This window comes from Rattus rattus, chromosome 1 (assembly GCF_011064425.1).
Source record: "Rattus rattus isolate New Zealand chromosome 1, Rrattus_CSIRO_v1, whole genome shotgun sequence".
NCBI classification, from domain to species: domain Eukaryota; kingdom Metazoa; phylum Chordata; class Mammalia; order Rodentia; family Muridae; genus Rattus; species Rattus rattus.
The window spans coordinates 37,496,562-37,567,179 of record NC_046154.1 but is presented as its reverse complement, the minus strand read 5'-3'; the positions used below and the strand labels follow the sequence as shown (position 1 = coordinate 37,567,179).

The 70,618-nt window shown below is 47.1% G+C and overlaps 3 protein-coding genes across 8 annotated transcripts in view; 1 reads left to right on the top strand and 2 right to left on the bottom strand.

Annotated features, from left to right (window-relative positions):
* The window catches only part of Ccdc30 (coiled-coil domain containing 30), a 76,011-nt gene extending 71,911 nt beyond the window's left edge, over positions 1-4,100 (bottom strand). For 2 of the 4 annotated variants that reach the window (XM_032899140.1, XM_032899143.1), the window contains exon 1: positions 3,954-4,063. The gene's annotated coding sequence lies outside the window, so the exon portion shown is untranslated. Of the gene's footprint in view, positions 1-3,953 lie in introns of all 4 variants that reach the window. The other 2 variants (XM_032899144.1, XM_032899145.1) reach the window with 2 other exon arrangements.
* Positions 4,101-23,455: 19,355 nt separating this feature from the next.
* Ppcs (phosphopantothenoylcysteine synthetase) lies at positions 23,456-27,370 on the bottom strand. Of its 3 annotated transcripts, none has more exons than XM_032899138.1 (3): positions 27,062-27,370; positions 26,207-26,310; positions 23,456-24,229 (listed from the first exon to the last, which is right to left on the bottom strand). In XM_032899138.1, the coding sequence occupies exons 2-3, from the start codon at positions 26,297-26,299 to the stop codon at positions 23,906-23,908; spliced, it is 417 nt and encodes a 138-aa protein (XP_032755029.1). In that variant the 5' UTR covers positions 26,300-26,310; positions 27,062-27,370; the 3' UTR covers positions 23,456-23,905. The 3 variants fall into 3 exon arrangements, with proteins under 3 accessions (XP_032755029.1, XP_032755028.1, XP_032755030.1); XM_032899137.1 differs by lacking the exon at positions 27,062-27,370 and adding an exon at positions 26,473-27,055; XM_032899139.1 differs by lacking the exons at positions 26,207-26,310; positions 27,062-27,370 and adding an exon at positions 25,991-26,198.
* A 99-nt stretch (positions 27,371-27,469) lies between these two features.
* Positions 27,470-60,154, top strand: Zmynd12 (zinc finger MYND-type containing 12). The gene is made up of 8 exons (XM_032899136.1): positions 27,470-27,625; positions 39,059-39,200; positions 42,957-43,128; positions 48,735-48,904; positions 51,686-51,808; positions 54,876-54,987; positions 56,515-56,660; positions 59,852-60,154. Exons 1-8 carry the CDS (start codon positions 27,516-27,518, stop codon positions 59,972-59,974), a joined length of 1,098 nt encoding a protein of 365 aa, XP_032755027.1. The 5' UTR covers positions 27,470-27,515; the 3' UTR covers positions 59,975-60,154.
* Positions 60,155-70,618: the final 10,464 nt, after the last annotated feature.

Sequence of the window (70,618 nt, the reverse complement as noted above, 5' to 3'; positions counted from 1 at the left end):
TTCATTTTTAACTCTTTTTTAAAAATATTTATTTATTCTATGTGTATGAGTACATTGTAGCTGTCTTCAGACACACCAGAAGAGGATATCAGATCCCATTACTGATGGTTGTGAACCACCATGTGGTTGCTGGGAGTTGAACTCAGGACCTCTGGAAGAGCAGCCACATATAATGTTTCTTGCTGACCGAACTGTCACTGTGTAGCAAGCGGACTATATTGAGAATTTTGCCAATTCTGCTAGAAATGAAAAATAACAAAATCTCAGGAAACAGTTGGGGTTTTTTGTTTGTTTGTTTTGTTTTTTATTTTTCCCCACCAAGGGACAGAGTTTCTCTATGTAGCCCTGGCTGTCCTGGAACTCTCTCTGTAGACGAGGCTGGCCAAGGAACTAGTGTTGGGCACTATGTTGGTCACTATCCTAGTTGCTAGGACACAATAGCTGACACGCACGTCTTGAGGAGGAAATGTTGCTTGTGTCTCAGTACCAGGGAATAGACTATTATGACAGCAGGAGCACAAAGTCACATCCCACCCGAAGCCAGGGAGCAGAGAGACGAAAACTTTGACTCGACTCATTCTTTGCCTTTCTTCCATCCAGGATCCCAACCTCTGGAACAGTGCTGTCCACATTTAAGGTGCCTCTTCCCACCTCAAGGGACCCAGTCTAGAAACTAGATCCCCGGCATGCTCAGAGGTGCATCTCCTTGGTCATTCTAGATCCTGCTAGGTTGCGAATTAATATTAACCATCAGAGTACAAAGGATTCCATGAGAACGTCAGACATGGGGCATTGGAGTTGATGGGGGTATGGAGGGAGGGTTAGACTTTCAAGTTCAGGTTTCCCCCTTGCTTCTGGTGGTTCCCCACTGTGATTGGCTGGCAGGTTTCCTAAACTGTTAGAAGGAAAGCTCTGCTACCAACAAAAGGCAAATACGGAGCTTTGTAAGACACGGTGAGTGCTTCGCACAACTGTGCACACTTCATTACTGTGCCAGCAACACTCAGTTCTTCAGGGCAAATCCCACTATAACCCGCTGGATTCATAAGAAACTATATTCTAATTATAGCAATACTATTTCTGCTGCTGCCTCCGGGAACATCTGCTCCTATTGTCAGATATATTACCACGAATCTAACACAGGCACCCGCTTCCCAATTTATGGGTGAGATAAGCAAGTTGGCCAACAGCAGCAGCCTGCTCAGTGCCATGGGGAAATAAATAACCAGTAGGGGTGAGAACCCAGGGCCATTTGTTTTCTCTGGGTCAGAGATGTGAGATGGCTTCTGTGTCACTAAAACAAGTTTTCCAGCCAGGCAGTGATGGTGAACGCCTTTCATCTCAGCACTGGGGAGGCAGAGACAGGTTTGAGGCCAGCCTGGTCTACATAGTGAGTTCCAGGACAGCCAGGGCTACACAGAGAAATCCTTTATGGAAGAAGGGGAAGCAGGGGCAAGAACGTCTGGGCAGCATGAGTAGTGGAGAGAAGAACAAGAGGAGGCAGGAGGGACAGTGGGCCTTCTGGGGAGGACAGGGATCCAGAGCTGCTTGGGTCTGTGGAGCAAAGGATTGGAGGTCGGGGTGTGCACGGCAGACAGACAGGCACACAGCAAGCTCCTGATGAGACCTGGTCTCAAAAAAAGAAAAAGAAAAAAGGCTGGAGAGATAACAGGGGGCTGGGGAGGTGGCTCAGTGGTTAAGAACACTGGCTGCTCTTCCAGAGGACTCAGCTGTGATTTTCAACGCCCACAGGGCAGTCTGTTAACTCCAGTTCCAGGGGGTTTGGTGCCCTCTTCTGGCCTCCTTGTGTACCTTGGGCACATGGTATTACAAACATCTGTTCAGGCAAAACTCTCATACACATAAAATAGTAAAATAAAACGGGAAAAAAAGCAACAAAAGCAGTTACACAAAAGTATTGACTAGACATGTAATGTACTTAGTATCACTAGCCATAGGGAAGTAGAAGTCGTCATAATTGAGCAACCCTCTATGCTCATCAGGACACCGCTGTTATGAGAAGGAAAACCCTGAGGGACAGTCTGAGTCAGCAGGAGCCGACTTGCTTTGTGGTGAAATGGACTGAGGCAGTTGCACCGGTATGGAGGGGGGCTGGATCTCAAGAGTACGTGAAAGAAACCAGATGTACAAACTCACACATGATCCCATTTGTGCAGGTAAGTGCTTGCCCAAGCCAGGTTGATAAACAGGGTTCCCATTTGGCAAGACCAAAAGCAAACCTAATTATTTCTAGGCAACAAAAATGGCATGTGTTCAGAATAAAGGCTTCTTCAAGATGAACGAAGCAAAGAGGCAACGAAATAGAAATGTGTGTGAGAGACTGGGGCAGGGGTAGCACCAAACTGCACACGTGAGGAACTGCCATAGCAGACATAGCGCTCAGATTCTCACACTGAAGCCAGTTAGCACCGCCATATGCTCACCGTGACAGGCAACATGAGTAAGACTCTGTAGCAAGCATTGCCAATGAGTGTGGAGCAACCAGAACCTCCTACATCACTGAGGAGATCCTCACTCTACCCACAGGCCACAAAATCAATCTGATCCACCGTCAACTTCCCCCACGGCGGTTACAGTAGCCATCTCAGCTCCCACATGGCAGCTCAACTGTCTGGTTTTTGTAAGCACACTCTGTAACACTCATGCAAGAGAATTGCTCAATGACCCATTTCCCAGAATGTGTCCCCATGGTTAATGGCACATGGCTGCATTTTGGAAGACCAAAGGACAGCATGCCTTTGGTCCTGGATGCAGAGACTTTTACCAGGATTAAAAATATGTAAATACCCACACGGTAAGTGCGAGAGTTTTAATAGCAGCAGAACTGATGCTGGCCCCAAGTGAAAACAGCACGAATGTACATCAGCAGTGGCACGACTCACTGTGGCAGCGGTGGGATATGACCAAGGCAGTAGACTGCTACACAAAATGGTGTGCGGGTAAGCAGGGGAACAAACTGCAAGTATGGGGACTGCAGGCAAGACGGCCCAGAGGACAGACCAGCCTCCAAGCAGGACAGCTTGAGTCCAACGGTGGTGACCCACGGGGTGGAAGGAAAGATTCCAACTCCTTCAAGCTGTCCTTTGGCTTCCATGTGTGTGCCTTAGCATGTCGCCCACAATCCAAAGCATACGCAAAATAAATTTTAATGTGACTTTAAAGTGTTTATTCATTTATTTATTTTTTACTTTTTTGAGACGGGGTCTCTACATAGCCCTGGATGTTCTAGAACTCACTATGTAGACCAGGCTGACCTCAAACTCAAAGATTTACCTGCCTCTGACTCCAGATTCATAGAAAGGTCACCTGCCTCTGTTCTGGGACTTAAGGTCTGCACCACCATGTTCAGACAGTTAAATTTTTTTAAATTTCATTTTAACTATGAAGGGTTATTAAGATGGCTCAGGCTCGGTGGGTTAAGAGCTCTGGCTGCTCTTCCAGAAGATCCAAGCTCAATTTCTAGCACCGACAGGACAGCTCACTGCTGTTGTATGTAACTCTGGTTTCAAGAGATCAGCTATTCTCTTCTGGCCTCCACTAGTGCCAGGCACAGATGTCATACACAGACACATGTGCAAGCAAACCACCCATACACATAAAATAAAAATCAATAAAATAAACTTTTAAATGAATGATATTGCATGTGGTCAAAACTCAGAAACAGCAGTGGTGCTTAGCTTTGGTGAGGAAGATGGATGAAGAAGGAACGAATGCGTGGTCTGGGTGCCCGACTCCTAGTGGGGAGTGGCACACAGCCTGGGATGTACATGTGGGGCTGGCCAGGCAAACCCGTGTTTCCTGCAGACGTGGGGACACAGTAGCAGCAAGTCTTTTACATGTTCGTCCTTGAGTCATTTCCCCTTGGCATATCCTCTCAGATCACCCAGGAAAACCACAGCCAGAACGGTGGGTCGTCGGAAGCCATGGCTCACCTAACTTTCTCTGCTCTCTCTCCTCCTCTCGCGGCTCCTGGGCTCCCCTGTGGATCTCCTCCAGCAAGGCCTCCAGTTTCTGTGCTCTGCACGCCACTTCCCTCAGGAGGTGGTCCTGAGGCGCTGCATCTTTATTCTGGTCTTCACCCTGACATGAAACCACAGTTAGTGATACACCCACCAACAAGTAGACGGAGGACATGTGGCCCTGTCCAGGTCCCAGAACAGAGAAGGGGAGCAAACAGCATGTCCACACATGTGCATGTCTTTGATTAAGTTGAATCACACAGAATTGTGGGTTCTTGAGGGTTATTTGCTTGTAAAAAAGACAATTTCACATGGTGCCACCCAACACACTAAGATTAGGTTTGTGTGATCACAATGCAAACACACTTGAGTGTCATCTGACAAAAGAAGGACGGTGCCTCTGGTGTATCCTGTCACCCCCAATGGGCATTGTGCACCAAATAGTTTGCAGGATGCTTTGCTTGGTTCTTTAACCCCGAAGTTTGTGTACTCTTTGTAAGAAGTGTTGCTTTTAAAATTGTAATCATGTATAAGTGTGTGGGTAGTGGGCACAGCCATGCAGGTGCTTAGAAGAGGCCAGAGGAGTCCACTGGAGTTGGAGTTAAAGGGGGTTGTGAGCCACCCAGTGTGGGTGCTGGGAGCTGAACCCTGAACCTCTGCAAGAATAGTACATGATCTTAACCACAGAGCTAGCTCGCTACATGGTCCTTCAAGTCCCCCGAAGTATATGTACTCCTTTTGTTTTGCTTTGTTCCAGGACAGGTCTTACTTTGTAGTCCTGTCAGGTCTGGAATTTACAGAGATCCCACAGCCCCTTCTTCCTGAAGGCCACAGTGTCTGGCCCAGCAGGACTCTTTTCAATATGGCGGGATGAAACCCAGGACTTTTTGTGTGTTCAGGGTAAGCACTTGTCCACTGAGCTACATCCCCAGGCTTCAAGGTTTTTGTTTTGTTTTGTTTTGTTTTTAAGAAGCTGTAACACACATTATTGAAATTTTGATCCATTTGATAAAGACTACCTATTATGTAATTTTTTCCCCTTTCCCAAATTATTATAATGTTTGTATTATTTTAATGCATAATTTGATCCATTTACAGTATGAATCCACACTTTTTTTAAGTTTTGTTTTATGTGTAGAGGTGTTTTGCTACATATATATATATATATATATATATATATATATATATTCTTCACATGCATGCAGCCCCCAAAGGTCAGAAGAGGGTGGTGAAATTCCTGGAACTGGAGTTACAGGTAGTTTCGAGCCACCATGGGGGTGCTGGGAACAGAATACAGGTTATTTAGAAGAACAGTTAGTACTCTTAACTACTGAACCATCTCTCCAGAGAGAACAAACCTATCTGAATATATTCAGACAGAAACTAGATTAAAAACTTACTTATAGTTAGTTAAATGTATTAGGTAAAGGGACCTAACTTTTACTTGACTAAGGTATATTTTTTAGGCTGCTACCCAGGTTCCTAGTAGTTCTGACATTCTCTTTGCAAAGGCTGACAGGTTTTCTCAAATTTCACCTTAACAAAATCAAGAAACAGAAGCAGGATCCTGCCTTCTGTGCAAGCACAATCAGATCCTCAGCACCGCATTAAAATCAGGCCTGGCAGTGGGGCACAGGCAGATCCCTACAGCGCACTGCCAGTTGCCTGACCAAGTCAGTGAGCTCCAGGTTCAGTGAGAGACCTGCCTCAAAAGGTGGGGAGTATGGGGTTGGGGATTTAGCTCAGTGGTAGAGCACTTGCCTAGCAAGCACAAGGCCCTGGGTTCGGTCCCCAGCTCTGAAAAAAAGAAAAAAAAAAGAAGAAAAAAAAGAAAAAGCAATACAAAAAAGGTGGGGAGTAAGGAAGACACATACACTGATCTCTGGCCTCCACATTCACACAAATATGTCCACATGTGTGCAATACACACACACACACACACACACACACACACACACACACACACACACACACATGGTGCCTAATTTTTAAAATAGTTGTGCAATAGTCGGGACACAAGAATTTCAGTTTATTCTACTTCTCACCAACACAGACTTGCATACCATATGGTTTAAGTGTGAAATGCTCCCCACCCTCCACTAAGCTCATGTATCTGAATGCCTGCTCCCCAGCTGCTGTCATGAATGGCTTTAGAACCTTTGGGGCATGGCCAATGGTGGACAGTCTGGGAAGACACAGCTGTTCAGATCTAGTTCTTTGCTTCCTGGACCACCTAGATGTGGCAGATGCTCCCCTCTTCTCTCCTCTACTGCAGATGGCACTGCTGTAACTGTGCCTTCCTGCAGGGATAGATGATATCCACTGAAGTCAGGAGTCAAATAAACAACCTCTCCTCCTTTAAGTGGCTTCTGTTGGGTATGTGATCACAGCAATGAGCAAAGTAACTAATGCATGTACATTAACTTATTTCATCCCCACAGCTACTCCATGCAGCAGCTGAGTTCACATCTGATTCACAGGTGAGACAATTGGGGCTCATGAAAGTCAGCTTGTTCATGTCGAGTTCGGGAATGGTCATGTAAGGGACAGTATGACATGGTTTCCTGCCCCTGGAACAGAGCCATCAAGGCATGGGCCCTCCTAAATGTTAATGGTTGATGTGGATGTAAGGCTTGTTTGTATAACAGTGTACACATTTTCATGTTCATTCTTGGAGGAATGTCCCCTCTGCCAAGGTTAATGACTCCACAATAATCAGAAACAACATGAGCCCAGGATGTGAGGGCATGTCTAGGTTTCAACAAATTGTAGACTGCTGAGGCCTTCAGGTCAGCCCTTAAGGCTGTAGGAAAGAACGCTGAAAACATGAGTTCAAAAATATATAATTCCTCAACTATGCAAACTATAAAAATGCAATATGAATTGTAGAAGGAGCATCACAGATCTTAAGGAACAGAGGCAGTTGCACTATGATCCAGTTTGTCAGAATGATATAAGGAAAAAGATTAAGAGATTTAGGCAGTGGCGATCATAAGGCAAGATCCCACCCAATTAAGATTTTTTTGTGTATGCTTTACAAAGGCAGGTGGATTCCTCAGTTCAGGGTTAGCCTGGGACAGAGCTAATTTAGGTCCAGGTATGGTTAAAATGGTAATTTCAGGGTGGGGTCCCACCCAGCTAGCTTATCATTTCTGCTTGTGCTTGCTGTTTTTTTCCTAAGAATCAGGGTGCTGGGCTGGGATGCATATTCATGGGGTAATTAAAAGGGAACCTGGGGTGATGAGTAAATTGACAGGTAAAATCAAAGAATTGATATGTAAATAAAAGACCAGGCTTTTGGTCTGCAAGCTATCCAGAGAATTTTTGGAATAACAAGAGAGAGCTGTCTTGAGCTGAGCAGAACATAGAGAGAGCAGTCTAGAAAGCTGTCTGGAGCAGAACAGTGGTGCCAGCTTGTAACCCATAACTTGACATGAGTCTTGTTTCATCACTCTCAAACACACCTTCTCTCAGACCCCTCTCTAAGCGGAGGCTGGTCCTTGGCATGTTCAAATGCTGGCAGAGTAAGGCCAACCAAATACGAAGCCTTATTCTGAAATATGTAAGTGGGCTTCCTGATATTTTAGTGAATGGCGACTGGCTACACAATGAAGTCTCAGGGGGCCTGCTGGTCACTCAGTTACCTAGTTAGTTTGTCAGTTCTAGAATACCTGGGGAAATTCTTTCTGCAGGCTACTGCTTGGATGTCTTCCATACTCCAGAGTGGAGTCCACAGGTTCCAGGGCCTCTGCTGGTGTCCTCCTCTCACCCAGTGAGCATGAAGTCTGTTTCCTGGGGCTGCTCAGAGCTAGCCTGGACAAGCCTTCTTGACACATTTGGCTGGCTTCCCTTATTTGGGCTTCTGTTGGGAAGAAATAACAGAAAAGTATAAAAAGTATTGTAGGGAAATAACCATTATTTTATAAAACACCAAAAAAGTTCCTGTTCAGAGTTTAGTAATTAATAAAAAGTAACATTGAGGTCTTCCTAGTGTCCATGAATTTGTGGGCTGTTTGCATGCTCAGGTTCTACTGGATCTGGATGTTGTCGCCGCCTCTCCCACGAGAATGGCAGAGTTCAGGTGTCCTCTTTTCTCAAATAAAATGAGTTAATTAAAAAACAAACAAACAAACAAACAAAAAACCCAAAAAAACCACTGCCCTCTTTTGCCCATCCCTCTGGGGTGTTTGAAAACTTTCAGAAACAATAACATAAGAGTGGGGGACACGGCAGCACTTGCCCAATTCCAGCAATTGATAAGTAGAGGCAGGAGAATCATGAGTTTGTGGGCAGAAAGGAAGGAGGAAGAGAGGGAAAGGAGGGAGAGGAAGGAAGGAGGGAAAGAAGGGAGCCAGGATGAATGGACAGGGGAAGGGTTGCAGGCCTCCCTGTCCACTGTCACACAGACACAGCAGTAACAGTGGGGAGTGGCACCCAGTGCAGGCTACCTCCTTGCTACCACAGCCTCTAAAGAGCAAGGGTGTCTTTTAAGGTTTACAGACACTCCAGTCTGAGTTAGCGCACAGTTGTGCTGTTTTCTGAGCACCTACTGTGTGCAGATGAGCTTCAGATGTGGTTCTATCCATCCCCCTGACTCAAGTGAAGCAGAGCAGTGACATGAGGACTGCGGCACAGGAAGCCAAGCGACTCCCCCCACCCCCCAAGTCCTGACATGAGCGCTTCTCAGTGATGACCCGGACTCCAGCTTCTCAGTTCTCAGCAAACTCCAAAGACCCGGTCCTCCATCCTCTTCAGCCTTCTGCAGTAATCCCCTGGCTCTGTCATCATCCCAGTAAGAACGGCCTCTCGCCCTCTGTTCCCTGCGCTCTGCTCTCTGATCCCTTCCAGGGTACTCTAGCTCAGTTTCAACCACAGACATTGTAACCCATGAGCTTTAGGCACCTTCCAAAGCCCCTTCTCTCTGCCAGTTCTCATTCACAGAGTCAGGGTCTCACTATGTAGCCCAGGTTGGCCCTAAACTCCCAGTCTCCTGCCTCAGGCTCCCACGTTCTGGGAGTAGAGGTGTGAGCCCACACCACGATTCTCATTTACCTTTCACAGCTTAGAGCCAGGCTGTCCTTCTAATCCGTGCCCTGGGGACACAGACCTCCTGCCCTTCTTTGCTTCCGCATTAGCTGCTGAGCAAAGTCCTGGTTCATTTCCTCACGACTCTCCATCTCCTGGGCCTCCCTCCAAAGCCAGCCAGGGCAGGAGAGCACTGGCCAGCGCTGCTTGGTGTCCATGTCTGCTCATCCCCGGTGAAGCCTCACTGCTGCCCAGCTGTTGCCCATGCCTCCGTTCTCTATAGAACTCCACTACTGTCTCACACCCTCTCCTCCCAAGCCTCCATCACCTCCCCTTTCTCTGTCACCCGGCTTCTTGCTCCCCAGAGAACCTCCATACTGCCTTACCAAACCCACCAACTCCTGCATTCTTTCCCCTGGAGAAAACTAATGAGCTGTCCTTATTCCAAAGGCAACGCCACCATCACTGTCCCCACGGACACTAGATCCCATCCTTCATTTTGCTGTTGTTTTTGGAGACAGGGTCTCATGATGTAGCTCAAAGAAGTCTTGGTTCTTCCTACAAAACATTTATAAACAAAAGGAATCGGCTGGAAGCTACAGTCTCCTACTGAAGAATTATTTTATTCACAGGATATTCCTTGTAACTTACCTCAGGATCGTGCAGTTTGTTTTAAAAGTTTTCTCTTTGGGGGAGAATAGCACAGAGGATTGAACCTAGGGCCTTGCTTGACTATTGAACCCCAGCTCTAGCACCTAAGACCGTCTGACCTAAGCCTTCTATTACAATTAATTTTTCTGGGGCTGGAGAGATGGCTCAGCGGTTAAGAGCACCGACTGCTCTTCCAGAGGTCCTGAGTTCAAATCCCAGCAACTACATGGTGGCTTACAACCATCTGTAATGGGATCTGATGCTCTCTTCTGGTGTGTCTGAAGAGAGCAAGAGTGTACTCATAAAATAAATAAATCTTAAAAAAAAAACAATTAATTCTTCTTACTTATTGAAAGTAATAATCCTTGTGGTGGTTTGACTAGGAGTGGCCCCCACAGACTCATGTGTTTGAATGCTTGGCCATAAGGAGAGGCACTATTAGGCCTTGTTGGAGGAAGCCTATCACAAGGGCCAGGCTTTAAGGTCTCCTGTGCTCAAGCTACATCCAGTGACACAGTCTCCTTCTGCTGCCTGAGGATCCAGATGTAGAGCTGTCAGCTCCTCTCCAGCACCACGTCTGCCTGCAGGCTGGCATGCTTCTCACTATAATAATGGATTAACCCCTGAAACCGTAAGCCAGCTTCCATGAAACGTTTTCCTTTATAAGAGTTGCTATGGCCGTGGTGTCTCTTCACAGCAATAGAAACACTAAGACAACTCCTCAAACAAAAATTTTTAAAAAGCAATCATACTATCTATCAGCTTGAACCATGATAGTGGCTCAAATATCTGCTGCTTTGGGGGCTGGAGAAATGGCTTAGAGACTAGGAGCACTGGTGGCTCAAGGTTCAGTTCCCACCACTGACTTGGCAGCTCACGATAAGGTGGTTCGAATAAGAGTGGCCCCCATAGGCTCACGGGTTTGAATGTTTAGTCATTAGGAAGTGGCATATGCTGCGTGAGAAGGTTGAGGAAGTGTGGCCTTGTTGGAGGAAGTGTGTCACTGGGGGTGGACTTTGAGGTTTCAAAAGCCCAAGTCAGGCCCGGTGGCTTCTCTCTTGCTGCTGTCTTCAGATGCAGATGTAGAACTCTCTGCAACTTCTCCAGCAACATGTCCTCCTGTGTGCTGTCAGTGCCCCCTTCCGGATGCTAATGGAGTAAGCTTCTGACACTGTTAGGAAGCCTGCAAGTAGAGGCTTTCTTCCATAAGAGTTTCTGTTGTCATGGCGTCTCTTTACAGCAATAGAACAGTGGCTAAGACACCCAACTATCTGGAACTAATTCTAGTTCCGGGGCATCCAGCACCCTCTTGTGGCCTCCATGGGTACTAGCAAGCAGTGTACACACACACACACACACACACACACACACACACACACACACGGGAAAACATACACAATAGAAAGTAATTTTCTAAACATCTGCTGATTTGGGAACCGGTATGTGTGCTAGAATCTCTAACTAGGACGAGGAGTCACGACTGTGAGGAACGATTACAACTGGAAGTCTGAGCCACCTTCACACTGATGCACATCTCATAGGTGGTACTGTACCAGTCTATATACTATATTGTTTTGCTTTTTAAAAATCATAGTTTTATTATTTTTGCCCGTTATTTTCCATGTTTTACACATCAACTTTGAGAGCTACATTCAGAATTGTAATTGTCATCTGATTCTCATACTGATGGAGAAAGGCTGGGGTCTGGATCCTTAGCCCACCCTGCCTCCTCCTCACAGCCTAGAATTGAGCATCTTCCGCTCCCCAGGCTTTTCATCTGTTGTCACATTCTCCTTCCCATTAGGTCTGTAAGCATCATACAGTTACGTGTAGTTTTAGTTCTGGGTATCAGAGAATCCAAGATACCGGGCATATACCAGTATTCTATGCTGGACAGGACTAGTGCTTATGTTATAATGATGAGACAAAATCCAGACTGCAGGGGCTGGTAAGATGGCTCTGTGGGTAAAAAGCATTTGCTGTACAATGATGACCTGTATTCAATCCTAGACTCCATGGTGGAAGGAGAGAAGCTACTCCCAAAACTATTCCCAAACCTCCACACACTCCACGGTGTGTATGTGCACACACACACACACACACACACACACACACACACACACACACCACAAATAAAAACAGTTACAATAAAGCAGAGTGCTAAGGTACCGTTACAACTGTATGAAAACCAAGCAGCCAAGACCGGAAGCAAATCCAGCAGTCTTAAAGCATTAGCTACAAACCGCTGAGTGCTGAGCTGTGAGGGACCAGAAGTGAGTTCAGCATGGTTGCCAGGCTGTCGTAATGGAGTGAAAGAACACAAGGCTGGAGGGCAGTAAGAGGTGAAGGATGCTGAAAATATCTCTGAGAAGTGGGGAGTGAGTCTGCTGAGGAGAAGGAGGAGGAGGAGGCAGAAGAGGAGGAGGAGGAGGGAGAGGAAGAGGAAGAAAAGGAGGAGGAAGAGGAGGAGGAGGAAGAGGAAGAGGAGGAGGAGGAGGAGGAGGAGGAGGAGGAGGAAGAGGCAGAAGAGAAGGAGGAGGAGGAAGAGGAGGAGGAGGAAGAGGCAGAAGAGAAGGAGGAGGAGGAAGAGGAGGAGGCAGAGGAGGAGGCAGAGGAGGAGGAGGAAGAGGAGGAGGAGGAAGAGAGGGAAGAGGAGGAAGAAGGAGAGGAGGGGGAGGAGGAGGAAGAGGAGGAGGAGGAAGAGAAGGAGGAGGAAGAAGAGGAAGAGGAGGAGGAAGAAGAGGAGGAGGAGGAGGAAAGTGTGAACTCCAGGGCAGTATCCAAACGCCAAGTCCCCCTTGCTCTCCCACTAGACACACTCGCAAAGCCAGGGATCTCCAATCTCTGCCCAATTTAGCCATCATTTCCACGGCCACCTCACACCCCTATCATAACCTGAACTCCCGGGACAACCCTGCCTCAAGGCCAAACTGCCAAGTCCCATTACTGATTGCCATCTTCTATCTTGCCTGGCCTTGTAAAATTGTGGTGAACTATATGTAAGTGTAAACTTACCATTTTAGCCATCTTCACATATGTGAAGTGATGGGTATTAAATGTATTCACAACATGTGTCATCCATCACCACCATCCGTGTACAGAATGTTCCGTTTTCATTTTCAGAACATGAAAACTATCCCCAACAGAAAATCTGTACCTGTAGCACAGGAGTTGACTGCCTTCCCCAGCCCACAGCAAGTGCCTTTCTTTGTCCTCTAGTTTTTGAGGACGCAAAGTGCCCACTGTTAAGTGTAACCACAGGCGACTTTCCCTGTATTGGCCCATTTCACTCAGCTTCTATCCCCACCTCAGCCAATGCCAGTTCCCTGCCTCTACCAATAGTCCACTGTCCTGCACACAGTTAATCTACCACTCATTTGCTGAGAGATACTGAGTAGCCTCTGTCTCTGCACTACTGTGGAAGATGCTACCACAGATGTTGGTGTGTGAGTATCGTTATCTGTCCCTGCTTTCTGCTCTTCAGGCCTTGTTGCCAAGGAATAGAATGTCTAGATAAATAATTCTATAGCAATCATCTACTATAATGGTGTCATTTTATTTTCCCAATGTAATGCAGAAAGGCTCCGGTTTAAGGTTGGGCTTAAACGTTAGCCCAACCTGCCCGATATTTTTATTAAACCTCACCAAAATTCTCAATTATCTTGTCCCTTGTCCCACCTTCCTGAAAATACCAGTCCTGGGAAAGTTTCACAAATCTTTATCTACTTTATGTCGCTGGGTGCTGGAAGGGAAACGCCAAAAAAGCACACAGAGTAAAGCCGCTACAGACTCATGGTCTCCATCTTCTAGGTCGGTCTATGCGCTGCCGGTACTGGAAACCCTGGCTCTGGCTCCTGACGAACAATCTCGTTCTCCACATTAAAAAAGCTGAGCCCATTTTCTTTCCTTCCCACCCCCACATGTGAGCCTTCATCTTTAGATATCCTTATCTCGCCTTCCTCAGGGGGAAAGATGTTCACTCTCCTGGTTTCTCTTCTGTTGTGACAAAACACTCAGACCAAAAGCAACTTCAAGGAGGAAAGGGTTTACCTGGCCTCATTTCCAGGTCACAGTCCGACACTGAGAGAAGTCAGCATCAGAATTTAAGCAGGAAAGAGGGACACTGCTTACTGGCTCCTTTTCTAGATGCCTTATGCAGTTCACCTGCCTAGGGACTGCGATGCCCGAAGTGGGCTGAGCCCCCCTGCATCAATTCATGATCAAAAGTCACTCACGCAGTCATACCCACAGACCCAGGCAATTGCTCCATAGGGGCTCTCCTCTCAGATGACTCTAGGCTAACCAGGACAATCATCCTCTTGACCAAGGTCAGTCCCATTACCTGTCATCTAGGTCCTATTCTCTAGTCCTGCGTTTTCTTTTCCACATGCACATAATCTTCCTCTCTACTGGTATTTGGCCAAGCTCAGACAGCCCTGATATCAAAAATGAGGATACAGGCCTAAGAGTATAACTTAGTGATAAGACAAGGAAATACCCACTTCTGGTGGTCTAGTCTAGTCCTTCCCAGCTGTCGTCCTCCTGGACAACATGCCCCTCACACACACTGTTCTGTGTTTGTCAATGTTCTGGCAATGAATGAGAATCTGAAAATGTCACATCCAATTGGACGGTTTCCCATTCTTACAGGTGCCTGCTGTTCTCACCTGTCCACTCTTCCACAGAAGCCTTCTTTGTTCTGCGACACCGTGCCTGCCTGCACTCTGGTCCAGCCCATCTTATTCAGCATTCCTTCCAGGCTCCTTTTTTTCGTTTTTGTTTCTTTAACCGGTATTTAAATGTTATTTTTTTTTTAAATTCTATCTTTTTTTTAAGGATTTATTTATTTACCTTTCATGTATATGTGTACACTGTAGCTGTCCTCAGACACACCAGAAGAGGGCATCGGATCTCATTACAGATGGTTGTGAGCCACCATGTGGTTGCTGGGAATTGAACTCAGGACCTCTGGAAGAGCGGTCAGTGCTCTTAACCTCTGAGCCATCTCTCCAGCCCTAACCGGTATTTAAATGTTATTCCTATGAAGCCACTTTGACTCTCTGCCCTCCTCTATAGTGGTAACAGCTTGGCACTGCGGATACACCTTGGTTCAATAGATGGTTGCATCACTGGATGGCTGTGACAGCAGTTGGAACAAACGCAGGAGTGTGGCTGAGACTCCAGGTGTCCTTTAATTATAACTTGGACTTTTCCTTCTTCCTCAGAAATAAGACATTACCTGTAACAATCGAAAAGCTGCCTTCAGCACCGGTAGGCAATGTTCATGTGACCGAGATCTCACCAGTAGGAGACAAATGGAGTTCTGCACTGCTTCCAGGCATTCCTCTTCCTTGCCTCTTCCTATTTCTATGGGCTGAAACCCGAGTAGCCAATCTGATGCCGTCAAATGGAAACCACGCGACAAAAATAAACCGAAAGGGAGAAACCTGGACCTTACAGTTCCAAAATGCAGCCTACAAAGTTTTTAATTTCTAAATGTGTGTGCATGCGTGCATGTGTGTGTTGCAGGCACATGGATTTCACACACATGTGAGGTGATCAGAGGACTCCATCAGTGCTCTCCTTCCGCCCTGCTGAGGCTGTCTCTCTCATTTTCACAGCTCTGCACACCCTAGGCTGGTCAGCCTGCAAGCTCCTGGGCCGCGCCTACCTCTCCCTCCATCTCACCACACTGCTGCCGGGATTATAGACGCATGCCACTGCACCCAGTGTTTTGTGGGTTCTGCAGATTGCACCTGCTGAGCCATCTAATAGCCGTCTTCTCTTTTGGACCAATCGTCTTTCCCTGAGAAGTCACACATGTAAATTCTATTATGGAGATATATTCCCCACTACTAAAGCCATTATGATTTGAGCTTGCTGTCACTCTCAGCTAATTCCTTACTACCTTGAGAGTGTTACTGAAAGGACATGATGTAAGGACAGCACGCACACCTGTAACCCCCGCACTTAGAAGGGAGGAGGAGGAGGAGGAGGAAGAGGAGGAAGAAGAAGAGGAAGAGGAGGAGTAAGAGGAGGAGGAAGAGGAAGAAGAAGAGGAAGAGGAGGAGTAAGAGGAGGAGGAAGAGGAAGAGGAGGAGTAAGAGGAGGAGGAGGAAGAGGATCAGAATCAGGAACTCAAGCTCAGCTGACTCTAAGTTCCTCATCCTTCTGCTTCTAAGAGCTCAGGAACAGTCTGGTCATACACTCTTAATTTTTCTTTAAAAAAATGCTTTTTTTAATAGGGTCTCACTAGCATGGAGCTCCCTGTGCAGACCAGGGTGGCCTCGAATTCTCGAATTCCTCCTTTTTTTTTTTTTTTAAAGATGGCAGGATTTTTTATTTTTTTTATTTTATTCTTTTTTTTTTTCAGAGCTGGGAACCGAACCCAGGGTCTTGCGCTTGCTAGGCAAGCGCTCTACCACTGAGCTAAATCCCCAACCCCTTTTTTATTTTATTTATTTATTTTTTGTATTTATTATGTATACATCAGCTTTCTGCCTGCATGTATGCCTGCAGGCCAGAAGAGGGCACCAGATCTCTTTACAGATGGTTGTGAGCCACCATGTGGTTGCTGGGAATTGAACTCAGGACCTCTGGAAGAGTAGTCGGTTCTCTTAACCTCTGAGCCATCTCTCCAGCCCCTCCACCTCCTTTTCTGAGATGACAGGTGTTCACCACTATGCCTGGCTTCTGATGCACTTCTGTCTGCGTTTCTCTGTGGGTATGCCCCTCCTTTTGGCAGGATGGTCTGTCTGCTGCTAACCTGCAAGGCTGACGACAGCTTTTTAAGCCCTAAGCCTGCACATCATTTCAGAATAGACCAATGCTTTGTTTCTCTTGGTTCAAACTTTCGAGACCTTCGGTTCATTAATCGTGTCTCGATGACTTGGGGGCCCTCCTCCACGTGGATAGTTCACACTTGGTGAGCCGAGATCAGTGCACTCTCAATTGTCAACCAAACAACTTGGCTTGATTCATCCACCACTTCCCCAACTACCTTCTGGATGTCACAGTTATAGTCACCAACAAATAATAAAGTGACACATCCTGGCCTGGGTATCATCCCCGACTCTTCCCCAGTCACCTTACCACCACAGAGTCCCCCAGATCTGTAGCTGCTTGCTTTTTCCCGATCATCTTCCCTATGCTTGCTGGCTTAGTGTAGGCACTCATGATGCACTTTGAAGAGCAAAGAGCACAGTTGGCCACCACTGGAGCGGCTGGGCCCGGCTGGCTCTACACAGCCTGTGCTCTGTGAAGCCCCCAGAAGGCTCATTCCAGATGCAGATCTCTTGCTGCTTAAGGTTTGCATTGCTTTCGGGCAGAGTTTAAACCCCTTTACTTGGCACCCGAAATTCCCCACAGCCTGGTTCCTGCCCTCCACTCTCAGTTCATCTTCTGATCACCATTAGCCTCGGGCTCTCGAGTCATATGACCAATGCCCCCGTTATGCGGCTGGTGATTAATTCCTTGACTCTGTGCACCCAGATCCCTCTGCCTGGGATGGTGTTAGAGTATCCCTGAACAAATTTTCTCCCCAGTGGACTCAGACTTGGTGGTTGGGAAATCCTAAAAATCTAATTCAATGGATCGCAAAGCAATAAGAAACATGTTTGAGTTATAAAGTCTCTGATATTTAAAGTGTACCTAAAACTGCCCCCATTTAACAAAGTGCATGAGTATAGTCTTCCCTCTGAGCAGATACTGAAGAAATGGTCATTTAGCATCTTAGCAAGTGCAAACACATGTGTTTTAGGCCTCTCAAATGTCTCACATCTAAAGGGTAAGCTGGGAAGCTGAAGGTCAAAGTAAAAATGAGTTGTAGGTGGAAAGAGGCCAAACAATAGTTCTGCCCTCTACCTACAACAGGGGGATCGTTTTCTGGCTCTGAGGAAGGGACTGGTTTTGAATCATGAAGGGACACTAAGGAACAAACAAATACTCGGCCATAAAACTAGAACAACCACTCATGTGACTTTTCACCCTAATCGGCCTTCCGTCTATAGAAATAGAATTCAAACACACATAACCTTAGACACAAAAATACAATTCACAGGTGGCTTCAATTCCTAAATAAGATATACTTTAAAAAAGGTTAAAAATGATGTAACAACATGAGAATGGCCCGACATAAATGAAGAGAAGAAAAATGTACAGCATCTATATGTAAAACAAACAGAATCTATATGTAAAACGCACACCATGAACATGTCAAACGCACACATGTGAAGAAGGACTGGCACAGAGTACACACGGTCGATGTTGGTTACGTTAAGACGGTTTCTTAGTTCTGCCGCTTGTTTGCACTTCAGGTTAAGCGAGATGCTCTGTATGCCGTAGGCTGTATCACGGGAGCCCTAGAGCTGCTGACTAGGAGCTGGGAGCACAACCCACGACTCCATGTGAGTCCATGCCTTGCAAATGCCTCATAAATCAAAATCTCCTCACCCCACCCCTGCTTTAGGACTGTTTAAGAGGACTAGAAAAAGACTATAATTTAAACCTGTCATAATTTTTTAAAGATGTATTTGTTTTATTTATATGAGTACACCACTATAGCTGTCTACAGACACACCAGAAGAGGGCATCGGATCCCATTACAGATGGTTGTGAGCCACCATGTGGTTGCTGGGAATTGAACTCAGGACCTCTGGAAGAGCAGTCAGTGCTCTTAATCGCTGAGCCATCTCCCCAGCCCCATAATTTTTGTCCAATACTTATCAGAGGAGGAAGCACGTTATAAAAGAAAACCTAACTGCCTCTCTGGTTCGTTCGTTCTTTCTTTCTTTCTTTCTTTTTTTCTTTCTTTCTTTCTTTCTTTCTTTCTTTCCTTCCTTTCTTCCTTCCTTCCTTCCTTCCTTCCTTCCTTCTCCTTCTCCCCTTCTTTTTCTTCTTTTTGTTTTGTTTTCTGAGGCAGGGTTTCTCTATGTAACAGAGCCTTGGCTGTCCTGGACTTGATTTGTAGACCAGGCTGGCCTCGAACTCACAGAGGTCTCCCTGCCTCTGCCTCCCAAGGAATACTGGGATTAAAGGCATGTGCCCTGCCCAGCTTCTGTGTATGTTTTCAAGAGATTCTGCTTTATTTTATTTGATATGAAGAATTAGAAAAGCAGCAGAATTTTGTCCTTTCTAATCTAGTACAGAAAACTGAATTTTTACCATTTGGAAATCAGAACTGACCCTCAGCATGAGACATTTGAAATACTGCTTTAATTGCTTTTCTTGGTCTGAGAGATCAAAATATTATAACCCCCAAAATACCTGTTCAAAATGTAACCTTACTGCTCCCCAAGCATAGGTTTACACTTAAACCCGAATACTGAGAAAGCAGTAGTAAGGACCAACACGGTACGCATATTATGAGACCCAAGTATGACTTAAATAATACTTTCCAGGCTAAAGTAAAATGTCATTGGATCTAAATTATTCCATTTTAGGCTTTAGTACTTCTGTATTTTTTTTTTTTTTAAGGTTCAATGGGCCTGCTCCTTTGCCAAAAATACGTTAAGTTGCTCTTGACACGGGGGTGGAGGGGGGGCAGGGCGGTGCGGGGAGGGGAACCGTTTCAAGTATCCCCACTCTGGCAAATCCCACAATCCCCCGGGATTGAATGTACTTTGGCCTAAAAGTAAATTCGGCTGTACGATCATTTTTGAACGACATTTTTACAAGTATGAACATATTGCTCAAATTTGTATTTAACATAGTACTTAACAAGGAACAGAATTTAAACTTTCACATATGGTAAGTGTGTATACAGCTGTCAAGAAGTCCAGAACATTTAAATTTCTTTCTATTTTCAAAATACAATAGGTTTGCAACAGCCTATGTATTTGCAACGTTTACTTCACCCGTCTCAAATTCAGCCAAGACAGAGAATTTGTAACAGTGCAGAGAAACGGAAACTCCTTACAGGGAGGGACTGCAAGGCTGAAAGATGAGAAATGTACAGCCATGCAAAGCCTCGCTGTAGGGAAGCGGAAGGAGATGGCCTATAGGTGACAGAATGGTGAAGACATTCACAACGCACAGCGTGGATAGGGAAGGGTGAGATGGTTGTGGGGTAAACAGGATAAAGGAGCCGGTGCTCAGATGGTGAGAGAAGTGGATGGAGTTGAAGGCTGAAAGGCAGAAGGCAACTGACTTGATGACCTCAGACGTTGGTGTCCCCACCGGCCTGCAGAGCTTCATCCGGATGCAAGGTTGCGCTGAACGAAGCTAGCACGACAGTCCTTTCCCTCAGCCCACGCGCAGGACACAACGCTGTCTCCCGGGCCTTTGTGGCTGTCCGGACCTTCGAGGACAGTCACGAGCACGCCGAAGCCCACCAGCCCACATGAAGGAGCTCACCGGGGATCCGAAGAGATCTGGAATGTGCACCACGGGAAGAGCAGGTCCGCCCTGCGGTTGAGGTGGGATTTCCCTGAGAGCCTGCAGAAGGTGCAGGGGTCGCTGGGCTCCAGCGGCCCAGTCGCTGTCATGGCAACCGCACTCAGCAGGGGACGCGCAGGCGCAACCCGGCGGGAGCCTTGGAGACCGTGCACGCTTTTGGTGCCCTGGGCCGTTCTTCCTGTGATGACTGTTGTTACAGCGCAAGTCATTGGCCTCAATGATCTAGAGACTACCTCATTGGCTCCGGAGGTGGCAGTAACTATGACAACAAAGTACCGTGTCTATGTAATACCCAGCTGCGAGTAAACACAGGGTTCTATTTCTCGAGTTGTTTCCCTCCAAGCTCTACCTGTCTCCTTATAATTTGTTTTTCTGTAAGTGACTTCAAAAATTGGATGTGAGAGTTCACACATAGGACGGTGAGATAGAATTGAGTTTGGAGGCAGTTAGTGTTATACAGTAAATTCCAGTCCGTGCCCCCTAGGCTATAGAATGAAACTTTGCCTTTAAAAAAAGAAAGAAAGAAAAAGGCGGATACTGTCCATGTCAGCAGCTCTCAATTTAGGGCCAGAATTCGTCGTAACAACTGGAATAACTAAGGTAAATTTTCACACTTTTGGACCCCGCTAATCACTGTGACATGAATTACCATGTCACTTGGAGCACGCAGTTGAGATGAACTTTAGGTCTAGTTGGCAAAACTTCCAAGACAACAACAGGCTTCGCCCCTGGTACAGTGCTGTAAAAGATTGACTTTACTGTCTACACGCACAGCCTTGGCTGTGACTCCTCTGTACAGGGGGATCTGTGCTGCTAGAACGAGGTGATCTTCACGATTACGTTCATGAGGGATCCACTCCAGATTGTTTTATTTTTTATGTTTTTATAGACTAGGTCTTGTGATGCTCAGTCTGGTCCTTTTCTTTTTTTAAAAAGATTTTTATTTATTTTATGTGAGTACACTGTTGCTGTCTGTCTGCAGACACACCAGAAGAGGGGATCAGATTCCATTATAGATGGTTGTGAGCCACTACGTGGTAGCTGGGATTTGAACTCAAGACCTCTGGAAGAGCAGTCAGTGCTCTTAACCGCTGAGCCATCTCTCCAGATCAGATTGTTTTAATAAAGCTTGACTAGAATTACTGTGAAGGCTGGAACCCTTAAGAAAGCCTTACTTGGGGTTGGGGATTTAGCTCAGTGGTAGAGCGCTTTGCCTAGCAAACGCAAGGCCCTGGGTTCGGTCCCCAAGTCCGAAAAAAAGGAAAAAAAAAAGCCTTACTTAGCATTGACAAATCTGTTTGGCTTCTTACATAATGCAAAATAAATATTTTTTAAAATGATTTCTGTGCCTGTAGGTTTACCTTGATAAGTTAATGTGCACCACTGCATGCTAGAGCCCAAGGAGGCCAAAGGAGGACACCAAATCTCCTGGAACTAGAATTAGTCATTGGGAATTCTGTGGGTGCTGGGAATGCGTCTTTGTTTCTCTTCAAGAGCAGCAAATACTAGTAACTGTGTCTTCTGCTTTCAGCCCCCAAAGAATTTTTTTTTTTTTTTTTTTGAGCTGGGATCGGATCCCAGGGCCTTGCGCTTGCAAGGCAAGCGCTCTACCACTGAGCTAAATCCCCAACCCCTCAAAGAATTTTTAATAATACATTTTAACACAGGCTCAGCTTAAATCTTCAGATGTTCTTTTTGCAAGATCCCGGGTGCTTGTCAAAGCTGGGATTTTGGAGGCTCTCTTTTTGGAAGCTTTTGCTTTGCTGGTATCCAAAACACCACTTACATTTTTTGGTCTTACTCTAGCTGTGAGCCCCTCCTCCTGGATCATCTCCTCAGAATAGCATCTCCTATTTCCTGTTAGTTCTTCCTTGGCCTTAAAAGTGCTTCCCCCTCTCTGATCTAAAATGCTCATTTCCATCACAACTCACTCCCATCAACCAGTTTCAGCAGCACCGCCTCCATAGGAAAGGTTCCTTGGTTCTCCAATCTAGATCAAATGCCTTGTTTGCCCTCGCAAGCATTCCCACCTGCTAAAACACACAGATACACAGACCCCTGGAACTTCTACCTGGGTAAATACTGTTTTTAAGATCTCAGAACAAACAATAAACGGAGAGGAAAAAGTGAGTGTATAAACAAGGTAGTGATTCTCAGGACTTTAATAAAACAATCAGAAGTGGATCCCTCATGAACATAATTGTGAAGATCACCTCGTTCTAGCAGCACAGATCCCCCTGTACAGAGGAGTCACAGCCAAGGCTGTGCGTGCAGAGAGGAAAGTCAATCTTTTACAGCACTGTACCAGTGGCGAAGCCTGTTGTTGTCTTGGAAGTTTTGCCAACTAGACCTAAAGTTCATCTCAACTGCGTGCTCCAAGAGACCGTTTTCACTCCTGGGCGCCACACTTCCAGATTTCATTGTTTCTACTTATCCTGCCACTTCTGTTTATGTCATAATTGAAAGTGTAGTGCCTTACCAGGCTACCCTTCCAACTCCATGACAAGTCACACTGTGAGTTGTACTGTAAGCCAGTTTTTTCCATTGCTCTGGATCATACCCAAGGCCTGCACATGCTAACCAAGTGCTCACCACTGAAATTTATCACCGGTCCCTCATCAAAGCTTGTGTAGAAAACTACTTCTACATAATTAATAATAGCATCCCCGGCACACACACCCAACCGTGTTCAGGACTATCTTATGGCTTCCTTACTGGAGAGTTTTCTGCACTAGGTATACACTCTTACTCCAAAACAGGTTAGTGAGAACTTCTAAGTTTCTCAGGGACTCAGTGATCAATGTGTTGGCCTGATCCACCGAGAAAAACGGTAACTGCACCAGCATAGTGAGTATAAAGGGCCAGACGTGAGACCAATGCTCTATCTTTGCATTACTTTACTCTACACTGTAGATGGTAAACTGAGATCAAGTCAAGGGCCTCGCTCATGGAACTCGGTGAATCCCAGCTGGCTATCCAAACCCACACGTTATCACACTGTACAGCTCTCTCAGGGCAGAAGCAATCACTTAGCTCCTGCCAGGGCCCAAGTGGAAGGCTGGTTATTTACCTGAAGAACAGTTCTAAAATATGTGAAAAGTGTTGTTTAACTGTGGAATAAATCTAGGACAAGAGGCAAAGAGCGGATGTAGAGAGGTCTGTGATCCACAGACTATCTTTAGGGTAGTATCTGCCCCATTCCTGTTTTAGTAAACATACTTCTTTTTAAAAGACCCAGGTCTGATTCCTAGCACCCACATGGAGGCTCACAACCCCTGAAACTCCAGTTCCAGAGGATCTGACTCCCTCTTCCAGCCTCCAAAGGTACTGCATAGCCATGGTGTATAACATACATGCAAGCAGAAACACTCAAACACATAAAATAACTCAGTCTTAAGAGGAAAAACAGTAACAAAAAAACCAGAAACCCACCCTTCCCAAGTGTCCCTTTATGGACACACACTTTATTGCACATACATTTTTGTACATCCAGGTCCCAAACGAGACAATGCTCACTCATCTTTCAGACCCTCACAGCGCACAAAGGCCCTGGCACATGGTAGGCACTTGATAAGTACTTCTTCAGAGCATGACCATTCATGCGCCTACGACCTTTCTACTGTACAGCAGGCTGACAGACAGCAGCTCCAGTCCCGTCTGCTCTGCAGAACACGCAATCACACGGTCTTTGTGAATCTTGTTCACTTTCCAGATCAAGGTGTCCAGTGTTTCACAGGCCTTTGCCCGCACACTGTTTTTTACCACTTCTTCACTGTGTTTATCCTTAACAAAGGATTAACTTTAGTTCACATCAGTGGTGAGAACCCGGCTTTTGACCCTACGGGAGCATCCCTTCAGTTTCTGTCACATATAAACGCTGTGTGTCGAGACCGAAGGTCGTCTACGATCTTCTCTTCTATCACCATGCCTCTTGCTACCTCGTCTTCAGACAGCAGTAACTTTGTCTCTGAGTCTTTGGTTACAATAATCACAAAGGACTTTATTGACTCCAGGATGTTGGCCACCACTACTTGATGCTGGTAAACTTCCAGAGCATTCCGAGCCCGACTAATGATGATGTCCGGGTCTGTCTCCAGCTTGAACGAAACTATAAATGCTTTGGGAGCCCAGTCCTTAACCAGAGGAGAGAGCATCTTCGGCACCATCTTCATTGTTATCTGTACCAGAAAAAGCAAAGTTCAGTAAGTCAACACTAGCCGTCCGCCCAGGGGTCTAAAGTCAAGGGCTGACTTTTGCCTAAGGTAAGTGGGCTTTCTTACAGTTTGCAAAGTTCTTGCAGCCCAAGGCTAAATGCCAAAGACTGGGTTCTGTAGATTTGTTTAGGTTCATATCGAAGCCTGGACATCCATTTTGCTGCAAAGTATGTTTTCTGAACCTGTACTGCTCTGCCATTTTCATTAAATTCTCAAACATTCACCTTCATTTGACTAGTTTTAAAGACAGTGTCCCAGTGTCCCTGGCTGACCTAGAGTTTGGTATACGGACCAGGTTGGCTTCAAATTCAGATCTGCCTGCCAGTCTCCAGAGTCCTGGGTTAGAGGTGCGAGCTGCCACCGTGCCCGACACTTCCTTGAACTCATTTCAATATTTTTCAGTCTTTGAGAATTTTATACATTGTATTTTAATCATATTCATCTCTTTTTTTTTCTCTTTTTTTCAGAGCTGGGGACCGAACCCAGGGCCTTGTGCTTGCTAGGCAAGCGCTCTACCACTGAGCTAAATCCCCAACCCCTTTTATTTTTTTTTTTTAAAGCAAATCTGAAGATAACTATAATCTGTTCGTGAAAATATTCCTTTGGCAGGAGTCCAGTAATACTGGGTTTTAAACCTCTCCGCCTAAAATAAGTCATACGCCGGTGGGTGTGGCTGCTGATTTCTACTTACATTTCTTTTTATTTATTAACTAAAAGTATTAATACAACAATCACTAGAGTACTGAGGACAAGACTGAATTGGTCTTCATTTGATTAAAGTTCCTGCCGTTTCCTAACTTTATACAACCAAAGGGGGACACTACGACATTCTGGATATTTTTCAAGGCTGGAGATCTTTAGAAGTATTTTTTTTTTTTTTTTTTTTTTCGGAGCTGGGGACCAACCCAGGGCCTTGCTTCCTAGGCAAGCGCTCTACCACTGAGCTAAATCCCCAACCCCTTTAGAAGTATTTTTAAAGAGTATGAGTTCTGTCTGCAAGTGTGACAGGACGCACACACAAGCTCCTACTTGACCTCTCTTCTTGGCATTTACCACCTGTGTGCATCAGGAATCCCTTGCAGACTGAAAGCAGTGCCAGCAACTGCCGGTGTACTTCTCTTCCTCAGTAACACTTGGTTCACGTAAGGTGCTCTGGAATGCGTGACTTAACAATCCCACAGGTGCACCTCGCACAGTACAATTTCATTGATAAACACTGCTCACATCAGCCAACAAATGTCTATGATTCCCTCAGGTTCCCAGACACCAAATCACCTTCAGTCCTTAGCAGCAACACTATCCTTCCATTCCTCTTCCTGAAACTACAATCATCCCCATTTATCCTTCTACTTCCTAGCTCCAGAATGCTAGGATTTTCTTTAAAAAAAAACAAAAACAAAAAACCCTTTTACTTCTGCTGGAGGGTCGCAATTAATGGATGGTGCGTCTGCATCCAAACAACTATTGTCTTTTTCTTCTACCTGTGTGTCTCTGGCCTCCACAGGATAAAGTCCAAGGGTCTTAAGGAATGCAAAGGTTTTGAATACAAGCAGGCAAGCTGCCTCTTCGGCCTTACCAAAGCACTTTGGTTCCCAGAACATTACCCAATTGCAAATGCCACCTTCCCCACTTGATCATGCCCTCTGCCCATCTTTTGATGAGTCATCTCCGTCACCCCGGACTCCCCCATCTCACTACCCCGGGATCTGACTGCACTTTACATACCTCCACTACAGCGTTTATCATTCTGATCTGTGATTATGGCTGGTGTGCAGGCCCTCGCTAGATTGTGAGGTCCTTGAGGGAGAGCAGGGTCTTATTCATCTCTGTATTCCCAGTGCCTAGCTCACACAGAATGATGAAAGGCCATCCAGATCAAGAGGAAAGTAACCCAAGATTGGTTTTAGGGGGTCAGATCTGTGGAAGAGAAGAGCCCATCACCTGCAGTGGGCCACCAGATGAGTGGATCTTGTGTTCAGGCATTTCAGAGACAGGAATATAGAAATCTGACACTGCCGCGGCCAGGTAAAACATCGCAGAAGAGCCTGTGAAGAAAAACGGAGTATAAGAAATCGGGGAAGGGCATGGGATCTTTTCTTTTTAACTCGGGTTCCTCTGCTGTGGGGTAGGCAGCAAGCATGAGGGAAAAGAGGCTAGGGAGAATGGCTCTACAGCCAAGAAACCTTTGAATTTCTTAGAGCATTCACCTAATGGATTGAGAGCCAGGGCCGCAGCCTGCAGCAGATGCAGGTAATCCGCCAAAGTGGTAAACTCTACAGCCAGGAAGGTGCCGGCAGCAGCTGCCTCTTGGTAGCTCTGCAACGCTGCAGCAAAGCCTGGGAGTGCATTCTCTTCGGCCTCCAGACTCAGCTTGCCCGATTGAGCTGGGCCAGAAGGCCGAAGGGCTGACAGCCAGGCCTGGGGCGGGAAGCGGTGGGCATAGGGGAAGGCCGAGCGTGCTCGGTACAAGAACAAGACCCCATAGCCGGCAGCCAGGAAGACCTCCGCCGACGCTGCCCCGCGTCGCCCGCTGCTGAAGTTGTCCAGAAAGCGCACGGCTCGCGCTTCCAGAGGAACCTTAGTGCCTCCAGACGTGACCAGCACCACCCGCCGGCCCTGCTCGCCCAGCCTGGCCGCAAAGCGAGCCATAATCTCGGCCCAGCGCGCAGCACCCTCGGGACGCGGCAACTCAGCCACCAGGTCCATTTCCGCCATCTGCACCGTAGTCACCCCACGCTGGAACCACACAGCGCCCCGGCACGCCGGGCCGCTGGCGCCACGCCCCCTTCCGGATACCTGAGCTGCGCGCAGCCGCAAATAGTGACTGTGTCCCTATTCCCTTTCCTATGTCCGCCACTAAGTCTTGACCTCGCCAAGGGTTGAAATGCTTGGCTGTTCTGTCAGAGCCAGTCGAAAAGGATTGAGAGGAAGAACCTTTCTCGAAAATCCAGAAAAATTATACTTCCTGTGGGTTTCCTAGTCTGGAAAACGAAATGGTTATTTTTTACCTATACCGGCCACCATATAGCTCTCCCGAATCTCGGGCCACATTGCAATCAAGTTCTGGCCATTTAACCTTTGAGATGCAGAGTTTGTGCTCTCCCCTCCCCACTTGCCGCTGTTGGTCCCGCCCCTCCCCTTGCCCTTGAAATCCTGACTTCCGGGCTGGCCCGTGGTTGTCACGTGACACCTCTGACATGCGAGTGCTAGCCAGGCAACCGTCCTAGAGACTGACGCCGCTGGCCACACCATGAGCGTGATCTACCCGCTGGCGGTGCCCAAGGGGCGCCGGCTCTGCTGTGAGGTGTGCGAAGCCCCGGCCGAGCGGATGTGCACGGCCTGTACAGTCACTTATTACTGGTAGGCCCTGGAACACGGTGCCTGGTGCCTCTGCGCCCTCCCTGTCTCCCAACCATGGGTCCGGCCTTGTGTGTCTGTTGTATGTGGCCTTTTCTGCCAACGACCCCACAAGTCCTGAGTGGGCGTGTCTAAGACTTCTGCGTCTTCTCCTGATCTGCTGGTTTTTCACCTGATGTTTTGCAGGCCTCCTACTGCTGCCATGTTGCAAACTGTTCCAGGTGCTGTAGATCTGTCCCCTCAAAGCTCAGGCAGAGCTCGGAAGACAGAGAAATACATATATGATCATTTCAGGGAGAAATGGAAAATTAAAGGAAATGGGAGGGGAAATTGGGCAGACAGCGTCTCTGAGGGTTGACAGTTGGTCTGAAGTTAAGGAGCTAAAGAACCAGTGTTCTTGCCCTAGAAAGGGCACAGGTAGGGCTCTTAAGTAGGAAAGACTTGTGTCCTTCAGGACTGGAAAGAAGACGAATTGGCCAGTGCACACAGCTAAGGGAGTTTGAATGTAGGGGAGGTAGTAATTCAAGATAAGAGGGTTTTATATGTATTCATATTAACATATAAGAAAGGGTTTCATGTAGTTGGTCTCAAACTCACTATGTAAGCTAAGGATTGAACTTTTGAACATCGTACCAACACCCCTCAAGGGCTGGGGTGACAAGTGTGTGTTGCCATACCTGATTGGTATAGTACTAGAGATAGAACCCCAGGCACCGTGCATACCAGACAAACTAAATCACATCCCCCTCCCTAGACTCTGTTTTGGGCCTCGCAAAACCAGGATGTTGGCCTTCCAAACTTAACTCATAGCCAACTGACTTGTATTTTTAAAAGCTTTTATTATTCACTGTACATGCTAAATACTGTCACTCCTAAGGCCTGAGACTTCTGAGGAGGGTAACATGGTGACTGGGGTAGTATCTAAAAAGGACTCTCTGAAATAATGTTTGTGTTGAGTATTGAGAGGCCAGTATGGCCCTGCTATGTGAAGACAGAGAGAAGAAGGGTTGGTCTTTCTAGCCATACAGCACTGGTTTGGACAAAGGAGGAAAGACCTTGGCTGAAGGCAAAGTGGGAAAGAAAGCCATGGGGGGCAGCCAGTGAGTTCCACATTTCCCACAGGGGTGCCGTGAGTAACTCACAACCTGCATTTATACTAAGTAATGTATATTCAGAAGATGCATTTCTTCCTATGAGTTGAGTGAAAAACAGTTTACAAGTCTGATTGGTTAGGAGGAAGAGTTTAAACCGAGAAGATGCAGGTTTGGGCTAGGCAGTGAGACAAGAGGTAGGGATTTGGAATGTATTCCTTAGCAAGCCCGTATGGGTGGCCTTCAGTTGGTGTGATGGCGGGCAGCAGCAGTGTGGTGCACAGGAGAGTAGACCCTGACTCGCCAGAGCAGAGGCCATTGTTCATGCAGTGACCCTTCCTTTCTCAGAGTGTCCCAGGTACCCTTCCTCCATGTTGTGCGTGATACATCCGTCCTCAGTCTTGGCAAGTGGCCATGGGCTAGAGTCCATCATTCCACCACTCAGTAAAGCAGCCTGACGTTTTTTTGTGAAAGTCCTACTATTTGCTTCTGAATATTTATGTTATAAACAATGAATTGAATTGTGACTATGTTCCTGAGTGACAGGTCATTAAAAAACAGGACATTTATTTGTGTTGGCGTGTGTGTGTGTGTGTGTGTGTGTGTGTGTGTGTGTGTGTGTGCACAAGTCAAAAGACAACTTTCAGGAGTGAGTTCTCTGTAGCTGCAGGCTTTACCACCACCTTTTTGCTCCCAGAAATAATGACTCTGAGAATGAATTATATATGAAGAAATGCCTACGTCAATAACTTTGGCTCTGTTCCCCAACTAGCTCATATCTCAAAATCCTATTCATTCTGTTCTCTGAGTGCCACATGACAAGTTACCTCTCCTTCAGTTTTATGCTTCTGTCTCTATCAGCATTCCTGGGTGAATCTCCTTCCCGCTCCTGACTATCCCAAAAATCCTCTATCTGTATCAGAACCTTTACCTCCCTACTCCCTGCCTCAGCTCATAGCCCAATAGCCTTTTGCAGAAGCTTTCACACATTGGACAAAAGATTCCCTCCTCAGTTCTCTGCTTCAGCATGTGGGTTCGAGCCCAGGTCATAAGGCTTGGTGGGAACTAAACATTTTTAAGAAGGATAATTTTATAAATGTATACATAGAAGCATTAGGAGTAGATCAGAGGACCTTGGTTTACAGCAGATCACAGCATATAGAGAACAGTAATTTGCAGTATTTTCCCTTTAATTGAATGTGATACAAGCTTAACAGCCCTCACTGGCCAGCAGGAGGAAACTGTCAGGCGGTATTTGATGATAAGAAGTGATAGGAAACTGGGTGTGGTGGTTCATGCCTATAATTCCTGCACATGGGAGCGAAAGGCAGGAAGGAGGATCACAGTAAATCCAGGGACAGCATGAGCTAAGAGTTCAAGGCAAGCCTGGGCTACAGTGTGAATTGTCTCAGTAAGAAAGGGAAGGAGGGAAGGAGGGAGGAAGTGAGAGGAAGAAGGAAGGGAAAAGAACGAGAAGCTTCAGTGGATGGTAGAATGTGTTCCTTGCATAAGGGCATCCAGATGGAGGTCAATAGACCCTGACAATGCTTGAATAAACCATGTCTGTCTCATAAATGGCTGAATCGTGATCCCAGCTCTTCCTTTATATCCCAGACTGTGGCGAATGTTAGGGTGAGACAGCTCAACATGCATGGCACCCAGAGATGTATGAAGAAAGTTGTTTATTTAGAAAGGCAAACTTTATCAGTTACCGTCAGTGGAACAAAGGTCAGGAAGTTGGATACTTTACCTTTTCCATTGTTGGCAGAGACTCAGCCTGTCTGTCCCTCTGCTGTGGAATGTGACTGTTTCTGAATCCCAGTGAACTGTTTCTGTTGATCTGTTTTCAGTAATTCTCTAATTCACCCCCACCATTAAAACAAAACAAAACAACAAAGCCCTTAAAACGCATTCTACCACTTCTATGGTATTAGTATGGTTTGTAAAGAAAATACTCAACTATGTTTCTGTTATTTGAAGAGGAGGAAGGAGAGAGAGTGGTGGCTGCAGCCATGTAGTTCCCATGGCTGCTTTTGTGCTGCATCCGGAGGCTTGAGTTACTGCACCTGAGACCTTGGAGCTCCTGAAACATAGTAGCTCTTGTCTGGAAGAGACACACTGGCAACCTTTCCCCTAGATTATAGTTACCTGTTTTGTAATATGCATACTGTGTAATAGAGCCCATAAATGTCTTGTGCTTATGTGGAAATGGGTCATTAGCAGTAGAAGTGCAAAAGCCAGTAAGTGTATTCATAACCAGAGCCTCAGAATGCACAGAGCTGCAGCTGACAGAGGCAAGGGGCAAATAGTCAGCGCGGCAACAGTAGTTGGGAGCGTTGTTCGTCCCCTTTCAGTAGTGAGTGGAACAACTAGGCAGGAGATGCCTAAGGAAATGTAAGACTTGGGCAATACTGTAAATTAACTAGGCCCAGCCAAATCTGTAGAACACCCTAAGAACTGAGTGTACATCCAGTGCACATAAAACATTCTCGATGTGTTAGGTCATAAATATGGAAGGAATAAAATCACAGAAGGTAGGTTTGGTTATGGTGCAATGAAATCAATAACCAGCAACGGAAGGAAAATCAGTAAGTTTACAATCAGGCCAAAATAACACACTCTTTAAAATCCAGTGGGTTGAAGGGAGACTGAAAAATGCTTTGAGATAAATGAGATGGAAACAACAACACACTGAAACCATACTTATAGGGTATCATTGAATTCATAGCTCCCATGGATTTACAGCTGTTAATGTACACACTAGAAAAGACCTCACATCAATAACCTAGTATTCCATCCTAACCTACAAAGAACAAAAAATATATTCATTAACCGTTCACGCATGGCTCTTCATTAGATGTAGACACGCTAGGAGAAGGAGCAGAGGTGAAGGGAATGGAGAAGAGGAAAAATTGTAGAAAGGATAAACAGACATCAGTTCCTCGAAAAAAAAAAAAACCTGACAAACCTTTAGCTAGAATGTCTGGAAAAAGAAGATTCAAATTACTAAAGTCAGATATGAAGTTGGTCCATTATTGCCAGCCTCGCAGAAGGGAAATTATAACAACATTCTGGATGCCTGTATATCAAGAAATTAGATAACCCAGGTGAAAATCAGACACACCCCTGAAAAGCAACCAAACTGACGTAGGAAACGTCTGACTAGATCTAAAACAAGTGATGGAACACCAAAACCAGACAACACAGGCTGCTGTATTCTTTCCCCTTTAAAGGAAAATGAACACAGATTCTCTAATTTGTTAAAAAGAGGAATAAATAATTCCTAACTCACTCTATAAGACACACTGTGTCCCAGTAATAAAGGTAAATAAAGCGTCACAAAATTACAGAATAATATCCCAAATGAATATAGACGTAAAAGTTGTCAAAGTTTGAGCAACCCAAACCTGGCAGCACATACGAAGGATTAGACATCACGGGAAATTGGGATTTATTTTAGGATTTCAGTTTAGGTTGAGTGTGTGTGTGTGTGTGTGTGTGTGTGTGTGTGTGTGTGTGTAAAAACACCATACTAACAGAATAGAACACACACACATGATGTTTCATTAGATGCAGAAAAACCATTGGCTAAAATCCAGCATCATAATAAACACAGTAAACGGGTGCGGGGAGGAATTCCTGTTACTTACTAAAAGAAAATTATTTTTAAAAAATGCAGAGCTGGTGAAAGCACAGTTGAGTCAGCCCCAAGGGTGTGAGAGCAGGAGAGTGGGCCCTGCACCTTGCCTAGGCAGCTCAAGGAGCTGGCTCTGGAGTGCAGGTGCGGTTGAAGCCACCCCCAAGGGCTCGGGAGCAGGAGAGCTGACCTGCTGCCTTCCTATGGCAGCTTTGGCTGGCATGGCTGAAGCAGTGCTGGAGAGCTCACCATGGTGGTTTGGATAAGGGAGAGCCAGGTCAGCTATCACCTAGGCCCAGATCCAGGCCTCTGAATTGGCCCACCCCAAAATCTCTATCATCTACAAATGGCTGGGATGCTGTTCCAAAACTGCAGGGTCTCCATGACACAGGGCAGCAACAGGATAACTGGGAGGAGTGTCGATGAGGATCCAGTATTGATGGTGTTGTAGAAGCCTAAGATCTCAGAAGCAGACCAGTGACTCATTGCCATGAGCATTTCCAAGTGAAGATGTGTGGACAGAGGGATGTAGTGTGGGACACACTGACACGCTGCAGCTTTCACAAGGAGACGTTTTCTATCCTTTGTTTTTGTTGTTTGTTTGTTGTATTTTGCAGGGAAGGTTGCAAGGGCAAAGAGTAGATATGAGGGGACAGGGAGATGATCTGGGGTGCATGATGGGAAACTCACAAAGAATCAATACAAAGTTTTCTAAAAACCCAGAGCAACAGAGAATTAACATCATGCTCACTTGTGAAGACTGCGAACTTCTCCATGGATGAGGCCCGTGAGCCCGCAACGCTGCTTTCACTACCCTTCAACATTGTGGGAGGGGCCTAGTCAGAGCGCAGCTAGGCAAGGCAATGACGAAAGGCAGCCAAGCTTGGAAAAGGACACAACCTCATTTACAGATGCCATGACCTCATCATGGTGGCCGACTGTATATGTCAGCCTGACTGAAGTAAGGGATGCCGGATACTTGAAACACCTTATTTTTGGGTGTGTTTGCGGGAGAGAGGAGCATCTGGCCTAGTAGACTGAGTCAAGGGGATGCTCACTAAGGAGAGTGGGTACCTCTCCTGCATTCCACTGATGGTCTGAACCTAGCAGCACGGCACAGGGGTAATCTGCTCCCTGTGTGCTGGGGCATCCGTCTTCTCCTGCCCTTGGCGATAAGCTTCCTGGTTCTGAGACCTTCGGGCTCTCGGCTTGAAGCAAGTAGATCCTCTTCTGCTTCCCTGACCTCTAGTCTCAGTCTTTGGATTCAGTTGAATCACTGCTCTGGCTTTTCTGGTTCTCCAACTCAGGAAGCATTATAAGTCTTAAAGATTTATTCTTTCAATTGTGTGTGTGTTGGGGGTGGGGCACACGAGAACAGGTATCCACAGAGCACAGAGGAATCAGATTTCTCTGCACTTGGAGTTACAGGGGATTGTGAGCCACCCAGCATGGGTTCTGGGAATCCATCTCGTGTCCTCTGGAAGAGCGTCAACTGTTCTTAACTGTTGGGCCATCTCTCTAGCACCCGTTGTGCAACTCCCTATGCTTAAGTATCACATGGACCAATTCTATAATAAATACTGGTTTGCCCTGGAGGATCCTAACAGGCTTATAACACAGAAACCATAAAGAACTTAGAAAATCACAACTAAGCAACGAACACAGCAGGACTACAGGATATGCAGAAGTAGTTGCATTCCTATAAACTAGCAATGAACAATTTCAAAGTGAAATTAAGGATGTTACCATATTCAAAACAGGATAAAATATTAGAGAAAAACTTAGTCAAGGAAGTGTGTGACTTATACATTGAAATATCATAAAAGATGATATTTGGTCAGTCCAAAAAGAAAACCGACGTGATCCCTTTAAATAAGTCTTACTCTACTGAGAAGGTCCTGAGGTGGAAGGGAAAGCATTAGACAGGAATAATATGGTATTGGACATGTAAATATGATGTGGCCTTAAACCAGCCTTCTTCTTTGGGCCAAATCCTTAAACAGTCCAGAGGTCTGTCTCTGACCAGTAACCCAAACAGAAGAAAGGCCCGACCTTTATAACCTTCTAGGGGTGGTGGGAGGAGCCATGTGCTATAAATTGAGTTGTAGAACAGACTGCCTAACAAAACAATGCTGAAAGAAATCAAAGACATTGACATACTTATTACTAAGATAGCCGAAATACCCAAATGTCTATAGATGCAATGCAGTTCATCTGAAATTCCAGCTTAGACAGGCTGACCCTGAAATTCACACAGAGATCTCAAAACTTACCGCTGTGCTACACGCAGTTTTTAAAGATGTATTTTCTTTTATGCTATGGGTAATTTTCTTCCATGCATGTCTGGTGTCATGAGTCCACTGGAACTGGAATTACAGACAGTTTGAGCTGCCACGCAGGTGCTGGGAATCGAACCCAGTGCTCCTAACTGATGAGCCACCTCTCCAGCCCCTACAGTGCTTCCGTGTTAAGGACAGTACAGGAGTGAGAGGCTATGATACCCTCGTAAACGTTCACTGAGAACAGACGGTCCTTTAACAAATGGCACTGAGTCAAATAGATATTCACGTAGAATAGATAGACTTAGATCCTTTCCTTCCCCCTCATTCAAGACAAACAAACAAACAACAACAACAACAACACCCTGTATCCGGAAAACATAGCTGTTAGCCATGAGACTGTGGGAAGCTAGAAGGAAACGTAATCGCAAATCAGTGTAGTGCCAAATTTAACATCAAAGGTACCAAAGTAGGTGAGATAGACGTGTCAAAATTTAATTTCTTGTTTGTTTTCCAAGACAAGCCCTTGCTGTCCTGGAACTCTGTATGTAGACAAGACTGTCTTCAAACTCAGAGATCCTCCTACCTCTGGGATTAAAGGTGCAACACCATATCCAGCAAATCTTTTGAAAAAGGGGGGGAAGGGGGGTAGGAAGTGCTGCAAAGAACATGGGCACAGAGCTAGGAGCTGTCTGAGTGCAGTTCTGGGAGCTAACGGTGAGGGAGTAGTCAGGCCTGACCACATGAGGGCAGTGTTGGGAACTCTCTGGTGGTCTCCAGGGCTGGCGCAGGTAAAGTGGAGTCACTGTGGGGCCTGACTTCAGGGCTCTATAGTTGACACAGTCATCCCAAGCCTGTGACCAAGCTCACATAATGGAGAAATACATCACCAAGCCACAGAAACTGAACTGGTCCCAGCAAGAAAAACAAGCCGAGTGTCTGGAAACCCAGTCGCCAGGGGTCTCCACAACAGGATAAAGGATGGAAGAAACAATGCACCAGTCACCTGGCCGCCTCGCCCTCCTGACCCACGTCTGGGAGCTGTGAAAAAGAAGTGGTTTGAGGAGTACCACTCTGCTTCTGTAGAAGTAGCCACCGTTGAGCACAACCCTACCCCATTTCCCGCCAGGCTCTGTGAACCTGCAATTGGGCTGGTACTCTTCAGGACCGACCATTGCTTCCCCATCACTGTGTCCAGGACCGATGGAGGTAACTTCCTTTTCACCATAAAGACTTACTCACTGAGAGATTAAAACAGCAGCAGATACCGGTGCCGAAGAGACTGTCTCGTGAGCTAGAAACTTTATACCAAGGACCCAAAAGGAAGCAACACACACACACACACACACACACACACACACACACACACACACACACACACACAGAATGCCTCCTGACCCACTGCTGCTGGGCTCTCTACCCCAGGAAACCATCTGGGCCTCTGTCCCCTTGAGAAGTCCCAGCGAGTTAAGATGACTTCCTTTGTAAGGAAGAAACAGCATGTGTGCTGACCACTAGTCACTTCCAGACTAGACCTGGCTTCCATGCCGCCTCACTTCAGGGGAGGGTTCCTCCAGGAAATTCAGCCCCAGTCTTCTCTTCACTCAGCTTGGGGTACACCTTTTGATACTACAAAGGGAAGCAGTTAGAGTAACAGAATTGATTTATTAGAAAGTCCTCACTCTAACCTGGGCTTTGTGGTGTAGAGCTTCCATTCATTCAAATTGATGCCTTCAATCCCAACACTTAGTAGGCAGAGGCAGACAGCTCTTTGTGAGTTCAAGGTCAGCCTGATCTACATAGTGATTTCCAGGCCAGCTAAGGGTTATATAGTGAGACCCTGTCTCAAAATAATAATAAATAAATATTGCTTAGAAGGGAGGAAAAGAAGAAGAGGATGAGGAGGAGGACAAGGAGGAGGAGGAGGAGGAGGAAGGGGAGGAGAAACCCATAGGATGGGAGAAAATCATACATCTGACAAACGTCTTATATCCAGAATATATTACAAATTCCTAAAAGCAGCAAAACAATCCAGTTCTTTCTTTTTTTTTAAAGGAACATAGGATTTAAATAAACCTTTCTCCAAAGGAAAATACAAAAATGGCCTATTAGCACAGGAAAAGATGCTTGTTATTCATTGGGGAAATATAAATCCAAACCATCATGAGAAACCCTGTCAAATCCATTTGGATGGCTGCAAACACAGACATTAACAAGAGTTAGCTGGGCAGGATGTAGACATTAAACCCTCATACCATTGCAGGCTGAGGCAGGAGAATTGCCATGAGTTGAAGGCCAACCCGAACTGCATTGTGCGTTCCTATCTGGGCTACAGAGTGACACCTTGTCAAACAACCAACAGAAATACATGTATTTTAACAAAATCTATAAACCAAATTGTCACTGTCCTTTCCAGAACACTAAAGACGCTGGCTTTGGGGCTTTAAACACCTCACTTATTGCTACTTTCTCAACCTTAACATGATCAAACAGATTTTATTTCCAGAGTCAAGTAGTTACAATCAAAAGTGTCTCCCACAACACAGCGACTAGAAAGCATGCCCAGTGCAGTCCGTGAATGCTTGCCCCATCCCCCAGCAAGCCTGAAGCTATCACTAGTGGGACTCTTTGCGAGACTGACTAGAAAAACGTATGTTTATGAAGTCTTTCTTAGACCCATATCTTAGGTAAATTCCTTTACTTTTCCCAAGAAAAAGTCTCAAATTCATCAGCTTCCATCCTCAGATGTGCCCAGATGACCCTAGAACAATAGAAGGTGTTCTTTGTTGTTCTTAGCGGAGGGGCCACAGCATACATGGGTGAGCAGGTGTCTACAGAAAAGATCCCCTCGGGGTTGGGGATTTAGCTCAGTGGTAGAGAGGCCCTGGGTTCGGTCCCCAGCTCTGAAAAAAAGAACCAAAAAAAAGAAAAGAAAAGATCCCCTCATGTGTCCCCTCCCCAAACCCAACAGCTTTTACTTGTTCAGTTTAAATAATTTTTGGTTAGCATACGAAGAAAAGGATTTTATTGTGACATTATGCGCGCGCGCATGTGCGTGCGCACGCACACGCACACACACACACACACACTTTCCTTTTTCATATCGCCCACTGCCCTCTTCCACCCTCCCTTCCCTTCCTGCTGGTCTCCTTCCCTACTTCATGATATACATTTCCTTCTGCTTCATGATATACATTTTCCTCACCCTCTGTTGTTATTCCTTCCCTTTAGATATCCCCCCTCTCCTTTCACACTGTCCCACTTTTATGGTGTGTGTGTGTGTGTGTGTGTGTGTGTGTGTGTGTGTGTGTGTGTGTTACGGTCTGAGAAATTGCAGTTTGTTTTCCTAAGTTTAGCTCATTTCATTTAACGTAATGGTTTCCCGTTCCATCTATTTTCCTTAGAAAGTCATAATTTCATTTTTCTTTACAGCTAAATGAAATTCCGCTGTGTAGACATCCTACATTTCCTTTATTTATTTGACTGTTAATGAGCGTCTAGGCTGGATTCATTTCCTGCCTATTGTAAATCATGGAGCAATAAACATAGATGTACAAAGATCTTTGTGGGCACGTGGACATCAGTCGTTCAGATGTATGCCCAGACATGGTATAGCTGGGCCACATCCAAGTACTCTTTCTAGATTAAGTGTTTAAACAAACCTTTTTTAGAGATTTATTTATTTTTATTCATATAAGTACACTGCAGCTGTCTTCAGACACACCAGAAGAGGGCATCAGATCCCAATGCAGACGGCTGTGAGCCACCATGTGGTTGCTGGGATTTGAACTCAGGACCTCTGGAAGAGCAGTCAGTGCTCTTAACTGCTGAGCCATCTCTCCAGCCCAGATTAAACGTTTAAAATACTTAGTTATTTCATCTTATTGTAAGACTGTTTCGCCCCCATGTATGTTTGTGCACAACATGTGTGCCTGGTGTCCTCAGAGCTCAGGAGAGGGGGTTGGGACCCCCTGAAACTGTACTTATGAATGGTTGCAAGTCACTGTTCGTTGAGAATCAAACCCAGGTCCTCTGTAAGAGCAAGTGCTTGTGACCATGGAGCACTTAGTCTGCATCCCCACCAGCAGTATAAAAAGGTTCGTTTTTCCTACTTATTTCCAGCATTTGTTGTCTTTTTTTCTTCAGACGGTTTTCCTATGTCTGTCCTAGACCTCGCTCTGTAGACCCTGTTGGCCTTGAACTCCTAGAGATCCTCCTGCCTCTCCCTCCCGAGTGATGGAACTAAAGGTGTGTGCCACCCCTTCCTGGCCACAGTGCAGTGTTTATTCACGTACAGATGTGAGAGAAAATAGGTTTTCTTCTCAGCAAAGGCTTTAGGCTCCAGCCAGGTTTGGGTGGGGCTGACTTTTCTGGAATTTAGAGCTGGGAGGAGGTGGAGATCAAGATGACGCTGTGTTTTTGTTGTCAGTGGTCCTGTGCATCAGAAGGCTGACTGGGGCAGCATCCATGCAAAGATATGCCAGCTGCTGATCCCTCTGCGCACCAGCATGCCCTTCTTCAACTCAGAGGAGGAGAGGCAGCATGGTCTGCAGCAGCTGCAGAGGCGGCAGGCAAGTCCTCCAGCCGGTCATGCTGAGGGTGGGGCCTTGGGCTTCATGCTCCCAGTCCCAGTGCCAGTCATTGGGTCATTTCCCACGGTTTCATGGAACACCGACTGGACTGGTTTGCTTGGGTGGCCATAAGATGGGGGCGTGGTACAAACAACAGACATTCATTTTCTCAACACTGCTGGAGATTGAAAGTCCAAGTCAAGGTTTGTACCTTCTCCCTCCCCTCTCATTCCCTCTTCTTGTCCTTCCCCCACCCTCCCTCCCTTGTCCTCCCCCTCCCTCCCTTGTCCTCCCTTGTCCTTCCCACCCTCTCTCCCTTGTCCTTCCCCCACCCTCCCTCCCTTGTCCTCCCCCTCCCTTGTCCTCCCCACCCTCTCTCCCCTTGTCCTTCCCACCCTCTCTCCCTTGTCCTCCCCACCCTCCCTCCCTTGTCCTCCCCTGACCCTCTCTCCTTGTCCTCCCCACCCTCTCTCCCTTGTCCTCCCCCCCACCCTCCCTCCCTTGTCCTCCCCCACCCTCTCTCCCTTGTCCTCCCCCCACCCTCCCTCCCTTGTCCTCCCCACCCTCTCTCCCTTGTCCTTCCCACCCTCTCTCCCTTGTCCTTCCCACCCTCTCTCCCTTGTCCTTCCCACCCTCTCTCCCTTGTCCTTCCCCCACCCTCCCTCCCTTGTCCTCCCCACCCTCTCTCCCTTGTCCTCCCTGACCCTCCCTCCCTTGTCCTCCCCACCCTCTCTCCCTTGTCCTCCCTGACCCTCCCTCCCTTGTCCTCCCCACCCCTCCCTCCCTTGTCCTCCCCACCCTCCTTCCTTGTCCTCCCCCCACCCCTCTCTCCCTTGTCCTCCCCCACCCTCCCTCCCTTGTCCTCCCCACCCTCTCTCCCTTGTCCTTCCCACCCTCTCTCCCTTGTCCTTCCCACCCTCTCTCCCTTGTCCTCCCTGACCCTCCCTCCCTTGTCCTCCCCCCCTCTCTCCTTGTCCTCCCCCACCCTCCCCTCCTTGTCCTCCCCCACCCTCCCTCCCTTGTCCTCCCCACCCTCCCTCCCTTGTCCTCCCCACCCTCTCTCCCTTGTCCTTCCCACCCTCTCTCCCTTGTCCTTCCCACCCTCTCTCCCTTGTCCTCCCTGACCCTCCCTCCCTTGTCCTCCCCACCCTCTCTCCCTTGTCCTCCCTGACCCTCCCTCTCTTGTCCTCCCCACCCTCTCTCCCTTGTCCCCCCTGACCCTCCCTCCCTTGTCCTCCCCACCCTCCCTTGTCCTCCCCCAGCCCTGTGCATCTTCGGGTGCACAGCCATGCTTGAGTTGCAGGTGGATGCTAGAAGACAACCGACCTGAGGTGTCTTTCTTCCGGAGCTATTTACCTTGGTTTTGACTTTGGTTTTTTTGAGACAGGGTCTCTCACAGGGCTGGGTTTCACCAAGCAGGTGAGCCTAGCTGTACAGTGGACCCCAGGGCTCTACCTGTGGCTGCCTCTCAATGCTGGGAGAACGAGTGTGCCCACCATGATAACTTTTTGACATGTTCTCTGGATATTGAACTCATAAGACTTTGCTGACTGAGCCATCTCTGGAGACCCAGATCTGGTGTCTTCTAAGACCTCTCTTCCTGGGTGATGGACGGCTACCTTTTTGCTGAGTCTTCATTGGATCTTCCATTTGTACACATCCCTCGAATCTCTGTGCCTGTCTAGTTTCTTCTTATAAAGACAGCAGTCAGGCTGGTAGGATGGCAGTGGGAAAGAGTTTGCTGCCTGACAACCTGAATTTGATCCCCAGAACCCACGTGGTCAAAGGAGAGAATTTACTTCTAGTTGCCCTCTGACCTCCACACATGCATTGTGGCACACATGAACACACACACACACACACACACACACACACACACACACACACACTGTAACTCAGGTGCCAAACAGATTAAATTTGAGTCTATGTGAGTGGATCCATTTTAACTTAACCACTTCTTTGGAAGGCATTTTACCCAAATTACCGTCTCGTCCTGTGGGATTAGGATAAAAGCACATGACTTTTTAGACATGGTTCAGTCCATAGAACCAATGTGTCAAGTACTGTGATACAACTGTAGAGGGATTTTAATCCAGTAAAATGGCTGGTCTGACAAGGGATCACATCCAAAGATATGATCTGGTTGTAACGCAGACATGCTACACACCTTTAATTCCTCTGGCTGGAATATAGACATACCCTTTGTTTATACCTTTGATCCATCTGGCTGGAATACAGACCTGCCTTTAGTACATACCTCTAACCCCAAACAATGTTGTCTAATTGAGGTGCAGACAAAGTGACAAATCAGAGAAAGATTTGACAGATTGAGTTAGAGATAGGATCTGCCCAACTCTCAGGAGAACAGACAGGAAAGAGAGGCTACTTAAGAGCAGGGAGGGAGAGAGACGGTTCAGTTTAGTTCAGTTAGTTCAGTTCAGAGCAGTTTAGTTTAATGCAGTTCAGAAGCCATCTTTTCCAAGGAGAACAATTCAGTCAGAAGACAAGAGAACACATTTTGAGTCAGTCAGCTTGGAGAGGTGTTTGAGCCAGAACAGTTGATTTGAACCAGCCAGCCAGAGTTCAGAAAGAGCTAGAAGTAAGTTTATTCAGCAGGAAGTCTCAGAGGCAGAAACATTCTAGGCCTAGGTTAGCAGACAGAGGATGGAAGCGGAAGCCGTCAAAGCCCTGGCTTGCAGAAAATTAGGTTGTACAGAGGCTAGAAGCTTCCAGGCTTAGGCCAAGGGATAGAGAGAGATACTCTGGGCTCAACCCATGCCATATATTCATAAAGCTTGGGTGGGGCTCTCAGCTCATCACTTTCTCTAAGGAAATAAAAACCACCCCTTTGGCAAACCTCTATCTCCAAAAATATTTACATCATGATTCATAACAGTAGCAAAATTACCCTTACAAAGTAGCAATGAAAGCAATTTTACTGTTGGGGTGGTTCACCCGAACATGAACTGTATTAAAGTGTTGCAACATTAGGAAGGTTGAGAACTACTGGTAAGATATTTAAAATATAAGTGTACAGAAAGGAATATGTTAGAGTATGAAGGCATTGTCTTGTATCATCTAAAGCTTTGCTAAATTAAAGTTTTATTAAAATTAGGCCAGGGATGTACATTAGTTGGTATGGGCTTGGCTAGCAAGCATCAAGCCCTAGGTTGGAGCTTTGGTATCACATAAAACTGGGTGATGGCACATGTTCACGCACATAGTGAGTTTGAGGCTATCCTGGACTACGTAAGACTCTGTCTTTTTTTTTTTTTTTTTTAAGATTTATTTCTTATATATAAGTACACTGTAGCTGTCTTCAGACACACCAGAAGAGGGCATCAGATCTCATTACAGATGGCTGTGAGCCACCATGTGGTTGCTGGGATTTGAACTCAGAACCTCTGGAAGAGCAGTCAGTGCTCTTAACCACTAAGCCATCTCTCCAGCCCAAGACTCTGTCTTTACAGAGCAAAGAACACAACAATGAAAAGAACTACTGGATTGATGTGTGCTATTCATCTGAGAGCTCATGTCCAACACTCTTGTCTGCCAAGTTCTGAACTAAAATGAAAGACGTCTCTTCCTGGACCTTGCCCTCACTGTCCCAAATTTTATTTTTATCCACTCCACCCCTGAATCTCATGTCCACCTTGTAGAGGCAGGCTCACCAAGTCCCTTCAGCCAGACATTGGCTTTACCTTTCCACTTTGCCTTTTACCTTGTTTCAGAGTGCATATTTCTGTCTTTCCACAGGAGCACTTGATTGAATTCTGCTACACTGTTGCCCAGAAATATCTCTTTGAAGGAAGACATGAAGACGCCGTCCCTGCAGCTTTGCACTCCCTTCGCTTCCGCATGAATGTGCATGGCCTGAGCTCAGTCGAGCTTGTGCCTGCTTACCTGCTCCTGGCTGAAGCCAGCCTTGGTGAGTGGAACTGACTTTAGATCCCTAGAGCCAGTTGAAGTGCGTCATTGATTCTGAACAGGGGCAAGACACCCTCTGTGGAAGAGCGGGGTTGGGTTGAAGACTGGCACAGGGGTTTGAAAGCTATGGCCACAGCTGGCAGAAATCCACTCAAGGTGGACCTGGTGCTATTCACCTTTAATCCCAGCACTGGAGAGGCAGAGGCAGAAGCAGAGGCAGAGGCAGAGGCAGAGAGGCAGAGAGGCAGAGAGGCAGAGAGGCAGAGAGGCAGAGAGGCAGAGAGGCAGAGAGGCAGAGGAGGGAGACCACCCTTGTCTACATAGGGAGTTCCAGGACAGCTAGGGCTACATAGAGAGACTCTGTCACAAACAAAGCAACAAAAAGAAATCCACTCAAGCTGACCTGGACAAAGGGAAGAAATCAATTATGTTGTTTGAGTGTCCTAGGCAGGTTATAGGAAATTGACTGGGCCCTCAGTCTTTCTCCTGTGCCCTTCTTTTCCTTCTCCTTTCTTTTTTCTTTCTTTTCGGAGCTGGGGACCGAACCCAGGGCCTTGTGCTTGCTAGGCAAGCGCTCTACCACTGAGCTAAATCCCCAACCCCTTCCTTCTCCTTTTTAAAGGACCCCTTGCAAAATCCAGGATGACCTCTAACTCACTAGGGAGATTCAGGGGTGACTTTGAACTTCTGATCTTCCTGATCTCCCTACCCTTTCTTCCAGTGCTGAGATTTCAGGCCAAAACTAAATTCCCGAGACATGTGCTTGGGAATCAAACCCAGCTCTTCATACATGGTGAGCCAACACTCTACCAACTCAGCTACCGCCAACCCTCTTTCCTGTCTCTGCTCCTTGTATGTATCTACTTCAGTGTGCCTCTGGAGACCAAATTGTAACATCCTCTCCTCACTGCAGGAGACAGCTATTCTCCGATATCTGGTCTAGTTACATGGACTCAAGTTGAGAAGCAGAAATGGCTCAGCTTCTAATGACCATTACAAATTCCCGGAAGACAGAATTTTGTTAACCTAGTTGGAATGTAGCATCTACCTGTTCCCTGGGGTCAGGGTCACAGCTGAGAGATGGTAACGCCCCAGCCCGAGAGTGAGAGCACGTGCTTAGCAGTGCCTTCTTGATGTATCTTGATTTACATTCTTGAGTATCTACAGTATTTCGGGCACCATATACATCCTAATAGCCGTCGTTTAGAATATCATTCTTCAGGCTGGGGCCTTAGCTCAGCAGTAAAGCACATGACCTAGCATACGTAGAGCCCCGGGTTCAAGTCCCAGCTTTGAGGTCAAGCTGTTGTTGGTATAGTATAAGTGCTCCATCCGAGCCTTACTGTCGAATGCAGAAGGGTCCTGTGTCTGGAACTCTCTAGTGTACATTTCCCAACAAACTCCCCCTTTATAGGCACAGCGAAGCCTTCCATTCAGGTTTCTCCAAAAATATGTTTATGGCCCCCTAAATTATGGAATCGGAGTCATCACTCAGAGACACATGTCCTCTCTTGCGCCATTTGTTAAGTCTTCTCTCTGAAACACTCTCCCAGCTTTCCCTTGGCTCCTTTGACTTATAGAGATCATTGGCCAATTTTAGAAATATATATTATGCTTGCCTAGGAAGTGCAAGGCCCTGGGTTCGGTCCCCAGCTCCGAAAAAAAAAGAAAAAAAAAAGAAATATATATTATGTATATGGGCGTTTCTCCTGCAGGTTTGCTTGTCTATCACACATGTTCCTAGTACCGGAGAAAGCCAGAAGAGGGCACGTGATCCCTTGGAATTAGAGTTACAGACAGCCATGTGGGTGTTGGGACTTGAACTCTTAATTGCCAAGCCAACTCTTCACCTTGCCAATCATTATATAAAGCATCTTAGTTGGGTTTGTCTGCCGTTCCCTTGTTGGGGGCAGGAATGTCACAGAAGTGATAGTTATGTTCTCAACCCATGCTATAAACTGACACAATTTTCCCATGACTGATTCTAACCCATAGGCAACACTGATCAGAACGTTTAGATGGAAAATTCAGAAGTAAGGTCCAGAGTGGAGGCAGGAAGGTCGGAGTTGAAGGCCATCCTCAGTACAGGGTCTGATGCCGTGCATCTGCTGAGAGATCATAGTTGGCTTTATTTGCAGCTCGGGAACCAGGCAGCGTCTCCTTCCACCAAGTAGAAGATGTATTCCTAACTGCTTACCATCACGCCGTTACTACAGTGGTGCTGACCGACTTCTTGGTCATGAATCATGCTAATTCTAGGTTTGTTTTATGAGGTGGTACTTTGGAGTCATGTAAACATTCTTTTTTTTTTTTTATTTTTAAACCAATGTAAACTCTCAATGTATTCATTCATTTATAGCCATTTATCGTGACTCCTGGTTCCCTCTTTTAGTCACCAGGTTTTTTTTTTTTTTTTTTTCCGGAGCTGGGGACCGAACCCAGGGCCTTGCGCTTCCTAGGCAAGCGCTCTACCACTGAGCTAAATCCCAACCCCATAGTCACCAGGTTTTTAACCCACTACAGTTATTCACGTGTTCCAACTGTCCCTGATTTGACCACACAAGCTGGCTTTTTATCTTGCTCTTTGAAGTATCTCCATGTTTTTTTGTTTTTTTTGTTTTGTTTTTTTTTTTTTTTTTTTTTTTTTTGGTGCCTGCTTTCTGAGGCAGCATCTCCTAGAATACCCTCTGCCCCTTCTATTTTTATTTTTCCACAGAAAGTGAATCTGGACACCAAAGCTGTTCACTAGATTTACTCACTGCTATGGGTCTCACCTGTGCCTGAGCTCCTGCGTGTACAGAATTAAGGGATGGATGGGTAAACACAGTCCTGTGTTGTGTGTGTCTACACATGTCACATCCATGTTAGACACAGACAATCTCAGGATCACACAGAAAGAACCCACAGACAAGGTGACTGTAGCGCCCAGCCAGGTGATTTTAGGTGCCCAAGACCCAAACCTGGCTTGGCTTTTATTTTAGCTCAGGTGCTTTTCTTTTTTTCTTTTTTCGGAGCTGGGGATCGAACCCAGGGCCTTGCGCTTGCTAGGCAAGTGCTCTACCACTGAGCTAAATCCCCAACCCCTTAGCTCAGGTGCTGACTGTGTCTTTTCCCCACTGGCTGGGGTCTGACTTCACAGTCTGCTGTAATTGGCTGATTTGAGAAGGAAATGAAGGAGAGTGGGAAGGGGCAGGCCATTTAAATCAGTTAAGTTTCATAAATACAGCAGGGCTTTTGTATAAAAAATATTTAACTGGGTGAGGGGATCTAAACAGCTAAGGTTTTTACAAGGTGGGGGAGATAAAAAGATTTGAGTTCCTTGTCATAAACAAAAGTTTTATAGTGCTTTACAGACAAAAAGTATTTCTGACACATATGACATGGGTGTGAACACAGCACCGTGTCTGCAGTGTAGTCTCCCCCTTCACATCTTCAGGCCCCTTCTCTGACAGAGAGGATGCTCGCTTCCGCAACCATTGCCATGTTTGTATAGATAACAGGCTCCCAGAACCTGAACTAGTCCTTTCTCCAGTCTGAGTCCACCCACAAAGATGCCCTCCCGTGTCTGTGTGAGCACTGCCCCCTCCCTGGATCTTGTCCTTAGACGTTTGGTTCATCTGGCTCCCTGTACCAGGCCTCACTCCACTTAGATCTGACAGCCATTCTAGATTGCAGGCAGAACACCAGGCAGGACAACCCCAACTCTGCGTACCCTGACACTGACTATGGAGCTCTGAAAAAGTCATTTAAGCCAAAGCCCTGGGGCTGGAGAGGTGGCTCAGCGGTTAGGAGCACTGACTGCTCTTCCAGACGTCCTGAGTTCGATTCCCAGCAGCCACAGGGTGGCTCACAACCATCTGTGATGAGATCTGATGCCCTATCCTGGTGTGTCTGAAGACAGTGACAGTGTACTCACATAAAATAATGTTTTAAAAAAATTAAAAGCCAGAGTCCCATCATTGGCCACTTACCTGATAGCTGCTGTCTTCATGTCCTCCTAGGCTGTCTTCAATCTCACCTCCACTGAGCAATGTGATTCCATTGCACGTCCAAAAAGATATATTCCTACACAGTCTGAGGTCCGAATGGCTTCTCTCTCCTGCTGTTTTCTTTTTGTTCCTTTCCACTTAATTAATCCCTTGTCTCTCAGGTCTCAGCCACAGTTTCCAGTCTTTGGTCTGGAGCCTTTCCCTATCTCCAAAGACTAGGTTGAGTCCTTTCTTTCTTTCTTTCTTTTTTTTTTTTTTTTGACCTTAATTAATTTATTTGTGTGTACGTGTTCACGGGCATATGTGCCACAGCCCTCCTGTGGAGGTCAGAGGGAGTCGGTTCTCTCCTCCTACTGTGTAGGTCTCAGAGATAGAACTCAGGCAGTCTGGCTTTGGGTGTGTCCTGTCTTTTTACCTGCTGAGCTCCTCCTCTCTTTTTAAATCACTCACTCAGAAACTTCTTCCTCTTGCCCTGGTTTTCCTGAGTACTCAGCTCACTCTGTTGCTAGTTATGGATTTAGTCTGGCTCTCTGAACCCAGCACATCGCGGGGCATTCTCCCTGGTATGCCTTTTCCTTCAGGACTGATGGTTGTCTAGGTGGCCTTAAGACCTTCTTTTCTAGCATTGCCTCCTTGAGAAGAACCAGGCAGGCATATATCAATTGTGCACAGGACTTCAGTTTCCAGCCACCTTGTTAGATGTCTTATAGCTGCCCGTAATTCCAGAGAACTTGACACCATATTTCTGACCTCTCCAAAAGCCAGTGTGCACTTGCACTTACCCCACCCCCACATACACAGAATCAAAATAAGATAAATATTTTTAAAGGCCTGGTATAAACCTGGCCTGTTAGTGCACACCTTTATTTCCCAGGGCTGAGGAGGCAGAGGCAGGAGGATCTTTATGAGTTCAAGGTCATTCTGGTCTATATAGAGTTCAAGACCAGAGCTACAAAGACCCCATCTAAAGCAAAACAAAACTAAAAGCTACCTACCTAAGTAAATAATTAAATAATTAAAATTCTAGTGTATCTATTCAGAAGGTTATATATTCAAAAGGTTGTATAACTCACTACTATTCAATTCCAGAACATTCCATCAGCTTTAAAAACCCATATAATTTTCATAGTTACCCCTTGTTAGACACCCTCACTTCTTCCTCTGTCTGATGCACCCCCACCACTACTAACTCCCTTCTCTCTGTGTGCTGGTCTGGAAATTTCACATGAATGGAATCCGACAATATGTGGCTTTTGGTGCCTGGCTTCTTTCACTTAGCATGCTGTTTTCAAGCCTATGCTTATCAACCGATGGGCGTCTCAGGGATGGACTGCTACGAACATTCATGAGCAACTTTGGGCACCAATCAATATCTGTATCAATGGATAAACCAATGTACGATAACCCATATATCATATACATCATTCATACTCTTTAGCTAAAATATGAATTATAACTTATTTATTTATTTATTTAGGGGGTTTTGAGATAGGGTATTTCTACAGAGCCTGAGCTGTAGTGGAACTCCAAGAAATCCTCCTGCCTTTGCCTTCGGAGTGCTGGAATTAAAGGCATGCACCACCATGCTTATATCTCTTTTATAACTGACTTTTGGCAGGTCTGGGCCGGATAGTGCAGGCTGAAGAATATCTATCCCAAGCCCAATGGACAGTCCTCAAGTCAACTGACTGTAGTAACGCCACCCACTCTTTACTGCATCGGAACCTGGGCCTTCTCTACATAGCCAAGAAGAACCTCGAGGAAGCCCGGTACCATCTGGCTAATGACGTGAGTGAACGCCCTTAAGACACCTGGGTATTCCCAAGAATGGTTCTGCTCAGGGTTTCTTTAACTGAGCATCTCTCTAACACTTACTGCTTATACTGACCATCTGGGGAGCAGCAGCAAGAACTCAGCTCTAATAACCTCAGTTCAAGCCTTTCTACTTCCTGATGATGCAAATGTAGCCAGGCCCCATCTCTTCCCCTCTCCCCCCTCAGCGGTCTGAGGCTAATCTGAAAAGACAGAGCTGCACAGCGCTAAGAGAAGTTTTTTTCTGGCTCTGCTAGTTCTGTGACAAATTATTTAACCTTTCCCATCGCATGTAAGACACAAATCATAAACTGGCCCCCCACCACATCAGCGCATTGCAGAGATCAATAACAGAAGACTGTACGTACTGGACTTTGTGGCTATCTGTTAAAATAATATTAACGTCTCTTCTTCAGAGTGTGGTTATTAAATTTAAATGAGCCAGATCTATAAGAAAGCACTTACAGTCTATAAACCTGTACAAACGTGAGATGGGGGAGTCGGAAGAGCTGTTCTTCAGTTAGGGAGTTCCTAGTCCAATTCTGGGGCTGGAAAATAGTATCAGAGTTCCTGCACCTGATCCAGGTTAGGTTGGGTCGTATCGCACTCCCAAGGGGGGACTACTTCCTGTCTCTACACTCCCCTTTCCTCAGGCAGCCTTCCCCATGGCTGCCTGCCTCTGTGCTCGCCTTAGACTCTAACCTGGACCAGGAGGCCATCTTGTGTACAACTCTCCGCCCTGGGAAGCTGACTGCCACGGTTGTCCTGGATGCTACCACCATGATCTGACTTTGCTAGGGATTGAAGCATGGGAAGCACAGCAGGGGACAGGAGGGTGGAGATGCAGTGGGGGAGGGGTGGGTAGACCCACCCCAGTTCTGGCGGAAGCAGTCAGCTTTCCTCTCTGGATACAGCTCCTGTCTAGTGGCCATAGCTTCAGCTCTGGCTGCTCTCTGTTACCGTGCCTGCCTTCTCCTCTGGTTTTCTGAGGTACGGGGATGGCAATATTTCCCTGCCATTGCTGTTCTTGGTGCTCTGTTGGCCCTCTTGCTTCCACATCTCTAGTCACTCAGTAAGTGACTCTAGGTAGCCCTTATGACATCTGTTTCTATCCAAGCCCTTAACCAATATCCCCCCTCCTTTTTTTGAAACAGCGAGGGTCTTACTTATTGCATAGTCCCGGCTGTCCTGGAATTTGATATGTTGACCAAGCTGGCCTTGAACTCAAAGAGCTCTACCTGCCTCTATCTCCTGGATGCTGGGCTCATAGGCGAGTGCCACCGTGCCTGGCAACTTTTCTTTGTTTATGTTTGTTCCCTGTCCCCCACATCCTTCAGTTAATTAAGTAGAGGCACATTCTGTCTTGGGCTGACCACACAATTAGGAATTAGATCAAAACCATGTTACCTGAGTGTACACACACACACACACACACACACACACACACACACACACACACACCCTTGTTTGTTTTCTTTTTGAACAGGGTCTCACTATGTATCCTAGCTGACCTCAAACTCATAGAGGTCCACCTGCTTCTGCCTCCCAAGTGCTGAGAGGAAAGGGCGTGCCACACTGTCTCTAGACAGTCTACATCTTTTTTGAGACAAGATCTTATTATCTACTTCGGGTTGATCGTGAAGTCACCCTCATCCTGCTTCGACCTCCTGAGTGTTGGGATTACAGATATTCCACATTACACCCACATTTCTTCCCCCTTCTTTAATGCACACTTCTCTAATCACCCATTTTCATGTGTCCACTTCAGTAAGTTTTAGTGCATTTAGAGAGCTACCCAACCAGGAGCACATTTCCCTCATTTCTGTTTGCAGTCATTTCCCATTCAAATCCCAACCCCAGGCAGTCAGTCTCTGTCTCCATAGATTTTCTTCCTTCGTTCCTTCCTTCCTTCTTTCCTTCTTTTTCTTCATCTTCCTCCTCCTCTTTCTTTTGAGATAGAGTTTTTTGGTGTAACCCTGACTGTCCTGAAACTCACTGTGTAGACCAGATTGGCCTCAAACTCCCAGAGAGCTGCCTGCCTCTGCTTCCCGAGGACTGGGATTAAAGGCATGTGCCACCACCGCCCGCCCAGTGTGCTCTTTATAGAGGGAGAATTGTGGGTGGAGTCTAGAAGTCTGGTTGCCCTCACCCTGCATACTGCTTGTAGTCCATCCACTGCTGAGCCACAGTTCATCTCGTGTCAAGCAGTCTACCCTGCACTCTTGAGACAATGGATGTGTGTGCTGCTTCTGCCCTGGGACTGCCAAGAATGATTGTGACAGATGTTCATGAGCCAGTCTGTTCACAAGGGACATGTGTGCCCTTTTTCTTGGGAAGGTACACATTCCTGGGCCACACAGTAATTCCATGTTTAGCCTTGTGAGGATCTGGCTGGCTGCTGCCCAGAGGCTCTGGCCTTCTTCATCCGTCCCAGCCTTTTCTGGGTTTTTATTTCCCCCGCTGTCTTGCTGTCTTCTTTCTGAAGATAGCTGTTCTGCTGGCTGTGAAGAGGGACGAGACCGTTGTGATTTTGTTTTGCTTTCCGTGAATGCCGGTCAGTGCCTAGCACTTGTCATATGCTTATTACCCATTCATGTGCCTTTCAGAGAATGTCTGCCCAGGTTCCCAGTCCATTTTCACATCCGGCTGCAACTAAGGTTTTTTCTTTCTGTACATTCTCGACACACGCCTTTTTTTCTTTTCATGAATTAAATGGTTTTTGAAGGACTCAGGTGCCTTCTCTTATTCCTGTGATAGATTTATTATGCCAGTTGTGCATTTGGGACAGAAGACGTCAGGACCTCAGGAGGCTACTTCCACCTGGCCAACATTTTCCATAGCCTTAAGAAAATGGAGCTGGCTGACACACTGTATACAAAGGTAAGCTGGGAAACGTGGCGCCTTAGCACTGGCACTCATGCTGGCATCGGCATTATATAGCCAGAGTCAGGCCTTTCGGAGAAACCCACAGCAGAGAAGCTCAGAGGCTGACTGACGGTACTCACATCCCTCCCCCTCTTTGTCTAATGCTAACACGGGCTAATCCTTAGCATCTGTAGAGAGACTCACAGAGAACCAGAGTTCAGGGTAGGCTCTGTCAGCCTATACCACCAGCAAGGCAGGCACAAGGAGGTCTACAATAGAGAAGGAGAAACTTTATTTCATTTTTATTTATTTTTAAATTTCATTTTGTTTTTCCACGACAGGGTTTCTCTGTTTCTCAGGGTAGCTCTGGCTGTCCTGGACCTTGCTTTGTAGACCAGGCTGGCTTTGAACTCAGAGAGACTCTACCTGCCTCTGACTCCCAGTACTGGGATTAAGGTTTGAGCCTCCTCTGCCTGGCCAAAAGAAGAACTTTTTAAGGGACATTGAGAGGACAATGGCCTCTCAAAGGGTCAAAGAACAAGAAAATGTTTTAAAATCCGTTGTGTGGAATGACTCAGCGGGTAAACTATGGTGCCACCAAGCCTGACCCTGAGTTTGATCCAGAACCACGTGGTGGAAGGGGAGAACAACTCCTGAATGGTGACCTCTGACCTTCCCATGCATGTTGCAGCACCTGCACCCCCCAGCTCCCCAAACCCTCATAAGTAAGAGTAGATTTAAGCTTTTAAAATTGTGTTTATATATTTATTATTGTGTTAACTTGTAGTGTCCATGCACATGCACCGTGTCACGCTGATGTTCCCCCCCACCCTGTGGGGCTGGGGATGGACTTCTCATTAGCATACTTGGTGGCAGTCACCTTTACTGTTGAGGCCCCTTTCTAGCCTCCTGAGTTTCTGTCTGTCTGTCTGTCTATCTATTTTACATTCCAGCTACAGTTTCCCCTCTGTCTTCTCCTCCCAGTCCTTCTCCCACCTCCTCTCTTCCCCAGCCACTCCTCCCTTTCTCTTCAGAAAAGGGTGGGCCTCCCCTGGATATAAAGCAGTCATGGCAAATCAAGTTGCAGTAAGAGTAGGCACATCCTCTCCAATTAAGTCTAGATGAGACAGCCCAGTAGAGAGAAAGGTCAGCTCAGCAGGTCTCAAAGGCAGACGAGAGAGCCAGAGACAGCCCTGCTTCCACTGTTAGGCGTCCCCTAAGGAGACCAAGCTGCACAACTGTAACCTATGTGCAGAGAGCCTAGGTCAGTCCACTCGGGCTCCCTGGATGGCTCAGTCACTGTGAGCTACCATGGGCCCGGGTTAGTTCAATCTGTTGGGGTTTTTGTTGTTATTGTTGTTGTTGTTGTTTTGTTTTTTTGTTTTTGTTTTTGTTTTTTTTTTGTTTTTTTTGAGACAAGGTCTCTCTAGTTAGTCCTGGCCAACCTAGAACTTACTATGTAGGTCAGGCTGTTCTTAAACTTACAGGCTCTACCTGATGAGTGATAGAATTAAAGCCTTGCACCACCACACCCAGCTTAAAATTCTGTATGTGTGTGTGTGTGTGTGTGTGTGTGTCTGTGTGTGTGTGTGTCTGTGTATGTGCATGTGTGTGTGTATACACATGTGTGTGCCTGCATGTAGAGACATAGTCCAGCCTTGGGTGTTAGCTCTCAGGCACCAGCCACAGGTCTCTATGCCATGGAGCTTGCCAAGTAGGCTACACTGGCCAGCAAGCCCCAGAGGCCCCCGTCTCTGCTCCCCAACACCAGCATTCACAAGCTTGTGGTGCTCCATTTATTTCCAGTGGGTGCTGGAGTTTGAACTCAGGTCTTGTTGCTTGCCCAGCTACTGCTTTCTCAGTCAAGCTTTCTCTCCTGCCGCCCAGACTCTGTAAAAAAATCTCCAGTATCTGAAAATGCCAGTTATCAGGTTGGAGAGATGGCTCAGTGGTTAAAAGCACTGGCTGCTCTTCCAGAGGTCCTGAGTTCAATTCCCAGCAACCACATGGTGGCTCACAACCATCTATGGGGGAATCTGATGCCCTCTTCAAGCAGGCAGATGTATATGCTGCATAGCACTCATAAATTAAATACGTAAAATATAAAAATATATATTAAAAAAACTAGAAAATGCCAGTTATCTATTCAGTAATCCTCACTTAGGTAGCAACCATTTCCGTGTGGGGTAGAGGCCATCATGCTGTGACCGTGCACTTCTGTTCCTTAGAAGAAGGTGTTTTGGGGTTGGGGATTTAGCTCAGTGGTTGAGCGCTTGCCTAGCAAGCGCAAGGCCCTGGGTTCGGTCCTCAGCTCCGAAAAAAAAAAAAAGAAGAAGGTGTTTTGGCATAGCTGAATGCCAGGGAACTTTGGAGTCAGGCAGAACTGGGTGTGCAGCCAGGCTGTGCCATTTGTCAGCTCTTTCCAAAAGTTAGGAGTGCTGGTGACCTCTCTAAGCTTGGGTCTATTCCCATGGAAATGGGAGTACTAAGCCCACACCTCACAGTGGAGGCTGTCTTAGGCTCCATTGCTCTGAAGAGACACCATGATGAAGGCATCTTGCATAAAGGCAAACATTTATTTGGGAACTGTTTACAGTGTCAGAGGTTCAGTCCATTATCATCATGGAGGGAAGCATGGCATCGTGCAGGCAGACATGGTGCTGAAGGTGCTGAAAATCTAACATATTAATCAGAGGGCAACCAGGAGACTAGAGTTTCACACTGATCAGAGCTTAAGCTTAAGAGACCTCAAAGCCAACCCCACAGTGACACACCTACTCGAACCAGGCCACACCTCCTAATGGTGCCATTCCCCGTGGTCCAAGCATTCCAACATGTGAGTCTATGGGGACCAAACCTATTCAAACTACCACAGTAGCCATTGACCTCAGGCCCAGGCAGAGCTGCTTCTGATGAGTCTGTCCAGCCCTTGTCTGGACAACAAGGGCTCCCTCTGCTTCCAAGCACAGTAAGAGTGAGAACTTCCAGCCTTAGGAAACCTGGCCTTGTACAGCGTGTCCCCAACTGGCTGGCTAGTGGCTGACCCTGACCTGCTGGTCTCATCACCCTGCTTTCCCAACAGGTCTCGGAGATTTGGTACACATATCTGAGCAGTCACTGTCAAGCCCTCTTGCATGATCATACCCAACAGACAGATTTACTGGGCAAACAGTTTGTGAATGACACCGGCTTGGGTAAGTAGCAGGCCTAGCAAATAGAACAGTGGCTTTTCCTCCCTAACACTCCGGCCTTGCTCTCTGTATTCTCCTGGAACCCATCAGTGACCTTTTCCCATTGCGGGCGTGAAGAGAAGATGGAGAGATAAGGCTCAAAGAGCTTGTACCAATGTCAGGAGGAATTGAGACCCCTGCCATTACACGTAATCCTCAGCAGGCCGATAAGGGCAGACTTACAGAAAAGGGGGACCCCTACTGAGCCCCGGCAGTTTCTACCTAGCATCTATCTCTTCCTTTCCCTCCAGGATACACAAGCCCAGTGAAACTCTGTGCAGGGGTTGCCTTGTTGATTCCTCCTGACACGGTCTCCCTCCTTTTCAAGGTGTGAGGTCCTCAGTGGCAGGGCCAGACTTGAGCCATCTCTACCCCAAGGCCCAGCAAAGGGCTGCATATTGGGTAGCACTGTGTGTGGCCATTGTCCTCTGAGATACTAAAGTTTACTTCCACTCAAAAGTCACTCCTGCCGGTGCAGTGATGATACAGAGACCATTTGCAGCACAAAAGAGCAGGCCACAAGTACAGATCTATCAGGAGGCCCACGATGAAGTTGTGAAGTCGGTAGGTGGCCCTGAAAGGGTGACTGAAGGCAAGGCTTTAAGCTAAGGTTTAGACAGTAAGCTCGTTCAGTTTTCCCATCAGGAAAGTGGTTTCCATTGTGGTAGAATCATAGCCACGCACAGTTGCCACACCCAGTGGCCATGCTTGGCCTCAAGGGCTTGTGCTTTTCGCCTTTGTCTTTAGGCTTATTACTTACCCATGTGCTCTTCAGGGCCGGCCTACAATGACTGTACAATAAATGGTGACCTGCAGAGACAAAAGCCTCCGGGAAGAAGTCATTTATAATCCCAGCACTTAAGAGGTAGAGGCAGGGGGATCAGAAGTCCAAGGCCAGCCTGGGCTACATAGCAAGTCTAGGTTACATGACACCATATTTCAATAAAATATGAACAAGCAAAGAAAAAATCCCTGGGGGAAATAAAGAGATTCAGGTGGGAAACAGACAGGCTGTTGGTCTTTGACCTTTGGAGGAGGAATTAGGGGGCTGCAACTGGAGTTAGGGAATGAACCGGTCCCAAGGAATCTGACCTGATCAATTCCCTGGATTAGGAGCTCAGGGGATCTCAGCCTCTGAAATAAAAACCTTGGCAGCTTTGGGCACTTGTGGTCACTCCAATACTGACCTTCGAGACAGAGCTAGAGAAGGACAGGTGTGTGTGTGCGTGTGTGTGTGTGTGTGTGTGTGTGTGTGTGCAGCCTGCCCCATGCAGCCTGCCCCATGCAGCCAGCTCCAGCAAGCCTCCTCCTGTTTCTGTCCCTGCCCAGCACTGGGGTTCCAGGCCACACAGCCATACCTGGTTTTCTGAACTCAGGCCCTTGTGGTCACATAGCAAGCTTTCTTACCCAGGAAGGCACCCAGCTGCCCCCAACTCCCACCCCCATCCCAGAAGCCTCCAAGGCTTGTGTTTCTTATCTCCTCCAATGCAGATGAAGCCCAGGAAGCAGAAGCCATTCGGATCCTAACTTCAATCCTGATCATTCAGGAATCTACTTCCACTCAAGCGCCCCAAAAAAGCATCCTTATTCTTAAGACTCTGGGCATACTTTACTTTCTGATGTTGGAGTTTTCAAAGGTAAGCTTCCCCCAGAAAAGCTCCTGTCTAAATGGAGACAGCAAAGCATCTAGACGTTTGCCTCAGCTATCTTTTGCCCACTGCCCCAACTCCAGGCTTTCACTCCATAACATTCCCAGTCTGGTTATGTGATGGACTCTGGATTTCCTCTCTGGGGTTGGGGGAGGCATTTTTTCAGAGCTGCATGAAGGAACTGAACGGGGAGGGGGTCGGTTTGGGGAGGGAGAACCTGCATGCAGGACAGTTCTGAGGATCCTTGTGTAGGCTCAAGTGGCAGCTGTGTCCCAGCCCCCTGTTGCTGGGAAGACTCAGGCAGACAGAACTGCAGTGCCACTGTTAAAAAGGATGCCAGCCACTGGCCAAGCCCTCAACATTCAACATGGCTGGCATGGTTAATTGTCTTCCCTTCTTTAAAGATAAGGAGACTGAAGCACAGAAAGGCTTGACTATGTTCCCAACGTCTTGTAGACAGTAACTGGTCTATCTCAGGCTATTGATCGATTCATTCATTCAAGTATTTACTGAGTATCTACCACTTAAAAGGCTTTCTGCCCGGAATGGAGCAGACAGTAGCAAACAACCAGACAAGTTATTTTTCTGTAGAACTTAGGAATTTTGGAGGAAGGGAAGCTACTAAAATTAGATAGACATGTGAATGTGTAATACCATCTCAGTCAGTAAAAAGTGCTCTAAAGAAAAAGAGAGCAGAGGGGGGAATGGGGTTTGTGTGTGAAGGGTGGGGCATGTGTGAGGGGTGGGGGGCATGTGAGGGGTGGAGCATGTGTGAGGGGTGGAGCATGTGTGAGGGGTGGAGCATGTGTGAGGGGTGGAGGGGTGGGGCATGTGTGAGGGGTGGAGCATGTGTGAGGGGTGGAGCATGTATGAGAGGTGGAGCATGTGTGAGGGGTGGAGCATGTGTGAGGGGTGGAGCATGTGTGAGGGGTGGAGCATGTGTGAGGGGTGGAGCATGTATGAGAGGTGGAGCATGGAGCATGTGTGAGGGGTGGAGCATGTGTGAGGGGTGGAGCATGTGTGGGGGTGGGGCATGTGTGAGGGGGTGGGGCATGTGTGAGGGGTGGAGCATGTGTGAGGGGTGGAGCATGTGTGAGGGGTGGAGCATGTGTGAGGGGTGGAGGCGTGTGTGAGGCCTTTCTGAAACATGGGGAATTCCACAATCTCCTCACAGCTTCATTTCCTCCCTCCTTTTCTTCAACAAATGTTGTCAAGCATTGGAGCTCTGCAAAGGTGTGAAGGAGCTCAGTATGGTCCCAAGAGAGTGTGACAGCGAAGCTCAGGGCACTGTGGGAGCACAGAGGAGGGTGCTAACCCTGGAATTCTGGGAGATGTAGTGAGTAGGAAAAGTTTTCCAACAAATTTCCAAATGAAGATTGGCTAACACCCTTTTCTACAGGTCATGGTCCCCCTGGGTGGGACGTCACCATGTCAAAGCATGCTAAGGACGTTAGGGTCACTAATGTGCTCAGACAAGACAGCCCATTCAAGTGTCCAGGTTCAACACCTCCTTTCCTTCATGTCTAAACCAGTCACTGTCTAAAATCTTTGTTTGATTCCTGTTGCTTCATCAAAACACCATAACTGAAAGCAACTTGTGGGAGAAGAGGGTTTATTTCAGCTTACACCTCCAGTCATCCTTGAGGAAGTCAGGGCAAGAACTGAGGCAGGAACCATGAAGGAACGAGGCTTACTGGCTTATTCCCTTACACAACCCAGGCCCACCTCTTCAGGGATGGTGCTGCCACAGAAGCCTGGGTCCCACACCAATCACCAAGCAGGACAGTCTCTCATAGTCAGGGCCACAGGTCAGTTTGATCAAGGCCATTCTTCACCTGAGCTTCCCCCCTTTTCAGGGGCCCTAGGACACCCACTACCACCTCCGACATGTCAGTGCTCTTTCCTGCTTTCTCAGGTTTCTGGCATGCATTAATACTTAAGACACTGTCATAAACAGCTGAGTGTGGTGCACACACACGTAATCTCACTTCTCAGGTGTGGGCCTGCTTTGCTTCTGCTCTTGGAGTATCCAGGCATCAACATGGGCCTGGCCAGAAGGAAGGGAAAGAGGCTTGTCTGGGTGGGTGACTTCCTGGGCCCTTGGTCCAGCCTAGTGAGTGCTCGGGGAGAAAGCCTTCTCCATGAAGATTTTCAGTGTTACAGCTCTTCTCTACAGCTCTTCTCTACCGTGGGACGGGGACATGACATGGCTTTTCTAGACGATGTCCTGTGAAAGAGCCCCTCTTTACTTGTAGGTAACCGGCTGTATAAACCTTGGGGAGTGGGTAGGGGTTTGTGGGGGATTATATACATTATAGGCTGGGGCTGAGGGGCTGGGCATGCTTTATCTGCATGAAGAGGGATTCCAGGTACTTTGGCCATCAAGGCTGATGAAGGTGGAGGAAGTGGGGAGGTCAGGGCTACAAAGGCATGCAGGCCTAGAACAACTAGGGAGTGATCCTTACTCTTGTTGGTCTCAAGATGAGATTGGACACATCCTAATCTCACTCTTGCTTCAGGCCCATGTTGTGCCCACCCTGCCAGCCACCTCCCACCCACACCCACCCTCCTACCCTCTACTCTCCCACCCCATGCTCCCTTGACCCACACTCAGGAGGTAGAGACAGTAGGACCATAAATTCAAGGTCATTCTCAACTATACAGCAAGTTTGAGGTCAGCCTGGGCTATGAGAGAACTTGTCTCAAAATAACCCCTAGTATCATCGTGTTTTTCTTACCGTGCTGTCTGTCTTTCCTGCTCTGTGTATGGTTCACAAGGACACGGGTTTCTGTGTGGGTCCCCTGGCAGATAGCAGCCATCTGATAATGAGAAAAGGGCAAAGGGGATAGAAACCAGAGACTGCCCTGAGGTAGATAGCCCACGAAGCCTCTGTCCAAGTCAGAACTCAGGGCCCCAAGGTCTCCGGGACATTCTGCTTCTGGCACCAGTGAGCCCTCTGCCTCCTGGTCCTGCTCCACGGCTTAAGACCATCCCGGCTAGTTCTCACTCTGCTAAGGTCTACCTGCCTGTCACTTTCTGGTCAAGTCAGGTGAGCTTTCCCTGGCTGGGGAGAGAAGGCGATCGATCTCTCCCCAGTTTCTGAGCTAAGCACAAAATCCTTTCTCATCGTTACTCTTCCCTGTGGCGGCTTCCACTCAGCACTGCAATTCTGTTTCAGGCGAAGGAATATGCCACGAAAGCCCTCAGTCTAGCTGAGGCGTATCACAGTGAGGAGGAGCAAGGGGTTATTCAAGAGTTGCTGAGTGCCATCTCGGCTGAGGAGAAGCAGCTCACGACCTAGAGGCCACCTTGCTGGTGCTGCCGTGGGCTGTGGGCTGTGGGCTGACTGGTGGTGCAGAACTGCTCACAGGTCCTCTGGCCTGCTCCCACCCCTCCCCGGGGACCGCCTGAGGGGCTGTGATCCTGTTAGCTGGTGACTAGAGCTTTGGGCGCAGTGTTCAATAAAACTTGGTTATCATGACCTTGCCCTTGGCTTTTCATGACTCTGTGTGGCTCTGGGTAATCTATCATTACATCCTATTGGTGTTTGTAATTAAACTACAGTTCAGCATGTTCCCCGCAAGCCCCCAGAAGCATTCTTCCTAGTCCTTCGCTAAGTGACAGGGTGAGGGATAGATTATATTGGAGCAGTTTCTCTGTCCTGGAATTAAGTTAGCATTAATTGAGGTGGACTATGGGGAAAAAATAATCCATTATAATCCCTAGAGCAATTACTGAGAAAGTAATTTAAAATAGTTAAGAATTAACAAATGGATTAAAACAATATACTAGAAAAATGTCTATTTAGTGAAAGTGGAACTAAGATTAAAAAAAAAGATGTGAAACAGACAAGGAAGGACAAAGCATAGGTGTAAGGGAGTCCCGGGAAACACTGGCTAAGACGCCATCTGAAGCAAGCACAAGCCCTCTCTGTTGTCTAGAGGAGAATTTCCCTCCCAGCACCCCACGCCCACCTGCACCAAAAATACCCGGTAATGCAGAGGACAGACCGGGTTTCCACATAGATATTCTGCCCATGCACGACAAGACAAACCAACCACTGCACGCACGCACACACACACACACACACACACACACACACAGAGAGAGAGAGAGAGAGAGAGAGAGAGAGAGAGAGAGAGAGAGAGAGAGAGAGAGAGAGAGAGAGCTCGCTTGAGGGCTTGGGACACATAGCCCATCCTGGTTCACCTCCATCGTTAGAGTCTACAGTTGCCTGGCACAGTAGTGCTATCCTTTAATACCAACACCTTGGAGGTAGAGGCAGGTGGATTTCAGTGAGTTCAAGGCCAGACTGGTCTGAAGAAAGTTCTAGGACAGCCATGGCTATATTGAGACACCATGCCTCAAAACAAACAAACAAACAAACAAAAATGTACTAGGTTTAAATGTATGATCTTATCTTATGGTTCTTTTTGTCTGATAAATTCTATTTTTCTCTTCCTTTTGGATGGATGCTTTTTTTCCTCCCTGCATTAAAAAGGTGTCATGCTTTACTCCATTCTCTGTCAGTTTGTTCAGTTTGTTGTGTTCCCGTGTTTCTGTGATTCCCCTCAAAGCCTAAGCGTTCGCCTCTGAGTCCCAGCAAAACCCAGCATCGGGGCTGGGCTGGAGCCCAGCTGGGAGACTGCTTCCCTGGCCCTGGAAACTCTGGGGTTGATCCTCAGCACCACACAGACTGGGCATGAGAGGACACGCCTGCCATCCCAGCACTCAGGTGGATCAGGAGTTCAAGGTCATCCTCAGCTACATAGAAAGTTTGAGGCCAACCTGGACTATGTGACATTCTGTCTCAAAAAAAAAATTAAAAAATTGAAATCTGGCCTATAGAGATGGCCAGTGGTCACGGGCACTGGCTGCTCTTCCGGAGGAGCTGGGTTCAATTCTCAGCACCTACAAAGGGCTTCTCCCAAGTGCCTGTAACTCCAGCCACAGGGCATTCAGCACCCTCTTCTGGATTCGGCAGGCGGGCGTCTTAGTTAGGGCTTCCACTGCTATGAGGAGACACCAGGACTCTGACAACTCTTATGAAGGCAAACGTTTAATTGGGACTGGCTTCCAGTTTCAGAGGTTTATCCATTATCATCACGGGGGGGGGTGTGAGGGGAGCATGGCAGCATGGGGGGGGGGGAGCCTGGCAGCGTCCAGGCAGACACAGTGCTGGAGACCGAGCTGAGCGTTCCACACCTCGATCTGAAGGCAGCAGGAGACTGTGGATCACATTGGACATAGCTTGAACACTTAAGACCTCAAATCCTGCCCCCCAACAGTGACACACTTCCTCCAACAAGGCCATCCCCCTAATAGTGTCACTTCCCATAGGTCAAGCATTCTAACACATAGTCTATGGGGCCATTCCTATTCAAACCACCCCACAGGGCACGCATGTGCCCTACACTCACACAAGCATGCATGCAGAATGAATACATTGTTTTCCTGTTTTTATGAGATAAGGTCTCACAATGTAGCCCTGATTACCATGGGACACTCTATGAAGACTAGGCTGGCCTCAGATTCACAAAGACCTCTCTCTCGAGTACTGGGTTTAAAAGCAGGTGCCAGCACACTGGGCTCCAAAATAAACCTTAAAACACAAAACAAAACGAAACAAAGCCTTAAACTTAATCATTCCTCCTGCAACAGACGAAGTCTTCAAGCCTCGGAGCCACGTTGACCACCTCATAGCTTGTCTACTGATATTTACTTCAAATCAGTCGTAAACCCACAGCCTTATCATTATTTTATAAAGTCCCATATTCTTCCTTTTCCTGCTTTCTGCCTAGGCTCACACTGCTGATGAATCATTCAGTGTTTCCTATAATGAGGTCTCTGATGGCAAATTCTTAGGTTTCTTTTCCTTTATTAATCCAAAAGTATCTTCGTTTGCCGTCATCTTTGGACTCCCCAGTGCACTTTATCTTCATATGTGATTTGTTAGCACCTAAAACGATCCCAATTCCTAAGAGCTTTGTCAGAGGTGGCTTATTTGACCCCAAAGACCATACCAGGTTAAAGGAACAGGACCTCTGGTGACACAGGGGCCCTTCACCGAATGGCTAAGCTTCCCACCACACCCTGGTGCCTTTCCTTTGCATTAAAATCTTCAGCAGCAAAGATTAATGTTTTCAAGGGCAGGACTGAGGTCTTAGCCCTGAAAGCCCGGAAGGCGGCCTGTGGTGGGGTGGGGCTTTCTTTCTCTGGTGCAAGCACACACTCGCTGTTACAAATTACATCACGTCTGGGAACCTATATTTAGCAAAGGTCATTCTGAGGAGGTGACCTGCATTCTCACAATAGCAACACTTTAACTCTGCATCCTGGAGCGGTGCTGTTCCAAAGGGCCTCGGATGACCACAATTCTCCCCAAATGACTCCACCACCCCTGGGTCTTACCATGTTCCGCCGCAGCTCCAGGCGCAGATGAGGCGACGCTGTGCTCACAATGACTGTGAGGAAGGACATCTGCAGGCCCAGGAGCTCACACAAAACAAACATTTGGCAAACATTTGATGAAGCAGCATGATTTGAGTGACAGATCTTGCTTCCGTTTCACCTGATACGGTGTCTGTCCTAATCTATCAGATCAATGGCAATGTGGGGGAGACCCGTATTTTATCTCCTGTTTATTCGGATTCAGACACAGTTTCAGTGGCTGAGTGGGGTTGGTGGGATGGTGCATGGTGGTAAAGGCACTTGCTTCCAAACCCGACCACCCGAGTCCTGTCCTCAAGACCCACACAGTCGAAGGACGGAACTGATTCCTCTACCACCAATCTTCTCCACAGACAGCTCCTCGGTGTGTGCACCCTGGCATGTGCATATACACGTACACACATGCACACAATGGATGGGTAAATACATGCAATTTTAAAAGTTACAAAATCAGGAGTTGGGGATTTAGCTCAGTGGTAGAGCGCTTGTCTAGCAAGCACAAGGCCCTGGGTTCGGTCCCCAGCTCCGAAAAAAAAAAAACGAAAAAAAAAATTTCAAAGTCGCTAATATATAAATAAGCACCCAGTCATAACTTTTAAACATAAAAGTCATAGCTTTTAAATCATAAAAACAAGGTGATTAATTGAGCCACGACTAAACAGGAACAACATTGTTACTTGCTGGCAAATTTTTGTCAGGGTTGTAGATTTTCCCAAAGGTCTTGATAAATAGCGTTGGGAAAAGGGGAAGGTAACAAAAGAGCCCATAGCTTGAAAACCAAGTCTCACTACAAGAAAGAAAGTTGTAAGTGGGCAGGAGGGGAAGATAAGCCAAAAATGACCGGTGGGATTTTCTTTCTGGGTTGAGCAAGTTGCTGGCATTGTGCACCCAGGTGAAAAGCCCCACAGAGCAGGGGAGAACATGGATACTGTTGGGATATACTGACTTGGAGATGCTTATGAGACAGCGAGGAGCTGAGAGGTGAGTAACAGGATATCAGAAAAGGAACCAGAGTTCAAGAGGGAGATTTGAGATCGTCACGTGCATGGTCAGGAGTACCTTGGAAACAAAGATCACGTAGGGATGATGTGTGGAAAAGGAAGAGAAGAAAGCCTGAGTGAGGAAACTGAACACATGATGGAGCCGACCCAAAGGAGCCCCGGAAAGCCGACACGGGGGGGGGGGTCTCAGAACTCCCATGATGCCTTGCTTCCACCCAGCTCCCACCTCCTGGCTGCCTGTGTTCATTCTACACATGGGCTTTATCGTTTTCTCTATACATGTCTATTGTCTTCTGAACCTTGAAAGTAAGTTGCAGATATGATTCCATTTTGGCCCCCAATATCTACTTTATATAAGAAAAAACAAGTGCACTGCCTTGGTCTCATCAAGCAATTGACATAAATCTGATACTATACAATGGAACCATAATCACATGGTTCCAGCCCATGTCTTTGATAACTAGAAGCAGCTGGCTGTTGTATTTCTTTGGTCATAGACTTCGGGATCGACGATTGCTTCCCAAATGTTCTCTTGCTTTGAGGATTTCAGCCAAGCTAGTCTAAGAAAGAAATATACGAGGAGGACTAAAGATCTAAGTCACTGACAAAACCATCCTCTGCTTGGTTGAAGAGCATGAGGCGTGGGAGAAGCCTCTCCGAGTTAGGAAGTGTCTGCGGTGACAGCAGCAGCCAATAGAGAAGCAATGGGTGTCCGTGTGACAGACAGGTGGGACCAGGAGCAGGAGGCTGGGAGGACCCAGAATACCACAGGACACCAGGAGTCAGAGACAATCTCAACATCCACTAGCTTGGGGAGACAATAACCAGCCCTAAGGTCTCTCCACTGGGCCCCATTTTACCTATTTCGTCCAGAGCCACAGACAAGCAATCACTTCCCTCTCCTAATACCTCTTGGCATGACAATCCCACTGGCCTACGCTGGCGCTCTGTGGTGTTCTGGATGCTTAATCAGAATATGGACTGAGAATTAATGGTGTCCAGGCACATTGGGGATGTTGCTACAAGAGACAACAGCATACAGAGACATTTTTTGAGATTTCAATTTCTACTTTATGTGCATGAGTATCTGCCCAAGTGTATGTCTGGGCACCATGTACAGTGCTTGTGGAGGCCTGAAGTGGGTATAGGATCCCCTGGGATTGGAGATACAGATGGTTGTGAACCACCCCATGGCTGCTGGAAACCAAACTCAGGTTCCTTGCAAGAGCAGTGGGTACTCTTGATGATGGACCCATCTCTCCAGCCCTCCCATCCTTGAAGGAGAGATTCTCTCTTGGTAACTGGAAACAGTGAGGAGAAAGTAGGAGCAGAAAGAGGGACAGTGTAGCACGTCAGAGACAGAGTGGGCGAACTTAGCTCACAGACCCCACAGGGGCAGACGTGAGAGAGCCACTCCTTATGTACAGCAGACCTCTCCTGCAGCCCCTCTTCTGAGACCCCAGGTCCATCTTGTAAACTAACTTGAGGACGTCACATTCTTTGGGCTTTGTCACTTGGTGTCCACTCATCCTAGCTACTTCATTCTCTAGTCTGTGCTGGTGATCCACAGATAGCAAGAGGGTCAAAGGAAGTCCCTTGTCCAAACAGCTTCCAGATAAGGTGTCAGGTTAGAAACCTAATTGGTGAGACTTGGTGGAAGAAACTCTGGGCAGTAGACGCAACCTCTGTCCCTGTAAAGAAACAGCTGTACCGTGAAGGAACTGAGCAAGCCAGGTGACCTCTCTGTGGCTAAGCAAGAGGAGCTGCTGGGAATCCCATAGGGTTCAGTCTTAACCACTATCTCCAGGGAGGTCAGTGATTCCCCACACACGAGTGCTGCAGGCAGCTTGGCCGCTGAGGACTGCATACACGATGGGAGATTTTGGAGCAGCTCATGGGAGGTATGCCTGAAGTCAGTAGAAACCTCCAGACTACGGGTGCCATCTTCTCGTCCCCCTCACACTCTGACGCTGGCGAACACCCAAGGGAAGAGATGCGGCAAAGCCTGGGGTCTGACTGGTCCAATGACCTCTGTACCTCCATGGGCAGAGAGTAAGGGGGCTGATGAGTGACGTTGGGAGGCTGGAGTGGGCTTAGTGAAGAACTGCAGCAAGGGCTACCTCCACCTTCTCCCCAGTGGTGTTGCCAAAGCAGGAATAGCATCAAAAGGAAGGAGCAGATCCACAATGCTCAGCTAATTGTCAGCACAACTACTTGTAACTCCAGGGGATCTGATGCCCTCTTCTGGCTGCTGTGAGCACTACACACAGGACATTTATTCATTCATTCTCTCTCTCTCTCTCTCTCTCTCTCTCTCTCTCTCTCTCCTCTCTCCATATATAGTATATATGTATATATATGTGTGTGTACACATGTACATACATATATATGTGTATATATATGAAAAAATATTTTTTCTTTAAAAATAAATATAATTTTAAAAAGGAAAGAAAGAAAGGCCACCTACAGCATTTGGGGGTGAAGGTGTCTTAGACTGCAGGGGCTGAAGCTGACCCTGGCTTTCACCTGGGCTTGAACTCCTGATCTGCCTGCTGCAGCTAGGATCAGCCTTAGTTCAGGGACTTCAGGCCTGTCACCCTGGGCATTCTTATCACAGCTCTTTATCCCAGAAGCCTCTTGGAATGTTAGGCAAGAGCAGCTGTGATGGTCCCACTGACCCGTCAGAGTTCTTTGGGTGGACGCAGAGCCTATCAGTCCCAGGAGACTCCTGTCTGCATCAGGCCGCCATTTAAAACAGCTTTTAAGTCTCCCACGTGGTTTGAATTGTAATTCACGAGCCAGTGCAGGAGAGCATGGCGAGCAGCCCAGACAAGCTCTCACCATCTGCAACAGTGTTTCCTCCCATCAACCTGACAACAGGGAGCCGTTACAATTCAGACAACACTCTGGGTTTGAAAGGAAAATTATGGTTTTTCAGAAGGCAGCTGGTGCGCCAGTGAATAGGATGGCGTCTCTCCGAAGCGTCCCCCTCATTTTATGATATGAAAATAATAAAATGGAGATTCAGCATGTGACTCTTACTTAAAAGGATGTCCAAAAGCCACAGCGCACAAAGGCGAATGAAGCATTCTGGTCTGCAGTAATAATCTTAATAAGAAAGCAAAGAAGAGCAAGTCATTTTAACTGATTTCCTCCCTATTGGGAGAGTTAACTTTGTTGTAGCTGTAAAACCCCCACTTGCAAATGAGCTCTTTAGTGTTCCAGTTAACATCTGTTCTCTCTTTACAGCATACTCGCAGTTTGCCAGTTGTGCAAGGGAAACCCACAGTGGACTCTCCCTAAGGGAACTTAGCCTAGGTGTTTCCCACAGGGGAGACTCCGTCTCACAATCACTCCCACACTTCCCAGTCAAAGGAAACATTTTTTTTTCCTCCATGTGAAAAAGAGAAGGAAGCTAAACAGACTCAGGGGAAAGCAGTGTTGGCACGTAGTCTGCCTGACTTCACATGAATCACCCACACTTCTCTAGGTCACTGGCTTCCGGGGGAGCTTCGCACGGCCACACACCCTACCTCCCTGGAACTGAAGCCTTCCTGAGCTTGTATGTGTTTTCTTTCTCCTGACACCCAGTGGCACTACTGTGCCAACCCTTGAAGGATACAAACTTCATCTGTGGTGTTTGTCCATCTCTGTGGCACAGATACCTCTGCCATAGAGGATTCCAGCGACATCACTGAACTGTGAGGTTGGGAAGGTGTTTGGACTGCCATCCTATTATGTCATGGTTCTATCTCCCAAATACAAATAACCCAAGAATATATAAAAGAACAGGGAAGCAACTAGGAAGTTTTGAGGTGGTGGTCCTCCTCCTTCTCCTTCTCCTTCCCCTTCTCCTTCCCCTTCTCCTTCTCCTCCTCCTCCTCTTCCTCCTCCTCTTTTTCTTCTTTCTCTTCCTCCTCTTCCTCCTCCTCCTCTTCTTCTCTTCTTCCTCTTCTTTTCTTCTTCTGCTGCTACTCCTCCTCCTCTTCTTCTTTCTCTTTTATTTGGTTTGTTTTTGAAATAGGGATTCCTTGTGTATTCCTGACTGGTTTGGAACTTGCTATGTAGACCAGGCTAGCCTTGAACTCACTGAGATCTGCCTGCCATTGCCTCTGGATACTAGGATTACATTTTTGAGTTCTGAGTGTTTGCTTATTAAATTCAAGGCAGGGTTTTCATATAGCCTGGCATTGAATGTAGCCCAGGATGTCCGAGAACTTCTATTCCAATTGCCTCTACTTCCTGGGTGCTGGGTTTACAGGTGTGGACTGTCTGGTTTTCTCCAGTGCTGGGATTGAACTCAGAGCTTCATGTATGCTATGTGGGCATTTTAATTACCAACTGAACCACAAATGCAGTCTCCATTTGAAATATATTTTAAATCATAGACTTACACAATTTGATCATACCTGGTGACCGTGCTTAGTAAACAGTTCATAAGACTCTTGAATAAGAAGCAATCCGTTCTTGTGGGCCAGGACTGGTCAGCTCTGGCATATCACTGCTCTCTGAGAACCTCCAGGTAAGACTAAACACACTAGGCACCTGGCTAGTCTTCCCTTCACAAAAACCAGTTCTCCAGTCATCCAGGGTCCCTCGTCCTCCCTTTACAATAAATCAGCTCTTCTACATAGGAGGTTCTGGGGACCAACCTAGGGGCAGCATTTTAGTCTGCACTATTGGTTGGCTCCATCTGACCTCAGGGCTGTCTTCCCCGCCAAGTCCAGATGGTGTTATTGTACTATCGCGTTCTCTGTGTGGCCCCTCCCCCATTCCCCCTCCCCCTCAGTTTGACAGGTTTAATGCAACTCCCTGGCACCTCCTCTGTCCATGTGATGCAAAGCCAGCAAATCGAAGACGGAAGAGCCAAGAAAACCAGGTGCTAAATCCTGCAAGGTCAGGCTTCCCCGCAGCTTCCAGCCTCCCAGTGCTCCAGAGAGCTTTTCCTCCAGGATCTGCCTGAGCCATGTACCTATGGCTTACACTGCTGTACTGCAGAATCTCAAGGGGGGATGGAACCTTCCAGAGACATTAAGCCTAAATGACAGTCTGCTCTTGCTGCCGTCCCCCCTGTACCCCCTCTCTTTCTCCCAGCTGCCAAGCTGCTGTGTGCCAGCTTTTGTCCCTTGGCACTCAGCCACGATGCTGGGAAGGCACTGCTTATGAAAGTCAGGCCTGAGGTAAAGTGCTTCCCTTTAAGACGGTGTTTAGTGCTCCGGTTTATAGCCGACAAAAGATTCGGTAAGGTGTGGTGGCTGTGCCTAGAGTCACACAAGTTATCTGGTTTGAACCAGATCTGACTCACATTGGTACCGTTCACTTTAGTCTGCATCGCCATCCATGTGCACCCAAGAGCTAGACGTACAAACGGTTGGCTAGGATACTAACCAAGTCAGTAGAGTGAGAATGAAGTGTGCCACCTTCAGAGATGGCATTCAGGTGTCCCAGGGGAAGGGAGATGACTGTTGAAAGAAATCCCTTTGAAAGCCACCACAGTTTAAGGTGAAACAGTGACAGGAGTCAAGGTAAGAGAAAGGATGACTATATATGGGAGCGGGAACAGATCTGACTTGATCCAGGGAACCGAGACAAGTGGCACATGAAAGAAGGGTGAATGGAGATTCCTCTGCGGCCTGCGAGAACATTCTGTGTGTTGCTAAGCCTGAACTGCTGAAGCCTCTGATGGCCCCTCCCACATCACTTACACACACATGCGCAAATAATCTCCTTTAAATGTTGCCGGGTATAGAAATGCAGGAAGGAACAGAGCTTTATGTTTTAATGGATGCAGTGTGGGGGCAAGACAACGCCCACCGTCTTAAAGGGAGGTAGCAGGTGCTGCCAAAACATAAGGCCTTTAGAAACCACAGAAATTCCGGGGCTCAGAATAGAAGCCCGGTCACCAGACCCATCTGGTTCTCACCAGGCAGTTGCCCATTGACATTGAGACACATCAGGAAGAATCTCTACCTAGTGTCTGATTATAAAGGGGACGCAAGCAAAAGATGCGGGGAACTTTTAACTGCTGACTACAACTGGAACACATGTTGAGTTTTCCCCCTCAATTGAGCCTGATAGAAATTTACAAATTCCAAATCCTTCATCTCCATGACTTCTGCAAGTGAGAGACATCAGCCAAGCTGGGGCACAGAAAGCCTTTAGTCAGCTTGGCCTGAACCATCCCCTTCATATCCCATCACCCAGTGTGGGGTGAAGCAAAATATTCATTATGGGTCCACCGAGGGCCCAGACTTCTTAGACGGCAAACCTCCCGCATGCTCACCAACATGCGCATGCGTGCCGAGCCTGGACAGCGGCTCATGGGAAACCACGGGCTGGAGAACGGTGGTTCATCAGAATGGAAAGGCCACCCTCAGCACAAGCTGTGTGGAGGAAGTCACCTTCAGCAGTATGCTAGGTCCAGCCTTGCTGAAGACTGGCTCCGTGTCCTGGCTTCTGGAATGCTGGTTCCCTTTAGAAAGATGGGGAATACT

Coding starts and splice junctions, on each gene's coding strand:
- Ppcs (XM_032899137.1), bottom strand. CDS start 26,980: ATGGCGGAAATGGACCTGGTGGCTGAGTTGCCGCGTCCCGAGGGTGCT. Junction 26,311..26,472: donor CCTGGCTCTCAATCCATTAG/GTGAATGCTCTA, acceptor TTTTCTTCACAG/GCTCTTCTGCGATGTTTTAC. Junction 24,230..26,206: donor CATCTGGTGGCCCACTGCAG/GTGATGGGCTCT, acceptor TTTCTGGTACAG/ATAACAATGAAGATGGTGCC.
- Zmynd12 (XM_032899136.1), top strand. CDS start 27,516: ATGAGCGTGATCTACCCGCTGGCGGTGCCCAAGGGGCGCCGGCTCTGC. Junction 27,626..39,058: donor TGTACAGTCACTTATTACTG/GTAGGCCCTGGA, acceptor TTTTGTTGTCAG/TGGTCCTGTGCATCAGAAGG. Junction 54,988..56,514: donor TGTGAATGACACCGGCTTGG/GTAAGTAGCAGG, acceptor CCTCCAATGCAG/ATGAAGCCCAGGAAGCAGAA.